The sequence below is a fragment of the Struthio camelus genome, chromosome 13 (genome assembly GCF_040807025.1).
Source record: "Struthio camelus isolate bStrCam1 chromosome 13, bStrCam1.hap1, whole genome shotgun sequence".
NCBI classification, from domain to species: domain Eukaryota; kingdom Metazoa; phylum Chordata; class Aves; order Struthioniformes; family Struthionidae; genus Struthio; species Struthio camelus.
In genome coordinates this window covers 13,482,936-13,551,986 of record NC_090954.1, presented here as the reverse complement: position 1 = coordinate 13,551,986, position 69,051 = coordinate 13,482,936, and the positions used below count along the sequence as shown (strand labels likewise).

Below are 69,051 nucleotides of genomic sequence, written 5' to 3'. Positions count from 1 at the left end.
CAACACTTTCCTTTGAACTTCCTAAAAAAGCCTTGTAAGAGTATAGCATGTTCCTCAATAGAGGCAAACTGCATCTCTTCAAGATGCTTTACAGCTTTTTAATTCTTCAAGTAGTTTGCTAGCTAAAACATCTATAAACTAGACCTCTGAAAGAGTCAAGTCATAGTTCCACAACACACAAATTGCAATGCTGCTTTTATTAAACGTGCACCAGCTTACCAGCCTCAACACGCAGGTATGAAAGCTTCAGCGTTATTAGACCTGAAGCAATCGCTGGTATGGCAGTAGCAATTCTCTTGCCGCTTCTCCGTTTGTCCCTTGGCTCGTTACAAAAGAGATCTAGTCCGGCAATACACCAGTCAGTTGACCACTGCCAGGTCATTTTTTAGATATGTCGATACATCTGTTAAACGATTACATATGTTCCACAAGAAGACTTAAGTAGATGAGCATAGGCAATAAATAAATTTTAATACCGCAGCTGTAGGCTCAAAAACTAGCGTGTGATGCAGTGGTGCTGATGGATACTTTCTTAATAGCCAAAACAGACTTTGTGTCCAGCTTCATTTAATTTAAAAAATATACTTCTACACGCAGTACTCCCGGTTAACCTGAGCTCCTCCATAAGCATTCCTACATTCTTGAATGCTTCCCTTTTCAACTATCCCGTTTAACGGGCCATATAACAATTAGAATATATTCAAGGTTACTCCTTTGAAGTAAATCAGGCCTTGAATGCTCTAATAGATGCCTAAGTAATCAAGATCTTTACAAAGATTAAGAAACAAGGACAAGTCTCTCTTTATATTATTAAAAGAGATTTTAAATTTTAGATTTTAGTTTGAAGCTTCCATTTTTCTTCAGAACTCCATCCACTCTCATTTTAGTGCTTACTTCAGAAGTGAATGTGGCATACATAATCATTAACCAACAGAATAGGATACATCTGGCAGGAGAGGAAGAAAACAAACAAACAAAAAAAAAAAACCCCAAACCACACAGGAGTAAATAGGTGTGACATCCCTGACTGGCCTTAGGGTCCAAAAAAAGGGCAACTGAGGATTTCCCACTTTTGTGAGGATTCTGGCAGTCTGGCAAATCTCTGTGAAACAAGAGAAATAGATTTTGAGCAGAATATTCTGGTCATCCAAAAGGCTCTTTAGATTCCACTAGGAAGACCTCACCTATTACCAGCATTTAGAGGGTACTCTGAAAACAGAGGTTCACCTACAAAACCTGGACTCAAAAGGGTAAACTGAGGTCAGCTGGCCACGTTTAAGAGTTAGCACACAAACTCCAATTAACTGAGATACTCAAGTCTGACCCTTTTTTTTTTTTTTTTTGTAAGCCCAAGAAGTGGTGTTTTTATATCCAATGTCGCATACGCTGTAGTAACATCGACATATAATAAGAAAAAACACAGTTTTTTTTAAAGACTTTGCTTATAAAAGCCTTAGCCATTCACAGACTCAGAGTAAGCTAATGATTGACTAATTAGTAAAAGGTGCTCTAGAAATCAAGAAGACAGAGCAGTCACAGTAATAGCCAACACTGGCAAACACCTACTAACAGATTTTATCTTTACTTTGCTGTACACCTTCAGTGGTCACCTTCAGCAACACCTCTGGTGTTGCTTCCTGTTTTAATCAATCCCCATAAAATCAAACTTTTTTTTTTTTGATCCCATTATCTAATGAGACAGCAAGAGCTGTTGCTCCCTGGCAATGGGAGCCACCTTCCTCGAAGCTGACCGAGGTCCCCCTTTCCAGCCCTCTGTGGCAAACAGATCACCCACTGCATTTTTCCTCACCAAAAGAAAAAACTGAGGACCCTAATGGTGAGGAAACTCCATTTGATCTAGCACACATTCCTGGCTGAACGGTCAACAGCTGCTGCAGCTCCTCCAACCTTTATAGTCCTGTGTTCTGTACTAGTCTAGCCTTTGCCTCCAGCTGCCAGCAAGGCAAGGCAAGGTTCTTTCTCCAGTTTGTTTACAGCTTTGTGGAACTGAAATTCCCAAATTATACGGGTAAAAGTACAGCAGCAGGCTTTTATAAAGTCTTCACCTATAAACACAATGCACAGAGTCTCCTTTGATTTATAATTACTAGTCTGTAGATTCATATTTGAACTTCAGACAAAGCTTGAGGTGAAAAGACGGGCTTCCTAAATCCATTAATATTGACAAGCAGTCCTGCCTAATACCAGCGCAATAGCAGCTACCTGGACAGACGGCTTCTTCTCTAATGTTCATCCGGCACCTTTTTACAGGCACCAAATACATGTACAGTAACCTATATGGGCATCTCAAAGCATTTTTGAAATTGTTAAGCTGCACTTCTCCCAGCATTTCACTAAATGAGGCTCAGGAGGCGTAGTTTTGAAATAAACTTCCTTATCGAGCAAAGTGCAAAACATCACCGACACTCAACTGTCTGAATTCCTGTATATTAAAATACAACGTTCGTCAAGAAACACCATTAGAGCATCCATTACAAAAAGTGATGAGATTTGCATGTGAAACTATTTACGTCCTAAACGCAATGCTGTTCTACAGGGGCTCCAAAAAATAAAATGTAATTGGCAACGTGTACGTATGCATGTGCTTCGCCTGCAGTACACGGAAGTATGTTTCCGTTACTTATTCTCGCCATTCACACTGACTATCGGTGCAATCCCATAGGCTGTCTTGATAACGTCAAATCTTTTCTTCTTCTGTCTTTAATGCAAATATTTACCTGCTCTAATACAACTGGAACACTGCACATAACCGTCTGAACTGTCAATAATGAATTTGTATGAAGCCGTCTAGAACATTAACAACTAGTGGTAAACAAAGAGATAGCATTAAGGCAGAACTTAAGGTGAAATGTAGGTATGTCATTAGTCTGCTCTTATGCACAGTCATTATTTCTAGAAATCCTGCAAGAATATCTGGAACTACAATAAAATGGTATTACTTCAATTAAGTCTAGTAAATCTGAGCATTAAGTGGCAAGTCATTCATGATGCACCCGTAACCTTTCTAGCCAATGAATGGGTCTTTACATATCCATTTCATATCTCTAATGAATCATCTTAAGCAGCTGTTAAAAAAATTGTGGCTTAATACAATACAGGCATGCAACAAGGCAGTAGTTCAAAATAAAGTCTCATCCCTCAAAATCCTTTGTTTTCTTCCCCCCCCTCCCCCCAGCAGGTAAATCCACTTAGATTTAACAACCGAGATCAAATGGAAATGAGAAAACAAACAAACAAAATCAAGACTCATGCTTTACACGTGTAACTTGTAACTTCACAACCACTAAGGCAGCAACTGTGCTTCAAGTCTTCAGTCAAGTAGCTTCAAGACCTGAGACTCTACAGCACTACTTCCCTACTGTCCCAGATCTGCTGACATTTTATTTAGAAACTTGTTCCAACCTACTAGTCAAACACTGCTCTGAGAAGTTCACACTTCTCATGCAAATTCTCCCACATCTCACACAACATTCACACGACAAACCAATTCCTACATCGATACAAGTTGTTACACGTCTTCTGTTAATCTTCTGTGAAGATTATCTGCTGCCCTCATCAATCCTTTACACTAAAAACCTTTTCCCTACAGAACAAAGTCATTAAATGATAAAAAAAAATACAAAACATGACCTAGATACACAAGTTGTAAACAACTGCGCAAAAACACTCAGTTCAGTCATTCCCTAACTTCTTGTGCTTCAGCAGCAAGGGCCAGCTCTTCCTTTTCTACTTTGCCTCTAGATTTGGACAGGGATAAAAACAATTGGAGGGATTTTCTTAGCCAGTATAGCCTACCTCTAAAGGATTGCCATTGATACAGATTAGATGAAGTAATCTTAACACACCCAGCGCTTTTAAGCCTAGCCTTTCCTTCACATAGGAACTTGGGTCATCAGCCAACCACAGTATCACTGACATAAAATTGATAGGCTATTTGTAAAATACATGCATAAATAAATGAATTGCAGGCTCATCCTTAACAACTTGAACATTCAGCACTCCAGTGCTTAAACTCTAAGCAAGCACCGCTTCTACTGGATGCTCACACTGTCAGTTTTATTCACTAACATTGTCTTCCTCATTGCCCAGACAGAATTTGTTTTGCTTCCAGAGCTTCCTCGCGTGGCACAGCTCCACTGTTGCGTCTCATAAGAAGCACTCCAGAAAGCTTAATTACCACAAGCAGATAAGCTTGTCACTGTATCTATCATCTCATCTAAACAGCATCATTACCAACTAACAGTAAAAGATAAAGCATTCAGCCAAAAGTCAGTACCAAGTATGCCCTACTCTATCGAACTAGAATTCGTGCCTGCTTTAATACCAGTATCATTTTCTGCAACATAAACAACTTTCCAGAAGGCATCAGGGTCACTCTGCAGTAACAGTTGTGCCTTAGCCTAGCTTCACCTGCTGGAATAACTTGACTTTGAGCTAACAAGGCTGCGGGTCTTCTGAAAGACGAGCATTTCAGTTGACCTGTTGCTCAAGCAGGCAGCTGAAGCAGCCCAGGAATCCTCTGCAGGCATGCCCTGACTTACTACGAGACACACTGTGGTCTCAAACATAACGTTTCATTCATTTGCCAACATCTCTGCTCAACAGGCTGGGAAGTTTGCTTACTCAGCATACAATCGTCTAAACGAGTCGTACGTCGTACGTAAAGAGCATGCTGCTCCTGCACAGGAGAAGGACATCAAATAGCCTGAGGAGGTAAAGATGGGATGCTTATCACCAAGCATACAGGTCCTGTAGCACATTGCCTGTCTGACAGTGACTGATTGGCACCTGATGTAAAACATTTGTTAACTCCTGCACTTGGGGGGGGGGGGGGTGTGGGTGTGGTGGTGGGAAGAGTGGTAATGTGACTGGGAAACCTATTTCGCCCAAGCACACTCTTTACTTTTGTAGCTAAGCTAAACGATAAACACTTTTATCCTCCTGTCTGTGACACCAGCTTAGGGCACGTCAGCCAGAATCTGAGTCTTCAGCTTGAGATTCCTCTGAAAGCTCACAGGATTTAGAAGACTTGCACAAGAAACATAAGTAATCTACTTTTAAAACAAAGTATGGGTTGCTCCTGGTGATGGGGGAAGTCATCAAATCTACTTGCTCTCCAATTAAATAAGCTTTCTCTTAACCCCAACAGTTTGCTTTTCCCTGTATACAAGATCTTCCTCTCAACCCCCTGTTAAAAACAGCATCACACTCGAAGCAACCCCTTTCAGAAGCTCAGTCTGTATCTCTGCGGAATATCCATCATGCTGAACGATTACTGCACAAACCTGAACTGAACTTGGGGGTAGCAAAGCACCCCTTCGGCATCGCCAAAGGGTTTAGGACAAACTTTAAGAGCTTATGAGTATTTTGGCACCAGCCACCACATGCACAGAAGTGTTTCTATTTTTAGGAATCAAACCAGTTCCACTCAAAAAAAAAAAAAAAGACCCCACATAAGGGATAAACCTCTTTACTCCCATGGGCCAAGCACCACTTCCCACCCCTTAATTTCAGACAGAGGGAGAGGGGAACCAAAAAATCTCCACTGCCTTCACCTAGAAGGTCCCTTTCCCCCCAGAAAATAATTTCAGCTGACCCAGCTCCCTCTGATCTGGAACCCTTTTAAGTCTATCAGTTGAAAATCATCCCCCTAGCATTCTTCCCAATGACTTAAGTTCAGCTGCTTTGCCAGGTATTAAAAATGTATCTTCCGCTATATGTAGTTGCACACTTTCTCCCACAAAGTCATGTTCAGTACTACACTTGATGTAGTGAAATAAATAAAGGTATGAAAAAGAGACCTACTCCCAGCAACACACTATAAGGGCTCTTTGATGAATTTTATGTAGCAAATTGAAAGAACCATTTTGATTCATCTACATAACTTAACTCTAACTTAGTGAATCCTAAGTTGTGAAGCTGAACCAAGAAAATCTCCATATCATACTCTTCATATGCTTTAATGCACAGTCTCAGTGACAGCTTCACACTTGAACAAATACCAAGGATTTTCTTACAGAAGTCCCAAATACTCCCTTAATCTTATTTGTATAGTGAAGAGAACTAGGACGAGGTACAAGTAAGGTTGCTCTCCGAGTACCTCAAGAGATTGCTAGCCTCAACTGAGCAAATTCCGCATTCAAAATTAAAGCCAGCAAAATTTAACAAGATCATTCTTGTACATAATGGATGAAGCCTTCCCTCTGATTACAGTCTTGTTCTTCCCTTGGAAGAAGAGAGCAATAACTGATACATCCAGCTGTCCGTTCGCTCACACTGCCTCGAGTGCGCAGAACACCCCTGAATTCAGCCCATCCCTTCTCTTCCTCAGGGAGAGATTCTGTTTCACCTAAATTTTATACAGGATTTGTGTAGATCATTTCCAAAATAAATTACTTTCCCAGTCAATACATTCATTCAATTATATAATAAGAGGGGAGTTGCTTTATTTCAGGGCAAGGTTGTCTTTCAGAAGGTATCCAACTCAAACAATGTACCACTGTTGAAACCTATCTTGTCGTTCGGCTATAGCGATTTCCTCAAGACACAAAAGCATGTATGACTGCATAAGGACTCAAGTATTACTCCAATATATTTTTTTCACTAAATGTAACCAAAAAAACCCAACTATGTTTACTCCATTGGTTCTAGAATGATAGAAGAGAACAAGCAACAGAAATAGTTGACCTGCTTAAGACAATTTTGAGCTCATTTCACACTTGAGTTTTAAAATTGGATAGTTATTACATAACAAAATGCTTTCTTCTGCTAGAAAGAAATTCAAATTTGTGTCCATGTCTTCCAATAGAAGCACTTGCCTGCGTCTGCACACTACAAGATTTTTTCAGTGACTTTGCTGTAGGCATCTTCAACTAGCTTTCTTAGCTAGTGTAGCTGCAAGAAGTTTGCTTATATTATGACTGTGCAAGAAAGTACGAGTTCGTTTGTAATAAGACCACATAACAAAGTAAGACAGCATGTTTGATTATGTTTGGTCAAGATATACATGGTCACTTTTAATACGAGTGGATCTTACATTATTCAGGATTCTGGCTTTCTGTTATCCTCTTAAATAACTGGCACATTCGGCTATTTTTTCATGCCTCACACATGAGCAATTTAAGGTCACCTCCACACACGTTCTCACTCAGTTTTCAGTGACAAAGCAGCATAGTTTGTATGCTTAACAGCTTCCCAAGGCTCTCCTGCATTATGCTCGATGAAAGGAACAAAAGGTGTTAACGCTTATGTATTCACTTAATTGTACTAGCATCCATGGAAATCCCTGCAGAAGTTACACAAACCTCTGTCATCAGTACTCTGCTCAATACAAAACATCAGATAAGTTTACAGCATCCACTCCACTGCTTCTCTTGAACTCCCACCAGAGCTAAAACAAGTTAAGGTAAAGTTAAAACCAATAAATGCAAATAACTGTCCTGCCATTTATTATGCCCCCAACACTCCCTCTGGCAACTTATTCTGACCCCCAGATATTTTAATGCCCCCTCACCACTTATTAAATCCCCTGACAACTTATTACATTCTCTCCCAAATTACTACCCCCCCCAGCAACTAATTAGGCCTCCACCATTTATTATGACACCAGGGAAGTTATAAGGCCCCCCCACAAGTTATTATGCCCCGCAGCCACTTCTTACAGCCCCCCACCACCTATCACGCTCCCTACAACCTATTATGCCCCCCTCCACTTATTATGCCACCAAGCCACTTACCAAACCCCCTCTCCACTTTTTAAGTCCCCCTCAGTTGTTTCACTCCGCCGCCACTTCTTATGACCTCCCCAAAATCCTTACGCTACCCTACCACGTGTTACAACCACCAGCAACTTATTACGCTTTGCTCTCTGCTCTCGTATTGCACCCCCGGCCACAGATTATGCCTCACCACACAACTTGTCACTGTCCCCACTGCTTACTATGCCCCCCAGCCACTTCTTGCGCCCCCCCCCACCACCACTTATACCACCCCCTAGCAACTTGTTACACCCTCTGGCACTTATTATGCCCCCCAGCAATTATCACACCCACCCCCAACAGATCATGCTCCCTTGCATGCCCCCTTGCAAGCACCCCCCCCCCACACACACCACATATCATCCCCTGGCAGACACTTATCACACCCCTCTGCCACACATCATGCCTCATGGCACTTATCACACCCCGCAGCCACGTGTCATCCCGCTGCTGTGTATTACTCCTTCCTGGGCACATATCACACCCCACCGCCACACATTACCCCCACACTACTTCTCACACCGTCCACCATGTATCACCCCCTGCCTCGTGTCACCTCCCCACCACTTATCACGCCCTGCTACATGACAGGCCCCTTGCCAACAAATCACCCCCCCACCCGCTGTTTCTTATGCCTCCCTGCAACTCATAACCACCCCCGCCTCATCTCACACACCCGGGCTACTTATTACATGCCCCAACGACTTGCACCCCCCACCACTTATTATGGCCCATGGCCTGTTATTACGATCCCTAAAATTTTTTACCCCCCCACAAACACTTATTACACTCCCCCACACCTCTTATTACACCCTCCCACAACTTATTATGCCCCCCCATAACTTAGAATGGCTCCACATGTTTTATACCCCTAAGCCACTTATTGCACCACCCCCCAAATATTATTACCACTCCTCCAGCCACTTATTACGAACCCCCTGCCACTAATTCACCAGCACCACCACTTATTATGCCCCTGGCCATTTACCACAGCCCCTTCCGACATATCATGTGCTCCCCCTCCCCCCCCCCAAACCGCTGGTGGCCTGTCCCTGCTCCCACCTTCTTGGCACCTCTTCCTTCTGTTTGGGTTTTGCCAGGAACTCCTTGTTCATCCACGCAGCTCTCCTGCCCCCTTTGCTCGACTTCTTGTTCATTGGGATGCACGTTTCTTGAGCTTGCAGGAGGTGATCCTTGAATAGTAACCAGCTTTCTTGGATCCCCTACCTTCTAGGGCTCTATCCCATGGGATTCTTCCAAGCAGGTCCCTGGAGAGGCCAAAGTTTGCTCTCCTGAAGTCCAGGGCTGTGATCCTACTTTTTGCCCTGCTTCCCCCTCACAGGATCCTGAACTCCACCATCTCATAGTTACTGCAGCCAAGGTTGCCCCCAGCCTTCACATCTCCAACCAGCCCTTCCTTCTTCGTACGTATGAGGTCCAGCAGAGCACCTCTCCTCTTTGGCTCCTTTATCACCTCTATTGGAAAGTTATCTAAGTGCTCTGCAGAAACCTCTTGGATTGCTTGTACCTTGCTGTGTTGCCCTACCCTCTTGTCCCCTTCTGACATGTCATGTGTCATCCCCCTCCCCCCCCCCACTTATCACAACCTTATTCCAACACATCACCACCCAGCCACCTCTCACCCTCCCACAATTTACCAGATCCCCTTTCAACATGTCACACCCCCAGCCAATTAGCATCCCCACCACCACTTACCACTCCCCCCTTCTGCTATATCACACCCCCACCACTTATCACCCCTCCACCACTCCTCACACCCCCATTCCAACATAGCACCCCCAGGCCACATATCTACCCCCACTACCTATCACCTATTCCACATATCAACCCTTATGGAGCATGTATCACTCCCCAACACCACAGATCACCCCCCACCACTTATCAACACCGTCCTTCCAACATATCAGCCCCCTCCTCCTCACTACTTATTACCCTCACCTGCATAACACACATCCTTCTGACACATCACTCCCTCCTGCCATTTATCACATCCTCCAACAACTTATCACACCCTGCCCCCAGCTGACATATCATGCACCTATGCCACAGATCACACCTCATGCCACTTACCATGCCCCACTTCTGACATCTCATCCCACAGCCACATATCACCCCTCCTACTTACCACACCCCCATCTGTCATATCATGCCCCTCCACCATTTATAACCCCCCACACCACTTGTCACCTCGTCCCACTTGTCATGCCTCTGCCACTTATCAGCCCCCCCCCCCCTTATTACATCCCCTTCCAACTCCTCACACTCCCTTCTGCCATTTCTTACCACCTTCCAACATATCTCATCCCCATCCTCTATCACACCTGGACAGCTTTCCCCTACTATGTACCCTGTGAAGCAGCCCTATTAATGTCACCTTGGACAAAATAATGTATTACCAGCACAGTAAGTTTAACTGTCATTAGGAAGGGTGCACCTCCCACAGTGTTCTGCTCTCTTGCACAGCTCTCTGCCCTATTCCCTCCCTCTACATGAGGTCTTGTTCAGCTCCACGTTGGCTGAACCACTGCTGGACTCATTTTTCAGCAGCTTCTCCACAAACGTCAGGGAACATTTCAAGTACAGGCAAATAGTGATTTAAATTGCAAATCATGCACTTTAAGACAGTAACAGAAGTTTATTTCTAAAGCCTTTCCACATTCACATGTAAAATTACAAATAAAACACCATGACTATGCTAAAGAAAATGCTGGCTTAGGAAGATCTCTCTGGGCAAAGAGAATTTTTCCATCAGAAGGGGAAGTTCTGTATTAAGCAAGTTTGCAGAAACCCCAATACTATTTAACTTGCTCACAAGCAGAGCTCTCTTTTTCCACAGCAGTGATACCTCCAAGAGACCATGACTAACTGAAACCACAAGCATCCATATAGTTTTAACTACTAAAACGACAACCCTCTATGGCTTCACATCAGACAGTCTCATTTCCTCTGCTGTGAGATTCATCCCCTTTACTGTGAAAGAACTAGCACCTGAGAACTGAAAATCGCTTGATGGACTAACTTTACTGGAAGAGAGATTGCTTTGAGAACAGAGCACTTCTGACAAAACCATCAGCCACAGCATCCCTTTTGATAATAAATAAGGTGGGGAGATAAAGGAATCCCCTGTAAAGTCCTTTAAGATGCAGCATGGTGTGATAAGAGAGCCCATGCAAAAGCAGCAGTTTCTCAAGGTTCATTGTCTAGAAGCAGACCCTGCCAAAGAGCCCCTGGCACCAGACCACCACCTTCCAACATCTTTTTATAGATAGCTCAATGTGACATAATTGTGCAGGTGATTCTTATTTGTCATACAACCATGCTGAAAATCCTAAGGGTTTTTTATTAGTCCAGAGAGATAAACTCATTTTCATCACTTAAACCTGACAGCAAGCACTCCCAGATAATAATGTGAGAAGTGCCAGGTAAGCTCACCTGCTCATTGCCAGGCAAGATATTCATACTGTATGGGACTACATACTATACTACATATGTGGTACACACATACATCAGTACACAACTGCAACAGAGGGAGAAAGCGTGACTAGCTGTTGTAGCTGCCTCTGAACTCCTACCTACCACCCACCTAACTACAATGCTGCAGAGATGACAGGGCAGCACAGACCCATACGAAAAGAAGCACTGCACTACACGAGGACTGAAGCCACCATTTCACAGGAGGAATTTTGGCAATTTCAGCTAAATTGATTGGAAAACAGAAGCCACAGCTATTTTAACCATCACCTTGATGTCATGAGTATAAAGGATACTCCCCGTACAGTATACTTGTCAAATATTATATGCCAATGAATCTTATTTTGGCCTAAAATTTGTCTATAGTCAAGAAAGTGCAACAAAAACATGAATGATTTTAAAGTCCTGATATTGAAGAAGAGTACATTTAAAAAGCTGGAAATAGGCATATGTTCCAAGTGATGGCAGTATTTTCATTGGAGGGTAAATATCAATGCAGAAACCAGAGCGTGTCTAGGAAACAAGGAGCCTTTTTTCTTAAGTATGTCTGCAAGTATAAATACATAAACAGAACAGCTGAGGGAGCTGTAATTTCTGTGCTTTTAGAAGCTTGTTATATATGCACTAACAACAATCCCAACACAAACAGGAAGCCCAGATACAGAGGACGAGCCTTTTGTGGATGTAATTAAAGTGTTTCCAGGAGGACCAGAAAAGTATTACAGTCATAGGGATCCTAGATGACAGGGAGACAGCATAAGCTGTTAAAACTTAAAAAAGCATACCTCAGTAAGAAAATACAAATTTGAGAAGATGTTTGTAAGAGAGCTTTAATATGAAAGATGCAGCATTGGTTACAGACGACGACCACGACGACCACCCTTTCTGCGAGTGCTGTCAGAGGGAATGGGGGTGACATCCTCTGTAGAGAAAAAAAACACTGTTACCTTCCAAAAGTAACCTAAGAAACACAGTGGGCAAAGCCACCCAGCCAAGCAGTATCTCCAGACACCCTACTGCTGCACCTCAGCAGTCAGCGTCAACAAATTTTGGAAGTTAAGACATTTGTGAACTCACCAAATGCTGGGCATCCAAGGCTGCTTCTAATACTCAGGATGCAAAAATCCCCATCTCCCCACCCACTTAAAACCAAACGGCTAAGTATTTCTAAAACAAAGTGTGCATAATGTAACTTCCAGGGCAGCATCACTACTGCTTCTTGTGAACTCTCCGACAATATTTGGGACTCTCCCTCAGTTTGAGGAACTCTTTTCTTATAGAGTCACAGCCTTAAACCAAGATACTTCTAGGTAAATGAACGGTTTGGGCATGAACAGGTTTACATCAGAAACCCATCAGCAACCTGCTGTATAGCTGAGATTTATCAAGCAGCCAAGAATTTGGCAGCTAAAGCCAACTGATGCTACCTCCTAGTGAGTCTTCAATCCAAGGAGGGACACATCTGCTTAAATGAAATCATAACTACAGCGGCATTCACCGAGGCCAAGTGGAACTCCCTGAAGTTGAACGGTCAAACCAAGAGCAGGAACCTTGCAGCACACATGCACACAGAGCTCCTTTTACTGAATAATACCTCAAATTTGATTTTTGAGGTAGCAAGACTCTGCCCTGATATGCAGTGGCACACGCATCCACATGTATCACCCTCCTCCACCACTCACCAATGCGGCCAATCTTCATTCCGGAACGGGCCAGAGCTCTCAGGGCCGACTGGGCACCAGGTCCAGGAGTCTTGGTCCTGGAAAAGAGCATCAGATCCAGTAATCCCTTAAATGGCTCTTAAGTTGAGCATCCAGCTCACAAAGAACTAAACACGCACACCATACACACAGTTGCTCCCCTAACTTAACATCCAGTTTTCAAAGATACCAGAGCTCACCTTCCTCCTATGCCCAGATCCAAACCATTCACAATCAGCCACCAGACACTTTGCTGTCATTCCAAGCTGACGTGCCTCCAAGTTTGACAGCAACTCCCTTTTCCCTACTACAGATAAATATGGCGCTGAGAACACATCCCAGTTCTAGTCAACTGGAGATGCCAACTTAGAACAGCTTCTAGATGCTTAGTATGAGATGACCATGTCAGCCAGTTATTACCAACTTAAGCAGGGCAAAGAGGAAAGGACCAGGACTTGATTTCGTACATTCTGGTGTGGTTCTATGAGTACTCACCTCACGTGCACATGAAACTCACACTGGTTGTTGATCCTAGGCATACACTTTGCTAAAGTGCACTGGGCATGCACATTGCAGATAGCGTGCAAACTCCAAGTACAACAGTGGGGTAAATCTGCTCTCATGAAGTGCACGATCAGCATACTAAAACACTAATAAGACACACGCCCTGCAGACGCTAGGGCACAGCCCCTCCAACGTACCTATTTCCACCGGTAGCACGCAGCTTAATGTGAAGGGCAGTGATGCCCAGTTCCTTGCACCTCTGGGCAACATCCTGGGCTGCCAACATAGCAGCATAGGGAGAAGACTCATCTCGGTCAGCCTTCACCTTCATGCCACCAGTCACACGGCAGATGGTTTCCCTAAGAAAGCAGAAGAACATATTCAGAAAACAGCCTTTCTCCCCTCTTCCACCAAACCAGCTTCTCCACATTTACTGAAAGAACCACGTGTTCTGACATATCTATTGGATGAATAAGCTGCCACCCAGTACCCTGAGCAGTGTTTTATCACAAAGGAACAAGCCAAGCCACCTCATCTATGATCACACACAAAGGGCAGAGAGAGCAAGGCCTAGCCAGCTCAGAAGCTGCACTGGTTTAAAACTTAGCCCTTCCTGGAATTCTCCCATACTGCAGAAACTCTTTTCTTTAACCTGTGCCTAATGGATTTTCACTAAACTAGGAGATGATACTCCGACTCAGGAGCCCATTGAAACTTGTCCATCATGGGGTGGAAGTCGCGCCTCAGGAGAATGTTCTACTGATTTAACTTAACATTTCCAGGTTTCTACTCTCTGCAGAAATGATATAGTGTCAACTGTTGTGTACTGAACCGTCTCTAAAGCAATAATTTCCACACAGGACTCTTTAAAAGGAGTTAAGACTGTTACTTTAGAAGTAATATCAAGAGTCACGCACACTGCTTTTGCTTAAATTAACTCCTTTTTAATTTAAACTACACTGAAACAGACCACTAAAAATTAAAACTTTTTTTTTTAATAGATCCCTTGCTTTAATCAATTCACTTCATGTCAAAACAGCCTTTTTACATAAGAAATAGATGCATCAGTTGGACCCCAGGTAGATCACAGCTGGGCAGGTTAACACTAGAACACATGCATATACATGTCTATACTGAAGCACCCGCTCCCCCCAAACAAACACCCTTCATCTATCTTGCAGCTTGGCAGAAAGTCAAGCGCTTCAGCAGAGCCTCTTGTCACTCATAATTTCCATTTTCAAAAGTGAAAAAAAACAGGTACCTCACTGAGGTGACCCGTGTTCAATACTCACTTGCCAGAGAGATCAGTCACGTGGACAAAAGTGTCATTGAAGGAAGCAAAGATATGGCAGACACCAAACACATTTTCTCCTTCAGCAACCTGAGGTCCCAAGCTGATGACCTGTTCTTCCTTCTTCTCCTTGCCTTTACGAGGTGCCATTTCTGAATAAGAAAACAGAAGGGTAAGTCACAGTGGATTTTTAAGCGCTTAAGTAAGGTTTTTACAAACTTCCCTGCTACTGCAACCTTTTACCAAGAAAGCAAGAGGAGTGCCTGATGACAAAATTCCATTCAAGTAGCAACTTTTGGGTACAACCAGATCTCTTCAAAAACCCCAAATATTCCCAGCTTTACTGTAGGCTGGCAGGCCAGTCACTCCACCTACAAATGTTTAGTAGGGTCTCAAGCCTCACTTCACATGGCAGGAATTGTCTGAGTAAGCTGTGCTTTATCGCAGATGTCTCTGGGCAACACAGCAGCCCCAGGCAAGGGGATCATATCTCTGATAACCAGCAAGGGGGCCTTTCTGCATGACTATATGGAAGCAGAGAAAATATCTAACCTGCCAATGACTACAGACCCAGGTACTATCACAAAGCTCTGACTCTGCAGAACTCCCAAACACTAACTTGGGTTCTTACACATGCTATCACTCTTCTAAACCATGTCCTTGAGATTAGCTCAGATACACTGACTGCCTCTAATAATTAGGCCTAGCCATGGAAATCAGCAGACATTGCATTTAGGAGCACTTTGTTGGGTGGCAGAGAATCCCAAACACCTGCCCCTGCAGCACAGAGGGCTTGTTCCATACTGCCCTCTCTTTTCAAATAGCAGCTACAACTGGGGATCTCTGTGAAAGTATAATGATATCATTAAGAAAGTCACCCCAAGGCATGGCCCACTTCTACCCACAAGACTAGCTTGTGGATCCCCCTCTATAGAAATCTGCCCCGAACACTGAACTCTAAACCACGGCCTAACACGACCACCGCAAGGAAGCTGCATCCCCTCCTCCAATACAGTCCGTGAAAGGCTTCACGGATGTTACCGCCCCGAGGCGGTTCTGAACATAACAGGCCCCAAAGCTCGGTGGCTCTGACTTAACAGACAGAGCAGAAACCCCTGAGCTGTGGCCACTTGAACGCGGATACGAAGCTGAGCAGCGAGGCTGCCCAGCGAGCGCAGGAGGTGCAAACCAGCAGCGCGCACGGCCAGCCGGGCCGGGCCGGGCCGCTCCCCGGCAGCCTCGGCGGAGCGCAGCCCCGGGGCGGCGGCGGCGCCGCTCCTCCCGCCCGCCCGGCCCCGGCCCCGCCGCCGCCTGCCGCGCCGGGCCGGGGCCGCCCGGGGCGCCCAGCCACGCCAGCCCCCGGCTCGGCCGCGGCCTAGCGCCGCGCTCCGCCGGGCGCGCCGCCCGCACCCCCCCCCGCGCCGGGCGCGCTGCCCCCCCGAGGGGCCGGGCGGATGGCGGCAGCGCCGCGGCGAGCCCCGGGCGGGCGGATGGCGGCGGATGCGCCGCGGGCCCGCGCTCACCTGCGCCTCCGCTCCGGCTGCCGGCACCGGAAAGGAAGGGGGTCGGGCCCGGGGGCAGAGGTCACCGCGCTCACCCGGAAGCGATGCCGGGGAGGCGGCCACTTTCTGCAAAGAAAGCGGCGTTTCTCTTGTTGGCGGCGCAGAAACCTCTCCCGCTGCCCGCCGCGCCACGCCGCGCCACGCCGCACCGCACCGCCGCGATTCAAAGGCGAAAAACGCTCACAAAGAAAACTCGGGGCGGCCCTCCCCAAGATGGCGGTGCCCGCCTCCCGCGGAGCGCCCCTCCCAAGATGGTGCCGGCGCCGCCCCCGACAGAGCGCCCTTTCCAAGGTGGCGCGGCCCGCCTCCCGCGGAGCGCCCTCCCCAAGATGGCGCCCCCTGCAGAGCGCCCTCCCCAAGATGGCGGGCCCTCCCGCAGAGCGCCCTCCCCAAGATGGCGGCGCGGAGAGGGTGTTGCTGGGCCTCGAGGAAGGTGGCGGCCCTGCGCGGCAGGGAGGAGCAGCCCCGCGGCAGAGGCTGCGGCCTGAGGTGGCCTCTCCGCACGGTGATGGGGTGCTGGGCAGCACGAGGCCTTGTAGCGGGAGCCATATGAGAGCGCGCTAACTGTTAACTGGCAGCGAAGCGTGTGCCTGGAGGTGGGAGCGGGCTGTGTCTTACCGCCCACCCGTTCGCGCACACCGACCGTCCTGGCCTCGGCTGCGGCCCCAGAGCAGCTGCAGCTTTTTAAATATACACCTTGGCGGAGTCGGGGAGAGCAGGTCCGTCGCAGCCGCCCGGCGCCGTGCTGAAACGCGGAGCCGGGGCGCAGCCGGTCGCAGCCCCGCAGGCTCTGCGGCTTGGGAGAGGCGCGGGGACGCGCCGATCTCGCTCCCGGTCTGCGAGCCAGGCATGGTCAGTCCCAGACCCCGGGCTGCTCCCTCCCTGCTCTGCCCTTCGTCTCCAGGGCAGCCGGACTCAAACAGGCACCAGCCTCGCTTCAAATCTACGGTGGGGTTTTAAGCCCTTGCAAAAGGCCGAGAGGCGACTCTTATTTTAAGCTAGGTTTAATTGACAGAAGCCAACCTGAAATAGAAACTGCTGCCTAGAGGTTTGTATCAGTTTAACTCGGGCTTTGTGTACACGCACAAGTTTTGCCGTTTGAATTATGCTAACGTAGCTAATGTGGCAAGTGCCCCCAGTATAAAATGCTTATGCCAGCATAGCTTATTCCAGTTCAGTGAAGCAAGATAAATGAGACTGGGAGAAAGCACTTAATACCGGTATAACTACGTCCACCCCAGGGCTTTCCTCAGCATCGTTATGTCTGTGTTCCTGACAGAGTTACGCCAGGAGAGCTTTAAAATGCAGGCCTGAATTGGTTTTAAAAAAACAATCGGAAGGAAATTGGTATAATATCTGCATGCAGATGGGCCCCCAGGTCCCTCCTGGCCAAGCAGCTACAGTCAGTCCTCACCCAAGACAAAGTTGGCATCCGTCCCAGGACGGCCCTGGGCAGAGGCTAAGGCACAAGTTGTTCCCTGCTCAGTCTGCTATCGGACGGCTGAGCGCAGCAAGCTCTCCCCTGTGTCATGGGGGCCCAAGCAGTTGCCTAGATTGCTTGTCTGTAAAATAAGTTCAGACAGAAGCCTTCGCTCCCATCCACTAGAAACGTCCCAGGTCCTTCTGCAGGAAAGCATCCTTTCTCCCTCTTCACCCCAATCCCATCCACCCACAGTGCAAGTGGGCACCAAGCCCGCAGCAGGGGGTAATCTTGTCCTTACTGAAGCCAAGAAAGTCTGACACTTCTGCAAGAACAGGCTTCAAGTGGGGAGTGCAAGACTCTGCTTTGCTCTTAACCCCTAGTGCCATCGGGTAACTCACAGCTATTGACAGCACCAGGTCTAAGCTTAATGTCTTCATCCAGGAGAAAGGCTACCACTCAATTCAAGGCTGTCGATTAAGACCTTAAAGCCCAAGCTTAATGTGCAGTGACCTTGCCTGACCCATTAAAGAAAACCAAACAGAGAGACTCTTTACAGTCAAGATCTCTATTGACATCTTAGACTCTCAGCGCCTTTGTTCAGCTCTCTGATCCCAGGAGAATCGTAGCCAAGGCTTACCTGCTAACGTAGCCCAGCTGTACATGATTCTTTATGTTAAGAATTTTCTGCAGAAATCAAATAGGTTTCTAATACCGTTAATAGCTGCCTTACTCCCTTCTCTAAGAGCCAGCTGCACAACACTTCTGTCATTCTCACAGAAAATTTATCTGTGTAAGAGTACGAGGAGGTCCTCAGCAATTTTGCTCACAAGGGAGTGTATGCAGAGATATTAATATGTGTAAGTCTTTGGAGCATTTTGTCTTCAGGAGCTAATGGGAAAGATTTTAATACACCTGATTCTCTGTTGGGAAGTCAGAAGGCTGATGTAAGTGGCACAGACTTTGTAGCTGTGAATGATGGTGCAGGGACTCCCTCCTAGAACAGTTTTCAGGGGAGATTTGTTCTACCTCTACAGCAAATAGAATGTAAATTTGTAAAGTTTTACATTAAGGCAATCCAGCAAGTGAATGTTTTCTGTTTCCAACTGATTTAAATAGGGCTCAGGAGAGTAAAAGTAGGAAACATCAAAGAGGACCTTTGAAAAAAGGCAGACTGAACCTGACTTAATAGGACTTGCAATATTCTTCCTAGGCCTGATCCTGCCCTGTTTCTAAATGCCTCCTCCATGGTTTTGGCTGCCTCCACTGCTAAGCCCTTAGTGGAAGCAAAGACTGATCAGAGCCATGCAGGACTGGGTTGCAGGTAGCAAACCTGGAGCCCGCCCTGCTGCCTGATGTTGGCACAGAAACTTATGGTTGGTGCGTATGTGGGGAAGGCTGACGAGCATTCAGATCTGCAGCCAGGAGGTCGTATTCAGAGATGGTTGAAACTCAGGGCCAGAGGAGAAGCAGATGGCTGGAGATGAGATATTAGGGAGGCTGCCTGTAGTTTTCCCACTGGAAGGTTTTGCACGATCCAAAGGCCTGAAAACACTTCTACACGGAGGGCCCAACACTTCTCTTTGAATGAGAATATTCACTGCTGGTCCATGGGAAACTTTTGAACCCCCTCCGGTGCCTGGTGCTTTTTTGTCCTACGGAAACATTGACATGAAAAGAGATTGGTGCAATGAGTGTGTCTGCCGCCAAATCGCTCATATAGCATAGCCTTCTGCTTCTGATGCTCCTGCTGAACTGGGTGCCCCAGGGGGCTGGAGGAAAAAAACAGCAAGCCTAGAGAGCGCTGGGAAGTGATGGGATGAAGGTGGCTCTCCTTGCATCACAGGACAGGAGAGGCAGGCTTCTGCTTAATCCATGTGCTCAGACACTGTGTTGTGGGAGACAGAGGGCGCTTGGACAGAAAACTTCCTGGCTGCAGGACAGTGTGGGACTGTGAAAGGGAAGACAGGAAGGGTTCTGGGCAAAATCATTACAGCAAAATCTAGGGGAGATCTGGCACTGGAATCTCATCAGTCAGGAGAGCTGAGCAGCTCTGGGCATTGCATTTCTTAGGGGAGCTTCCATATGCCCTGCGAGGCTGCCCTCTTCTTTTGAGGCATCTTTTCCCTTCTCAGGCCAGCATCCAAGGTCCCTCCAGGATGCAGTTCTCAGCTGTGACCAGGAGAAGAGGTTTGGTCCATGAGGTCTCTCTGCTCTCTCGCGCCTCACTGTGCTGGGCTTCATCCCTAGGAAAGCTTTCTGTGCTCCCAGCCACCAAGATAACACCCACTTTGACCCGGTGGGTTACCCTTGCCTGCTCCTCTCTTCGTTAGCAGTTTGGTGCTGCATCAGGGATCTTCCTATTTGAATATTGAATGAGAGTCTCTTAAAATATACATCAACGGGACTGCTGTAATTCCAGCTGTTGGCTCCAATGACGCTGGCCAAGGCCTGATTTGAATGCAGCGGGGAAAGAGGAGGCTCATGGCCTGGGCAAGGCTGTTTCTCTCTTTCACCTACCTGTCATTTTCCTGCCTTCTGCTCTAGCCCAAGTCTCGAGGGCAGGGACTCTCCTACACCCTGTTTTTACTCAGACTTGAGGGGCGCTGATTTGAGGGGATGAATTTCCTTCCGTTTGCCTTTCCCCCCACCCTGAATCTCACCTCCTTGAGAATTTTTCTCTCCTCCTTTGGCCTTTTCTCCCGCTCCTCATCATCCAGGGCCCTGTGGGGACGCTGGTCGTTTCCGCTAGCAGCAGGCGAGCATTGCAGAGGTCAGCCAGCATCAGCCTGCAGGCAGCCCCATGTGCCGTAGTGTTCGTGCTTGTGGGTGGCCTGTCTGAGAAACAGCCATGAGGAAGGAGAAGGGTGCACGGGGAGCAGGGCTGCGAACTAGGCTGGATGGATTTCTCCCAGGGCAGAGTGGGAGGGCTGCAAAGAGGAACCATGTGTGTGTGTGGAAGGCAGTGTGGAGCAGACTGCAAAGATCCTCCATGAGGCTCGCACCAGCCTACAGATATTTTTGTGAAACAGATGCAAGGAAGCGGGCAAGCCTTCCCTTTGGAGTAGCAGGCTGAGATAACCAGGGCTCCAGATGAGCTTCTAGAAGAAAAAAAAAAATCGAAATCCAATGCTGCCCACAGCAGCTGGGAGGCAGCCTGCACCAAGTCGTTCAAGGCACTGTGCGGGATGGGTGTTTTTTCCACTCTCAGGGGCGAATCCTTCTCTTTCTCTTTGCTCCAGGCTTTGCACCAGTCCTGGTGAGTCGATAAGGGAACTGCCAGCTCTGCAAAACACTCCCGGGGCCCAAACGCCAGCCACGAGCAGGCTTTTCTAGCTGCCAAGGACAGGACTGAGGACCTTCCCATTGTTGCTGGACAGCCAAGTCCCAGGCTGGGATGAGTGATGAGGGAGGCACCCGGTAGTGGCTGGAAGGAATGCATCCTCCAGCCTGGCTGCGAAGGATGCTCAGGCCACGGTGGGGTCAGTGCCAGAGACGATGTGTGTTTGCATCAAGAAATCCCCCAGATTTAGCTCTTAATGGGTAATTAAAATTCCAGCTGCTCCTTGGTAATAGCCTCCCCAGCCCATGGGAAACCCACAGACACAGTGACGCTGCAGGCGGAATTCATAACTCAGCCAGTGACTAAACAAAAAGCGAGCCTGAGAGCCAACATAAATGGAAATGCTGCTCTTGACCTTTTATCCTGTCCAGGCTTGGCCCTGATGTAAACTGGTTCTGGCTGGGATCGGGTCAGTGGGAAGCCACTGGCCTGACCTGTGAAACCCCCAGCTCAGGGCTTTCTGCAGGCAGGAGTTTTTGGCACTTGAAAATCATTATTGTTCCCGTGGCTCTGTTTGGTTCCCACGAGCCACTCACTAAACACCGCCACCAGACTGACAGCCTCAGTGGTGGTCTCAAAACAGAGACCAGACCTGAAAGAGGCCAAAACTATTCCTGGAGGTTGAACTCTTGCTGTCCTGGAACAGAGCAGAGGTCTGAACTCAGGGCTCTCGCAGTGCTGATAGGCAACAGCCTCAGGCTCCAGGCCCCTCAAAATGGCAGCTTTTCTCCCTCTCTAATAATGCTGAGAAAGAGAAACTCAGAACTTTGAATGCAGCCATTCATAGGTAAAAAGAAAAAGCAGTATTTTCCATTTGCTTTTAAGGCTATTGGACTTTTTTAGTTTTAGAAATGCAGTTTGTGCACGCACACATGTGAAATGATGTGTCAGAAACAGACGTAAGAAGATTAAAAAAGAAATCTCTGACATTGAAGTTAAAGCACTTAAGGAATTGGCAAAGACTTCAGGAATCAGTTTCTGGTCCTAATGAAGTCAGTGGAAGTGCTGCCATTGACTTCAATGGGACCATAATTTGGCTTTAACTCAGTAGGAAAGTGAAGGTGTTGATTAATAAATTGGAGACAATGCAGAAGAAAACTGCTAAACTTCTTTCCCACAGATGTACTGAAAAAGAGCCTGTGAGTCAAATTATGCAGGAAAGGAACTGGTTTCCTTTGTATTTTCAGAAAGAAACAGGAAAAAAAGCTGTCTGATATTCATGCAAAATGTTAAAACTGCTATTAATAAATATAAGTGTCTTTCTGAAAAAACTTCTGTTTCCAGTGGGTAAGTCATTCTTTAAAAAGAATGTATTTGCAAATGCCAAACCAAGTGTTCAACAAATTCCTTTTTCTCAAAAGTAACTAGTCAGTGGAAAACTTTACCACTGGAGACGGTGAATTCTGGAGATTGTCCTCAGAGTTTTGCATGTGTATTTTTATTACTCATTGTTGGCTTTTTGCATGATGATTTTGTACATGAATCTCCTCTACTAAAATTCTGACAGAGGTTAGCAGTGCCTCAGTAAGCTGCTCGTACTGCAGATACATTTTCAAGCTGAGCCTAAAAATCATTTAAAGATGAAAAAAATCCCCTCAATACACTTTACAGCAGTTCAGAGTTGAAAAACTTCCTGTTTGCCCCTTTCTGTTTTCTAAGCTTTCAAGTTACTTGCGCTTAGGCAAGATACTCAAAGATTTTTGAAGAAAAGACATCTGAGGGAAGTGAAATGTTTAAGGATAAGAAGTATTTAACTTCCATGAAGGCTTTGGAGTGCATTAGTAAATCTGTAGTCATAATTGCCTGCAGTTCTTTGCTTCTCCTTCACTATTATTTCCTTTTTTTTCCCTTTTTGTTTATCTGCTTGTTTCATTTGATTAAAATGGCTTCCTTGCCTCCTATTAAGTGGGAAGCTCTCCCAGGGTACCGCGCCAAAGCCAAATTCCAAACAGATCCTCTGCCGCATCTCGTCCCTGCGGGCTGGAGGCGAAACCTCGTGGGGTCTTCACGCCGCGCTGGACAACGCGGCGCAGACCTGGCCTGTTCCTGTCGCGCCTCGGAAGGGATGTCGGGAGATCTCGGAGAAGGTGTTTTATTCTCAGCGCTGCTTGGAAACGCCTTGGCGAGGCATCCGCCGCCACATGCGAGGGCGTCAAACCCCAGGACGGCAGCGCAGGGCCCTGGGGAGGGCTCGGAGGGGCGGGGGGCTCCCAGCGGCTCCCTCCTCCCTTCTGAGTTGTTTCTCGGTCTCTGAATCAGCTCCTCTCCTTCCCGGCGCTTCCCCTCCCGCCCCGGAGCCCGCGCTACCCGCGGCCCCTCTGCAGCCGGGCGGGGGGGCGGCCGCGGCCGCACGTCGCGGCCTGGTGAGACAGGGCCCGGCGGCGGACGACGACTGCTGGCACCTTCCCTCGGCCGGGCCGGCGGGCGTCCCTGCAGGCCTGTGGGGCCGGGACGGAGCCCGGGAGCTGGCTGGCGCCTGCTTCTCCCCACTACCAGGGGCGTTTCGGGTGCGTGCGCGCCGGCCTGCGGCCCGGCCGGCCGTCGACTCCAGCGAGCACCCCGAGCTCGTCTCGGAGCCAGGGAAGCCGGCGCGCCAGCGCTCCGAAACCAAGGTGCCCCGGGGCTGCGGTGGGCAGGAGGGCGGGGAGGGCCTCAGCCTTCGCTGGCTTCAAAAACCGGACGCGGAGCGCGCACGCAAACGCGCCGAGAGACAGACAAAAGCCATCTTCGGAGGAGACGCCAGCCCCAGGCCCGGAGGCCGGGGCGGCGCGCTGCCTAGGCCTGGCCCTTCGGGACGCGCCGTGGGGTGGCGTCGCGTCGCATCGCAGCCGGGGAGCAGCTGTGAGAGCCGGGCCCCAAGGACGCGTCTCGGGGCCCAGCAGGTCGGCAGGCCCCTCGGCGGCCCGCAGGCAGCCCTTCCGCCGGGGGGGCCATCGCTTGACTGGACGCGGCCCCCGGCCCGGCGCGACACAGAGCGAGAGGCGCTCCCGCCCCGCCAGGCAGGCGACCTGCCAGAGGGCGCTGGCTGCCGGGGCCAGGGGTCCTGCCGGGGGCCAGGGGTCCTGCCGGGGGCCAGGGGTCCTGCCGGGGGGGGCCCCGCTGCGGGGGGCGATGGGCGCCGCCGCCGGGGGCGCTCCGCGGTGCGTCCTCGGGGGCGCGGCCGGCGGGGCGGGGCGGGGCCAGGCCGCGGCCGGCGGGGCGGGCCGAGCCGAGCCGAGCCGAGCCGGGCCGGGCCGGGCCGGGCCGAGCTGAGCCCAGCCGGGCGGCGGCAGCGGCCTGGCGGCGCGGCGCACCCGGCGGCGGGGCGGAGCGGAGTGGCGTGGAGCAGAGGCGAGGCGGCACGGCACGGCACGGCACGGCACGGCACGGCACGGCACGGGGCATGCAGGTACGGGGCCGGGGCCGGGGCCGGGGCGGGAGGGCGCCCGCGGCCGGCGCGGGGCGGCGCAGACAAAGGGCGCGGGGCAGCGCGGCCCGGGAGCCGCCGCGCCCGCCCCGCCGTGGCCCGGCGCCGGCTCGGCTCGGCCTGGCCGCTGCCGCCCGTCTTTCCCTCCCTGCCTCCCTCCCTGCCTCCTTCCCCGCGCGGCCAAAGCGCCGGGCCGGGGGGGGCGCCCGCGGCAGGGGCTCCCGGCGCGGGGGCGGCGGCAGCCCGCCCCGCCGAGCAGGCCCCGGCGGCAGCTCCCGCGGCTGCCCGCGCCTCGGCCCGGCCCGGCCGCCGCCGCTCGGGGCCCGGCCCGACGCCGGGGACACCGGGGGCGGCGGGCGCCCCGGGGTGCCGGGGGGCGCTGGCCTCGGCTGCCCGCGGGCCGCGGGCCGGAGCAGGACGGGGAGCGGGCGTTGGCCTGGGCCGGCCGCCGCCCCGTGGAGCGGGCCGGGGAGGGCGCGGGATGGAGGCGCCCCGCCGCCACGGGGACGGGCGGGCGACGCGGCCCGGAGCGTCGCCCGCGGGAGGACCGGGTGATCCCGCTGCCCTGCCGCCACGCGCTGCCCCAGCCCCAGCAGCCGCTGGGCGCCCTCGCCAAGGCGCTGGGCGCGGGGTCCGGAGCGAGAGCTCACCGGAGCCGCAGTTTCTCCCAGGATGTCCTGAGTGAGTCAGCTGCCCGCCAGCGGTGTTGACAGCAGCCTGCGGCGCATCGCCCCTGGGAAGAGACCGTGTGGGACTGCCGGGCGAGGGGGCGGCCGAGACGCCAGCTCCCTGAGCCAGCCTGTGTTTTGGAGGTGATCTGGGCTTTTCTTCTGTATTTTTGCTGCTTCCCAGCTCATGATGCTTTACGAGGAGTAAGAAGATTGGGAACCGGGTGACGTGGAGCAAGGCTTTCTTTCCCAAACCCACCACCCTCAGTGTGGCCTTGCGGCATGAAAAGGCCTTCAGAGAAAGTCTCTTGGCTCCATTGAGCCTTAAATCCCTTAATATCTCTCAATTCTTCCTTCTTCTTGTGTGCTGTGCTGGGAACTCTGGAAGAGAAGAAGGAAGCGGTAAGCGTTAGGCAGGGGTGAACATGAATGCGTCGACTCTACCGCTGTCTGGTCATCAGGCTGCGATTGGCTCCTGCCCTTTGCAGTGGGCACTGCTGAACAGCTTGGGGTAGAAGATACAAACTGCTTCTGCAAAAGTCAGTGCAAAGGGCACAGGTAGTAAGGCCGAAAATGTCGCTACTCTGGAGGAGCAGAAATGGCATCAAATAAAAGTAATAAAGGATTAAAGGGAATTGGAACAGTGTAGCTGGGCACTGGTTTAATGTTCCGCCCTCTTTGTGTAGCACTGCACTGCCTTTCTGACTGGAGTCTCCATAAAGCACCTTATAGTCCCCACTGGAAGGAATCCTACCTAAGTCAGCTACAAGTGAATTCCTTGAGCTTTAATGTACATCTGTTTTTTGGTTTTTGTTTGTTTTGTTTTGTTGGGGGGAGTGCAAATCTTCTGGGTTTTGACTCCATCACTATGCAGCCAGGTTGCCCCTTGCTGATGGGAGGGAGCCAGCGAGTACTGTCTTATTGGTGACTGAGAAGCCTTGCTGGCTTGGTGATCTTTCAGAGTCTTTAGGAAGTCTTTGGTTGACTTGGAGGCCAGTGTTTTGTGTCTGTGGCAGCAGATTCGCTCCTGCTGATACTGAAATGAGCAAAGCTGAGACTGAGCAACAGGATCCCATTGCAACCTCCTAGGGGCAATGGCCTTCCCTTCCCATGTTCTTGTCCGGGTACTGCTGCGATGTGACACGGGGAACGCGTTCCTCATGTTACCTGTGCTTGGGGGGCTTGGAAAGCCAGCGCTCTGCTGGCGCAACGCTCTTGCAGAGTGCAATGCTGCTCTGTCATGGAGAGCCTTAAAACAGCAGCTCTTCCAGCAATAAAGCAGCACCTTTGTTACTTTAATCTTGAGAGAGTTGGGTTTGTTTTTTGTTTTTTGTTTTTTTTTAAACCAGGGCTGGGCTGACTCTTTTGGGGGCTGAGACATAAACAGGGAGATAAACAGCACCATGTCTGCTCCTGTCAACTGTGCTTGGGGACCATAGCAGAGGAAGTTGTTGTTTCCCAGATAAAACAACCAAGATGAATTCAATAGGAAATAAGTTCTTCGTTTCTGAGTGAACTTGCCATAGGTGGAGATGGAGTAAATTAAACAATAGAAAAAAAGGTCCATGGTTTTATATGGTAGAAAAAAAAAAACAGTTGGCCTCCAGCAGGGTGGTCGAGCGTCCTCCCTTTACCAGTGTCGGCACTCCTCTTTGGGAGGATGGAAAAGGTGACAGCGATGCAACCGTTTCTTGATGCCTGTCCATCTCAGAGAGCGTCGACGTTTGGATACGGCGGAGCCAGAATCTCCCCATAGGGCTTTTTGTCCTGATCTCACCCTGAGCTGAGACCCCGATCCTGCCTGTCTCCAAGCTCTCCTGTTGGCTTGCCTTCTCCTGCTGGTGTTTGCTTTATGATCCCACCTGCAGCTGCAACCCAGGAATTTCCTCCCGTTTCTGCCTGGAGCTGTCACGTCCTCCTTGGCGCTGCTGTCTCCTGGCTATGGCAGGGACGAGTGCAGGGCTTTGCCGGCCGCTGGTGTCAGGGCTTTGCAGGGCACGTGTGGAATAACTGGAAAGCTCAGAAACGTCCAGCCTTTCCCGTTTCCTATGTATATGTGAAGCCAGTGAGTCTGTTTTGGTTTTGTTTTGTTTCATTTCGGAATTGGTTTTGAATGAGGGTGGAAGACCCATTGCAGTTAAACACATTTTTTGTTAAAAGTTGTTTTTGTTTTTTTCCCTTTTCTTTCTGTGTCGAACTGTCACTACCTTAAAACAGGACATGTTTTAATGCGCTGTTGGTGGTAATTTAAACAGAAGAAAAGAGATGCCTCACAAGTCAAAAACTAGGCTGGAGTGAACGGAGAATGATTAACGTTTCTTTCAGTATCGTGTCATGATGAAACACCGCACAGCCGAGCGTGTCCCTGCTATAGAGCAGTAAGGTGTAAACAGCGCTACCCTGCGCCTCTCTGCCTTTGCACATGCAGACGCACTGCTGTCCACTTTCTTTCTACCTTTTATGACTGTGTTTGATTTTGGGGGTGTCTCTTTGGTTGCCCAGGCATGTGCAACCCACTTGGACAGGGACGGATGGAGGTGGTCCTAGCGAGCTTCCCTTCTCTGGTTTGTATCTGAGGGCGTTTCCAGCCAGGCGTGGGGCTGAAGATGTGTTGGGAAGGGGCAGGTGCAAAACGACACCGAGAGAAGAGCAAGGAGGATGTATCCAAACAAGCCACTGACTTTTTTTGGTCTTTGGCTGTCTCCTGTGGAGACAGGCAGAGAGGGAGCTCTCCTGGGATTTTGTGCTTCAGCTTTTCTGGTGCAGCCATACACAAAGGCTGGAGGTACTTTGCTTGGTATGGCAAAACTTTCCAGCCTCCGTGCTTGGCTCTTCCAACAGGAAGGGCTGCGTGAGTGCAGGGACATCTGGAAAAGTTATGATTCTCAGTCCAAATCCCAGCTCCTCTCCGGAGAACCCAATGATGAAATGTGCCACTGATTTGGTGAAAGGGGCCCTTAAAGCCTTTTTTTCAGCCTTTTCCTCATGGTACCTAAACACCTGGCCTGGAGAGGCTGGAGTCACTCCTCCCTGCTGGCGCGCAGGCGGGAGGAGACATTGTGTCCGGAGCTGAGGGCTTCAGGGCTGCTGCATCCGTGGAAAACCCCGCCAGCCTGCCCTGGCCTGGGGGACCATGGGATCAGCACTGACCACCTTGCTTTCTGCCAGGATCCTCTTGTGCCCAAAAAGAAGGGGCAAGGCCTGAGGTGTTTCAGCTTGGCTGTCATAGTCCCACGTGGGAGGGTGGCAGCTGGCGGGCTAACCTGTGGCAAGGTGACATTGATTTTCTTTGTGTGTTCTGGCATGTTGAATGTCTCTAGTCTCCAAAACATTTTGGTTAACCTGTTCCTTGGCAGGCACTGGGATCTGGGGCCTTCTGTTCGCTGTTTTACTTCCATTCCTCTACTAGACTCCTACAGCAGTGCTTCCTGCCAACAAGCCTCCAGTTTCAGCAGAACATCATGAGGGAAAACACCCTACCACACACCTCCCCTTCCACTGCACAAGGCAGACCCAACACTTTCCACTTGTCTAATGTCCCTGTGACAGCTCCAGGAATTGCTTCTCAGGGAAAATTGTATTTTTAGCTGTCTCTTTATCTTAGTAAGCTTGTGACAAGGGAGAGCTGGGAACCAAGGTGCTGGCCAATGATTTGCAATTCCCCAGCAGCTGCTCTTTTGGCTGTTAGTGGCCTAGAGACTAGGGTAGGTGAAGAGGGTTTTGTTGAAAAGGATTTTGGTTGTGGAATTTCACCTTCCAGATGTAATGTATTGAGGTTTTTTTTTTTTCTGTTGAGTTGGAGCCTGCTAGAATTATGTTAGGACTCAGATGGAGAGAGAGAAACAAGATATTAAGGTCCTATATCTTGCAGTTGTTTTATGGTCACAGAGGGCTAAAATTTCCAATCTATCTAGCATATGTTTCTAGCCCTGCTCCTGAAGGGACTTTTGGACCTCAAAACTGCTCTTGGGTTCTTGGGTAATGGGATGTTTTTGGCTGAGGTGATGATGTTGCTTTTTGCATTCTTGCGGTGTGCAGTCACACGTGCGCCAGCGGTTTTGAGCCTGAGATGGGGGAAAGGAGGACCCAAGGTGTCTTTTCTATGAAATCTGGGTGGAGGGAATGTGTTGATGCTTCTTTCTTGGGGACCATTTCACAAACCTCCGGGCCCAGAGGCTGTTATGATGCGGACCCTGAGTGCCTAAGGGAGATGGTGCCACTGGGATGGAACCGTGTGTGACGAGCGTCCTGCAAGCTCTCTCTCTGTGCCTGTCCCGAGAGGTGGAGGAGCAGGGCAGCCTGTCGTTCCAAGACCCCTGAAAAGCCTCGGTGAGTCATGCAGCGTGGATGTAGGGAGAGGGCAGCCTGTAGCTTATGATTCATATTATTTTCCTGCAAAAGCCATCAGCTATAATGGCAGAGCTTGCAGCAGATGAATCAATACTGAGCCGTAAATCCTGCATGCATCCGCAGGCTGTGCAGCGCGTGCAAGAGGGCTGGGGTTGTTTGTTCCTCAGTTGCCGTGCGCTCCCAAAAAGCAGGAATACATTGGAGTGGGGGTAGCTCATTCGAGCCTTACCCAGGCGCCATGACTGCAGTCTGCTGCCCAAGGAAGGGGCTGAGACACTCAATGCTACCTTCAGGTGGTGTGAGCTCTCCTGGGAGAATTTAGGAAGGTCAAAATATTCTTAAATGTGGGGTAACCAAGGAGGAGCTGCCCTGGTACTTGGAGTGAGGCATGGCTAGAGTTCAGGCCTGATTCTGGCCTGGTCTAGTCCAAAGTCTTGGAGACGTAGGTTTTCTTGGCGGGAGATTCTCTCCAAGGTACTGCCGTGTTGTCCGTCGTCTTCTGCCAGGAAACCCAAAACGTCTTGGAAATCTGATCGCTGACATAAAGTGGGCAGAGGAAGTGTTTTAGTCACCTTTTGCTGGGGCATATTGTTGGTTGTTCATGCAGTAAGCATTCTCACCCAAAGCAGCCTGCCCTCCTCTTCGGGCACGTTGGGCAGGGGTATCTGACAGACTGTCATCCTTCTTAATTCTGTCAGCGATGTGGAGAGGTTTGCTTCTCGCCTGATGGCTCTCCGTATGGTCAAAAAGGATTGTAATCCCCACGTAGTACCCCCCTCCATCCTGCAAAGTAGCATGCCTGCTCTATGCGCCTGCTGCTCGCTTAACTCTGCCTCCCGGTGCATCAGCCTTGAGAAAACCCAAGTTCTCGCCAAATATCGCTCTGCCTTCGCGACCACCACCTGCTTTTTCACAGACTTATAAGGCCCTGCAACCTGAGAGCTTGGAGCCTTTGTCAGTGAGGCTGTAGAGATGTGCCTACTAGGTTAGGCTGACTGAGCAGAGAGAAACTGTGACCAAGTGCATCTGTTGCGTGGCCAGGGACAACGTCTCTTTTGGGCCTTGCGCACCTGGTGTGGCCTTTCCAAAAGGAAGGTGGGATGGTGAACGGGCTGGAGGCTGCTGGCCATTCATGTTCCTATTGGCTTTGATGGAGGATCCATCCTGTCCTCGAGTGCCAGGACACAGCCTGTGTAGGGTCCAAGCAGGAAGGGGTGTTGTTGGCTTAGAAGAAAGGGCCTTGTTATCTTCCTGGTGCTAGTCGTGTGAGGGGTACAGCCTTGGATGACCCACCGTGCCCCGTGAGAGCAGCAAGGTGGTACTTCAGGCAGGATGGTGTTTTTGAGTCAGATGTGGCCCCAAAGGATGGGGAATGGCTGGGGATAGTGAACCATTTTGGACCATTTTTGTGTCAGTGACTTTAGTCTGTGGCAGAGGAACGGGGGGAAGGGGGGGAGCGGCTAACAACACAGTCCTGCTCAGGGAGAGCAACTACAGCAGCTTCGGCTGAAATACAACTGCAAAATGCTGTCGATGCCTAAAATCTAAATGCATGGCTTAGTCCATTTTAAATCTTCTCTGGCAGCCGTGATTCGTTCCTTGGCTATTCTGGTGCAACTCTGGTCTTGGGGATTTACATCTGAAAAAAGAATCGTGGCCTGGCAGCCACCCAAGGCAGCTGTGCTGTGATGCACTGTGCAGACAGGTGGGAGGGAGACCATGCACGGTACCCGGTACAGGATGGGGACGCTTTGCCTGCTGGCTCTGCAGGGATGTTGGTGCCCAGCTGTTTTCCTGCCATGGGGGAATTGTCCCCATGTAGAGAGGCCAGGAGCAGCATTTAATGGTTGGTTTCCTGGCCCAACTGTCTGGTGGGTTATGAAGCAGCACGTGTTACTGCTGATGTGTTAACTCTTGCAGGCTGAAAGCAGGAGCTGGTGTCTGAGTGAACAGGGTAAGTCCAGCACCAGGGTGGAGGTGTAGAGGAGGCATCAGAGGGTTATTCCTATTACATTTGCTTTGCTTTGAGTCCCTGAAGAGGTGGAGATGGAACTCATGCTGTAAGTTGGGATCAGATAAAGTGATGCAGCATGCTTCACATGGAAATGCTGTTTAGTTCACGCAACCTCAAAAACTGTTCTGGAAATCAGGGAGGCAAGAGGCAGCTTGATACCAGGAGCCCTGATGCTGTACTTGTGGGGGCCAAACATACGCTTTATCAGTAACGTTTTCAAGTGGATAAAAGCAAACAGGATGCTACAAGTGTCTTCTGTATTCCACACCAGTCCCTGCTCTCCGTTTGTGTTTATCCTGGGTTGGTGAGCATTACAGCCTCTGGTATTTTTTAAGGATGGAAAAGTTTGTGTGGAGAGGTAGTATCTTTTATTAGCCTAACTAATACCTTTAGGAAAAAACAAATGTGGCTTTTGGACGTGAGGAATGTCCATGTGCCCAAAATGAGCCAGTTTTTCCAGCTGGTGTCAGTGGGTCTAATAAAAGATCTGACCTCTGCCTGGCCTGGCCATGACCTTGGAGTGTGCTGGCCCTGGAAGCATCCTGCTGGTACATGAATGCGCTGGCTGGCCCTTAAGCACTTGCTCACTCAGGAGACGGTTGCTAGAACGTGCCTGAATTCGCTGCTGGGGCTTACCTGAATTAGGGGTGTTGTCTCTGGACAGTCAGTCCAGGCTGTCGGCACCCAGCCCTGTGGGTGTGTCAAACTGTGTGCACTGGCGGGTCCGTCTCTGCTGTCTGCAGGGGAAGCAGAGGTCGGCTGCAGCTCAGCAAAGCCCCTGAACGTCAGACAGGATGGATGCAGTCCTGAAAGAGCGTTCTCAGTATCTCATGAGAGGAAGGGACAGCTAGTGCAATATTGCATCACTGCAGTGGTTTCCAAACACAAACTTTGGGGAGATTGTTGCTGTCCCAGGGTGGTTCCTGGGACGCTGAGTTGGCTTGCACTCCCTTTCTGTGGATGCTTGTTTACAAAAGTGACATTTCGGGACCAGGTTGGCGTTTGGCAGGACAGCCTGTGGTCCCCAGAACAGTTGGTGGTTGTTCTGTAGACTGGCTGAAGCTGGTCTCCTACGGACTTCAAATTCCCAGTAATGGGAAGCTATCAGGAAAACGAAGCAGCTGGTACGTACCGTGGAGCTTGTGCTGCTCCAGCCTGCCTGGGCAGTACAGGAGCAGAGAGAGGTCTGTCTTGGTCAAGGGGGTATAAAATTACTGCTGCCCCAGGCAGCTCTCTGTAATGAAGCATCTCAGAGAAGTGTGCACAGGGTGAGCCAAGCCCTGCTTCCCGTTTTGTCCGTGGTTTGCAGCAGGGCAGGTGCCTCTCCAGGACAAATGTGGTCAAACAAATGTTGGAGGTAGCAAAAAGCGGTGTCTGGACAGTTCCAGCCTGTGGATTTTGGCAGGGCAGAAGTCCTCGTGCAGTTGGCGGGTGACAGTGCAGACTTTGACTCCTTGCTTGCTCCCAGGGAAATATGTACATGTAAAACAGACGGAGTTTTTTGTTATTTTTTTTCCTCCAATCCTTTTTCTTTTTCAAATACTTGAAATTCGGACCCTGCTTATCCAGAAAGGCTCTTGAACGCCTGGAGAACCACAAAAAATGACATGGCACATTTCAAAGCAGTGAAATCCAATTCATTGAGGGCATTTTTTTTTCACCCCCCCGAACCCACTTAAAATTCATGAAGAGTTTTGTCAGTAAGAACCTGTTTCAATTAAGAGACAAAAGAAACTCTCGGAGTTAAGCAGCTCTTTCAATTAAGGTTTGGGAGAATTCCCCAAGGTCTACTTCCTAATAAATGTTCCTCATGAATGAGGGTATTCCTGAGGCTTCAAGGGCAAAAAATCCACATGAGGAAGAGTAACCTACAAAGCAATCTAGCCTTTCCAGGGTGAACAAGGTAGCAGTGGTATATTGTGAATTGCAACATGGTCTTAGGCTCGTGGGTTTGGATTCTGTTCCCTTTTTGCCATCCTTGGGCATGTATGTCTTTTTCTTCTGCTTCATTTTCCCCTTGGGTAAAGATGGTGCTGGGGCCACCCCCTCCTCTAGTGCTGTGACACAGGGAAAGTTGAGGGGTTTAGAAGGATGTATAGATGCCGATTCAGGCTCGTTTTTGGGAGATGTGGTTAAAATGTCAGTTTTTTTTTTTTTTTTTTTTTTTGTAAAAGTGTTGATGGGGCGGGGGGGAATGAGTGGTGGCTGGCAAATAGTTATGGGGTTGTCAGCATGAATTCAACTGAATCCTAAGCTATAAGCCTCATGTTGGCATTGGCCAAGTGATGGGATGGGGGGATCTTTGCTCTCTAGCAGGCTTGGGAATAGGAGCAATCACAATCCTGTAACACCCAGGTATTTTTGCCAACTGGTGGATGCTTGGTACAGGGAATCACAGTAGCAGTTGTGGAGGGCTGCATGTGGCAGGCCTCTGTTGTTTTCTCTGTTGAAAAGCAGGGAGCTTGGCCACAAAGATTCATTGCAGTCGTTCACCTGAACCCGCAGGCCCGAAGTTTATCTTCTTCCTTGGCTGTGCTGCTGCACCTGGGGGGTGGGCTGGGAGCTGAGAGCAACACCGAGGCTTGGGTGCTTTGCACAGAGCGTCTTGCATCACTGGTCTGCCACATCTTTGCTTGGCCGCACCAGGGAAGTCACTACTCGGCCCGCATCCTGGGATCGTCAGCTCGGCAGGGGGCTGGGAGCAAAGCACTGCCCTGGCGTCCCCACAGGTCCCATGGCCGAGCGGGAGGCAAAAGGCAGGACATGCCCCAGAGAGTCTTTGCTGCGCTGGCAGAGGGTGATAGGATGAGAAAGCTAATGATGCGCTAGTAATCGTTGGCCTAGTTTATGCAGAAGGCTTCACTTTTCTATCTGCGGCTGCTTTGCTTTCCCCCCTGCTGTTCCTTTCATGTGGATGTCAGGAGATGAGAGAGGAAGGTGGTGCAGGGAGCGTGCAGGATGCACATTTCCAGATTATCAGGGAGCTGGTAAAACGTGTTGAGGATGGCAACCAGGAAATGGCCGATGCCACTGTACAGCAAGGCTCAGACACGGGGTGACCTCAGTCTTCGGGGTTTTTTTCTTGTGCCAACCCTGCTGCCCTGAGCAAAGCCAGCTCTGTAACAGAGGTGATGCTTTCTGCTGCTTGGACCTGGCACCAAATGGAAAAGTGGCTTTGGTTGGGATTTTAAGTGTCCAGGTAGACCCATCTGTACAGCCTCAATGGCCAGTGTGGACAGGGCTGGCTGGGTCTGGGACCATCTCCAGGGCTAGGGAGGGGTCTCAGAAATGTATGCTAGCGCAGACAGGACTTGGGGAATCAGGCTAAAACACTGGATCTGCTAGAGCTGGTCTTAAAAGCCTCAGTCCCCTTCAGTCAGGCTCTGCCTGCCTGTCCCTGGGAACTGAGCCAGGGCTTGTCCTGCCCTGGTCTCGGCGGCCGGGAGCAAGCCTTGTAGAGCCTCGGCAGTGAGGAGGATGACCAGCCGGCGGCCACGTCCAGCAGCACGCCCTGGAACAGCCGTGGTTCTGGCTCTGCCACGGGACAGGGGTCGAGTGGGGCGTGAGGCCTCACGTGGAGCTCTCCTAGTTCCTCCGATGCCTTGAGTTTTTGGAGTCCTTTCTTCCCTAAGGTCATCCTTCCCCTTGCCCAAGGTGAATGCATTTGTCCTTTTTTATTTTTTCTTTTGCACCTTTGGCCATGGGTGATGGGAAAAACCATGCCAGCATCCTTCAGGAAAGCTACCCTCAGCCTGTGTCCCTGCCAGTAAGCAGTTTGTTTTTATCCCTTGCATGTTGTAACTACTGTTTGCTAAGCACTTAAGAAGCCCTATGGCCCTAATCTGTGGCTAAGACGTTCCTTATCTGGCATTATAAAACTGCTCGGATAGTGAGTGGGCATACAGGTTGCCTTGGTGAGAGTGCGTGGCTGTATGATTGGGGGTGGGCTAGGGGCCAAGTTGGCCAAGGCTAGCTTTTTTCTGCATTAAAACATCACAGGGCTGGAAGCACCGTCTGCTGGAGAGCTTTCTCAGGGCGGCTTTCCCATCGTGAGCATCCCTGCACAGATAACTGGACTCTGCTTGTGGACCCTCCGGGGTTTGCAGTCGTCTCGTCCCCTTCAGGCTGCAGCAGGCCAAGGAAGGGCCCTGGAAGGGTGAGAAGCGTTGGCTCGGCTCCTTCGCCTTGCTAGCGTGCTGCTCTCCAGCTGGGCTTTTGCAGTCGGCTTGCAGGCATCAGGGCTGGGAAGAGGTACGAGGGCTTGGGTAGGGTTGGTGGGGGGCATGTCTCGTCCTTGCCGTCCCCTCTCTGGGGATGTTGCTGCTCGTGCAGATCAGAGTGTCGCTGGGTAGGTTAGGAGGGGATTATTTGGCACATGCAGATACGGCACCATGCTGTGGTCAAAGTGCCTTTGTGTTTAAGGTCTCGGTGCTCCCAGCTGCAGTCTGCCTGTGAACGGAGCAGCTCGAGCTGTGGCTTCGCTCTTATGCTCTGTGGCCTAAACCACAGCACAGCGTTTCACTGCTGCTTTTCTCTTCCCGTTTGCGAAGGAGGAGGAGAGGCACCACGTTGAGCTGCACCAGGGCCGTTGCTGGGACTGAGCGGAGCTCGCAGGGAAGGGACAGCTTTCTCAGGAGCTTCAGCCCACTCATCACAACTAGTTTCATACCCAACGGCTACTTTCCTTGGCTTCCTGTGCTTGGAAATCCTGATTTTGCAGCCTTGCAAGAAGCAACTAAGCAAGCCGGACGTCCGTGATGACTGTCCATCCATCTGTTTCTCTTTGGGCCCATCCTGAAGGCTTTTGGCTCTGTAGGCTATCAGTAGATATGGATTGCCATGAAAATGCCCTGTGGTTGCAATGGTTGAAGCTTTTATGCCGAGGTCATCTTCCTGGGCTGCTGATGCTTCGGTCCCTTCTGCCCAGGGCTTTGGTCACTGTTTGACGAATTCTTCAGAGGTGAGATGCTGCACTGAAGTATTAAGGGAAGGATTTACTGCCTGATGCCTCGCATGCTTATTCAGCCTGAAGAGCATGGTTTAATACCAGTGTTCAGCAGCTGCGTAGCCTGCTGTCTTGAAATCACCTCGCAAACATACACTAAAGGAAATGAATTCTTCTCTATTTGATTCTTCTTTGCCTTCTCACAGTAGTAACGTGGAGCTGATCCAGCCCTCTCTGAGGAGGGAGGCGATGGGGATGGGGCGGTTGTCTTTACATCTGTACTGTGCTTGCATCTTGTAATGGCTCTTCCTCGTGGGCACCAGTGTTCTTAACTCTTTGAAGGTGTTTCTAGTTGCATTTTGGATTGCTACCTTAAAGAGTAAGTTCTTAATAAAGGCAGTAATTCAGAGGTAGATATTTAAAGAAAAGCTGTGCTCACTAGTTACTTTTTCATTTTCAAATCAAGCTGCCCTGTCTTAAGCTTGTGGTTGTCTCTTGAATAATGTGGTGGCATTAATCTTTCTGAGGGTGTGCTTAGTTTAGTGGTTTTCAGCTGTTTTAGAACTACAGTCTTCTAAACAGTTCCAACAAAGTGAAAGGGTTTCCCTGTAGAGGGAGTTTAAACCTATTAATAATAACTCGGTTAGCTTTTGTGCATCCTTTACAGGTAGCCCATGATTCCCAAGGGTTGCAGAGAACTGCTTAGGGACTGCTGGTGTGGACCAGTGCTGGGATGCTGGTAAGAGTACGTGCGAGATGTAGGAGGGATGGGCACTACTGGCCCAGCGCTGTGGTCCCACTGGGGACGAAAGTTGCAGGTTGGGCAAGGTTAGCTGCTGCTCTGTCTTGTCTGAAAATTCAGATGCATTGGCAAATGCCGGCTAATCAGGCCGTTCATTCAGGGTCTGGATAAGATCTTTCATTAGCCTTTTGTCGTCAAATGTGAAATGGGTGCATTCACGTGTGCTAACCTGTCCGAGTTAACACCTAGGGGTTTTGAGCTGAGCTCTAGGAAGCGTGCAGCTTCCCCTTCTGCAGCCGTTGCCATGAGGGAGGCTGTGAGCCTGGATATGCAAAGAGAAGTGTTTGAGCAAGCAGAAGTGTTCACGAATCGCTGAGCTAAGCAATGCAATTTAACATCGTGCCTCTAAATCCTAGTCCATCCAGGCTTAACCCTGAGAGCTTGCTTGCGTGGGGAAGTTGGGTTGGCGTGGCGATAGTGGGGTGATTATCTAGCAGTGGTGGCGCGTCTGGACCCTCCCAGCGGACACGGCGTTGCGGAGTGAGTGGCGGGGCATTGCTCCTCCTCTGGGGAGCCTGGGTCACGTCCCCGTCTCAAACCCCTCCATCATGGAGAGACTGGGCTCTGCAGATGTGCACTGTTTAAGTGTTGCTGAACTTCATCACCCCGTGACTATCTCAGATCCTGTCTGCTGGTCTCCGAGTGTCCTGGAAGGATATGTAAAGGCCACAGCATCACGTTTCTGTGCTTGGTCCAAATGACCAAAGAAGCTGAATCATCTCAGCTTGCAGCTCCCTCTTCTCCCTGTTAACGCTGCTGCTATTTGATGTATTTCAGCTTTTGTCATTGCTTCTTTCCCCTGTGCCCTCTGCCAGTCGAGACAGACTTTCCTGCTCCCTCCTGGACCTCACAGCTGGTGGGGCGAGGGGAGTGGGACGTATGCGGGACAGCAGGGAAAGCGGGACAGGACTCCTCCCTTATCCCCATAGCCTCACGGCATTTTGCTGGTGGTTAAAGGCAGCTGGGCCTGCAGTTCTGGGGGGGCACGAGGGGCTTCTGCCCAGGATGCCTAGTGGCAGGACCTTGCTTTGGGGGAGAGGTAGGAGTGGGATGCTGTTACTTTCCTCTTCCTGTGTTTGGAGCCAGCAGAATGGGACTGTCGCCATGAAGATGGGAGATGACCTGGGGTGTGAGGGGTGGCGGTGCCAGAGGTGTCTCTTCTGAAGGATGCTGGTGTGTGCAGTGACATGAGAGGACCTGGCCTGGCTGGCCCCCGGTGTGTGGGGCAGGGCTGCCAGGCAGATGTGTCTCTCTGGGTTGACTGTCAGCGTCTGTGTGTTACCGGCATCGTTGGTTTGGGGGTGCAGGGCCCTGCTTGTGCTGTGGGGAGCAGGTCTCGGGGTCTGTCCAGTGGGAAGGTAGATGCTGGCTCCTTCCCTCAGCCCTTTCCAAAGCCGTACAAGGAAGACCCGGCAGCGATTTCAACATCTGACTCCTCTTGGCCGTGCGGCACCCCTGTTTCTGAACTCTCATCCCATCTCTGGGCTGTGGTGTCCGGACAGTTGATTTCTTTGGCAGGAGGCATTTGTAAAGCACCTAATCTTCACGGCTGTCACCTGTGGCTAGACCTGTTGCAGCCCCCAATAAAGCAAACGGTGCCAGGCTTGTCTGCTGGGTTTGATCAGCGCTTCTCTCTCCTCTGGATCCATTTGCACTTCCTTGTTTATATTTAATCCTCTCATTATGCTCTAAAAAAATCCCTTTGGAGGTTAAAAGGAAAGCACTGCAGGCTGGTGACGGGAGATACTTCATCCCTTCTCCATCCCCTCCAGTGCCTCCCTGGTTCTTCCAGCTGGGAGGGACCAGCAGCTCTCCTTCCCTGCTGGGGTGGCCAGTTACCCTCCCGTATTCAGTTTCTAACAGTAGTTCTCCTCTTTTTGTTCTAGGAGAGAAGGATAAACAAGTCCCAAGAGGCCAATTAATGCAGGCAGGGCTGTTCCACCTCCCTTCCCGAGAGCTGCTGGCACTGCAGGTACCGGCTGGAGCAGAAAGGGATGGAAGCGGGAGCATGTGTTGGGACGGGGAGGCAGGCAGCTTGGAGGGTCTGGCTCGCCAAGAGCCCAGGGAGGGAGGTGGATGGTGAGCAAGGAGGCAGTGTTTCTCCTGGCCCGGCCCCGCAACCCCCTGGGGAGCGTTTAGAGCGGGGAGAGGCTCGCTGCCGGGCGCTGAGGACGGCTGTGATCGCGCGCCGCTGGGGAGGCAACGGTGCTGCTGGGCGGTCATCGCGGGAGGCTCGCCATGCACTCGGATGCGCTGTTTGAAAGTCAGGCACGTGCTGAGCAAATGTGTTAAAATTCGCCTGCTTTGCCTGGCTGTGGGGGCCATGCAGCAGCCTTTCCGCCTGCTGCACGGATCCTTCCCTGGCGTCCCAGGCTCTGCTCAGATGCTGCTCCTGCCGTGTCACCCTGGTGCAGGTTCCTCCGGCTGAGCCGGGCCTGCCTCTGCCTCGCCGGGGTGAGCGGCAGCGCGGTAACTCCAGGGAACGCGGCCTGCCCGCCCCGGCCTCTGGGCTGCACCGCTGCTGGGCTGTCTCCTCGCTCGCCCGTTCCCTCCTTGTGCCTCCCCAGGCCAGTGCCCTTCGCAGGGCTCTGCTGGCTAATTACTGAGTAGCTGGAGACCAGGCTCCAAAACCACAAGGACAGTGGATTTTGAAAAGGTCTTTAACTATTTTCTCCTTCCTCCTGCAAATATGTTGGATTTTAATTGCTGATAGAAAAGGGCTAGTGAGGCGGGATGGGGCTGGCAGCGAGACTGGCTGAAGCTGGGTACTTGAGGCGTTTGCAGATTAAAGCTGCCTCTCTCTGTGTTTGCATTAATGGCCTTCTTGCAATCCGAGCTATCTCCTCTGCAGGTTTGTTCCTGCTAGGGCAGGGCTGGTGAGGCCGGGCAGGATGTCTGTGCCCCAGCTTCCCCTTTGCGGCACAGATTGAGCGTGTGGTTCCCCCTCGGGGGTTTAGCCGGCTGCCCTGCCGGTGCCACAGAGATGCTGCCGTCAGCACTGCCGGATAAACACCTGCAGCCCTGTGAGACTGGCGGTGTGCTCGGGCTCTTGGCGCCTGCCCGCCCGCGTGGGCCGACCGGAAGTGGTTTCTGGTGGGTTTGGGTCTAAGCGGAGTCGGGGCTGGCTCCAGGCCTTCTGTTTTGAACCAATATGCACCAAGGTCCTCTCAAGGTTTCTGCACGGGGGATACTGTCTTATACTGGGCGTATAAGAGCTGGTAGGGACATGAAGCCAATCTGTCCCTGCAGAGGTACAGGGCAGGGCGAGGTGTCTTTGCTTTGCTCCCCAGGCTGCGGCTTCGCCGGCCCCGCAGCCGCCGGGTTGTGCTCCTTGCGGGCTCCATCTGCCCAGGGAGCGAGGGCTCGGCTGGCTCCAGCGGGGTGCTGCTAGCGCAGCCCGGGCTGACGCTCTCCAGGCTCTCCCGTAGCCTTTCCCGCTGCTTCCTTTGCTCCTCAAGGTCTTGCCCGCAGAGCTGCAGCTGCCCCCCGACTGGCATGTCCCGCAGGGACGCTGTGCGTGGAGCCGGGCAGGGAGGGAGCTGCTGGTACCTGGAGGTGAGTGCGGTGGTCACGTTTACCCCTTTCACCTCTGTGCAGCAAATCACCCTGTCCTGCTCCCCCCCTTGCACGCAGCTCCTTGCCCAGGAAGGAGATGGGCTCCGTGGTGAGGGGCGGCCGGAGGGGAGCGAGGTTTGCGTGGCTGGCGTTTCCCACGGGCAGGCAGGGTGGCGCAGCCCCGTGGGGCAGGGCTTGCTGGGGAGGCTGCTCCGATGCTAATTGTGTTTGTCAGGGCTCTCGGATTAAGAGTGCTCACACTAAGCCTAGTGATGGACTGCCGGCCGGCTGGAAACCAAGCGCGGGCAGCGTGCAGCGCGCTTCCTCGGGGGAGCTCTTTTTTTGTCCTGCTCCTCCTGCACCTGCACCCTTTCTTTTTCATAAGCCATCTTTTTAGTGCTTTGCTCTGTAGTCGCCCCAGGGAAAAAAAAAAATCAGCTGCATTTCAAAAGCCTTACTTGCACTGTCTTTGAGACTGGAAAGGCGAGAGATTTCCTGCGCTCAGATCTGCACGGTGAGCGGAGGCGGGTTTGTCAGACCTGCAGGGTCAGCCACAGGCGTGAGCACGGACGGCAGTGTGGCCGGGCCGGCAGGCTGCAGGGCGAAGCAGGGTCTTCTCTGAGCATGGGGGGATTTTTCCAAGAGAGGGTGGACGAGAGGTTGGCTTAGAGATAAAGGGAAAATGGCTTTTCCAAGGGCTCTTTCTCCTGTGGTCTTTGAAATGCAGCTCTGGTTGATGCCACTGGTCTATGTTACGGTACCTTGCAAATATCCCAGCTGTCTGTGAGGTATGGTGTTTCTGGGGGCTTGATGTCTGGATATGGCACTTGGGCTGCAGTTTTCAGTAGGTGTCTCTTAAATAACCGCTGTGGTTTTAAAAGGCACCTGAGCAGCTTCTAAAAATCAGGTTAAAGGAAGTTTGACTCCTGCTGTCACCTTGCCAGCTCTGATGGTTTTTTTTTTTTTTTCTATTTTACCATCATGTTTCCCTTTGTTTTAGAAATAACAGCAAAATTGTGGGTCTTACAACTTTTTCTGTTCTGTGCTCTTGGGTCTAAGCCCATGCTTGCAATGGGAACTGTCCTGCGCCCTCAAATGCATAAACAGGACTGTTCTCAGCTTTGGATCCCTGTGATCTTTTGCTTAGTTACTTCAGGTGGCTGCAAGTAACAGCAGAAATAAGTTCTCCTTTTACATTTTATGGTGTGTCCTCTCCCCGTGTATCAGTGGCAAAGTGCTCGCCGCCCCCCAGGGCTGTGGTGCGCCTTCCTTCTGGCAGGTGTAGCTGTCAGCTCTCCGACTGCTGCTTGTGGGTCAGGAGGTTTGTCTGGAAGTGGTGCAGACTGGTTGAACGTGACCTGGTCGCCCTGGCTTGCACCCGATGACCAGTGCGTAGGAAGGGTCCAGCGTCTGGCTTTATTGATGCGAAGGTGATGCCTCTGCACTGATGCTGTCTCTCACCCTCCTGCCTGGGTGGTGGTGGGTGCCCCCTGCCTGCAGCCTGCCGGGGAGGTGAAGGCGACGGGCTCTCTCGCTCTCCAGGGCCCGCTCGCGTGGGGAGAACCCTGAGCGGAGCATCCCCACCCCACAGCATCGCCCTGAAATCCTCCTTGTCCTCCCCCTGTTGCAGCTCCCGTTCCTGCCGCCAGCGGAGAAGTGAAGCTGGGTTTTGCCCTTGCAGCGAACCGGTAGAGCAGGATTCCTGCATGTTTTGAGCCTCCGCAGCTGGTTTCTGGGGCTGGAGCAGACGGGCGCTGGGGCGGGACGGCGGTCTCCCGCGGGTCCCGGCTGCACACCTGGCTGCGCCAAGGGTCCCGCAGGCACCTTGCCGCCGTGCTGGCGCGCTGCCCGGGAAAGCGTCACCTTAGCGCTTTAACTATGTGGCAGCCTTCCTCCCTGGGGAGGAGGAGAGACAAGTGGGGTTTTTTTGAAATCAGGAGGAAATTAAAGTGAGAAGCCTCACAAGCTATTTTTAGCACTGGTGGAGTGTTTTGGGAGTGAGAAGCGTGGCATGTCAGCCTGGCTGTTATCTTACGGGCAAAGGGGCGAGTGAGAAACCAACCGCGAAGCTGCTTCGTGCCTGGTGCACATCACTTACGGCCCTGCCAGAGGCTGACCGCGCGTGCAGCGGCGGGAGAAGGGGAGGTGCAGGGTGTGCGTACGAGATGTTTGCCCAGAGATCCCCTCCCTGGGGGCCAGATTTGGGAAGGGTTGAGGTTGGCCTGCTAAAGCGCCCATGAGACAGCGGTCTGAGGAGGCGCAGAGCTGAGCGAGCCTGTCTGCGCCGGCAGCGAGCAGGCTGTGCTGAGGAAGGGGCAGCATGTAGCATGCATGGACGTGAGCTGTTTTGCAACTTACTCAAATAATATTCCACTGCAGTAATAATAGCAATGGGTTTTGGCCGTGAAGAGGCCCACAGAGAGACGACCCCTGCCCCCAGGAGAGGGGGACAGAGGGTTGGGGCAGGCCGGACGGCAAGAAGGGACAGCTGTGACTCAGTAAGGCTGTGCTGCTGCCCGCTGTGCTGCTCCGCAGTGCCGCTGTGGGAGCTCAGAGCATCCTGGGTGCTCCTGGGTTTTGTGCAAGAGACCCCAGGGAAGGTTTCCAGAAGGAGATGCAGTGACACTGGTGCAGGAAGGCTCTTCCTTACCAGTCTGATTTGGGGCACCTTCTTGCTGCAGCCTCAATGCCTGTACTGGGGCTCCCTTGGGCTGACCCAGATTTGGGTGCTGGGAGCTTTCCAGGCCATGTCCACAGGAACTAGTGGCGCAAGCTGGGCTGCGGTCGAGGCCGTGCTTGCTGCCTTCCCGGCCGTGCCCTTGAGCAAGAAACCAAGTGACCAAACTCTGCTCTGGCTGGAGTCGCTTGTGCCATGCTTGGCCAGACCCTTGTGGATAGACGCTTAGAAACCTCAGGGCTTTTGTACATGAAAGGTCATCTTGCATGAGGGCCGTCAGGTAGCTGACTCATGTATGAATATGTGTGTGCCACAAAGAGGTGGAAAATTCCAGCTAAGAATCAGACCTCTATTTTAACACACCTGATGACTACCTGATTCTTACCTGATTAACACAGCCTGATTATTACATACTGCACAGAACCATAATTAAAAGTTCTTAAAACAAGATGGACTAATGAAGCCCCTTGGAAATCCAAGGTGATACCCCTGTAGGGCCCCATTCCCACCACGTCCACACTCTGTCCTGTCTCTGTTGCAAACGATTTGAAGATAGATGTGTAATCTTGCCTGTCAGCAGCCATCTCCGTTCCTGCCTCTCCATGCACTGACGTTAAATCTGCTGGCTGTCACTTCCTCGCCTGTAGTCATGGGAACTTGAATGTCAGTACCGAGGGCTTGCGACTGTCGTGCAGGAAGGAGGGTGGGTCTGTGAGTATTACCGTCCTAACTGATGAAAGAAGTTGAGGAGGAACAGGATGGCACATCCAGGATGCGATGCTTCATAAAGGGTTCCCGGCTCTTCATTTCCTTAGGGACGGATAATCAAGGAGAGAGCCTCTCCCTGCACACATACATCTATAAAAGCAAAGCGTGCACATGCCCCTTGTTTAAGGGTGTTTAATGGTTAAAACAGGTCTGATGAATGCCGTAGAGATTATAAGTGCGTTATTAGTGTGTGTTTCTGCAGAGGAATTTGCTCAGAAGTGTTGCTTCCCTTCTCTGTAGTGCAAGATCTGGCAGGGATGGATGGGAGGGTTTGCACGGAGCTGGCAGGAAGGTCGCCTGAGGTTGTGTCCAGCCTTTGAAGGAGATGAGGAAGCTACTGGGCTGTGTGTTGTCAAGAAGAGCATCGCTGGGGCCTGCCTGGCACACGGGAAGGCCATGTCCTTGCAGGAAATGTTTGGCAGCCAGTTCTCTTGCGGCTGTGGAGCTGACTGTGCCTTTGGAGAAGCGATTCTTCCTCTCGCTTCCCTTTGGCAATTTGCCCCATCCCCATGTGGGGATAGAGTCATCGTTTGTGGGGAGCTTTGGCATGCAGGGAGTGGTTTGAGGGGCACTGCAGAACAGAAAGGGGGTCCCTGGCATTAAAACAAGGTGGAACAAGCTCTACAGGGCCTACGGCAGAGGGACAAAGGGAGAAACTTGACCCCTGGCTGCTCTTATTGCTGGTCTTCTTTCTGAACCTTTCCATTCAGGGCAGCTCTCGTTCCCGTGAGATATGATACCTGGTGGCTGGGTTATTTGGCACGGGGCAGCTGGGAGTATCGCCTGTGTCTGCTCATCGGTCCCACGCGAGGATGCCACCAGCTGCGGGGACTCAGCTGCCCAAGGGGTTCATGCAGTGCCTGTGCTCCCACGCCCACCGGGAGGCAGGACCCCGGCCCGGGCACGCTCCAGGGCTCTTCACCCACTGCGCAGGATGGGCTGGGGCAAGAGATCTGCACGAGCGGCTGCCGAAGGATGCATGGCTGTGGCACGCGTCCCGAACTGCTGCAACACAGCGGGAGGTATCCAAGGGGTGGCATAAACCTGCTGGCACCGGCAGCAAGGAGACTGCATCGCGTTGCTGATGTCGGCACTGGCTTGCAGCCTCTGACGGCAGGACGTGCCCTCGACTCGCCAGGCGCTGGCAGAGGCCCTGTCTTCTGCAGAGTGGGCTACAAGGCCAGGGAAGTGAAAGCCTTTTGCTTCCAAGTGTTTCCCTAATACACATACAAACCTTTTGGCTTTATTTTTCGTTGTAAGCCTTTAAAGCTATTTGTGAGCGCTGATTACAAATCACTGCCTGCTTCTTGCTCGATTTTGGAGGCAGTCCCAGTACAGGAGTCCCAGCGGATGCTGGATTTTCTGTAAGAGTGGCGTGTGGCGTGCATGCACCGTGCCGCACTTGGGCTGCCCCTGTGTTTTTGCCCCGCTCATGTGGGGACAGATGGACCTGGAAAACCGTCCTGCCCCAGATTCCTACCTGGGATGTTCTCCTCGAGGGGCTGAACATCCAAGAGGGATGTTGTTCAGGGCCTGGCCCTGTTGAGGTGACGTGTTGAGCGATGCAGCGGAGGGAAGGTATAAGTGAATTGGGGCGGGAGCAATCGGGGCAGGGCAAAGCAAGAGCCCGGGCGGGGATGAGCGGAGCCTGCCGTCTCCGCGTGGGCCGGGGTATGCTGCGTTGGCACGTTGGTTGTCTGAAGCCTCCGTCGCTGGGATGGGTTAGGTGTTCCTGCAGCGTGCAGGTCGGGAAAGCAACGCGATGCCGCAGGGCAGGAAGGAGGAGGGTGGCGAATCCCATGTTGAGGAGGGAAGCCCCACGCTCCCCTCGCTCCCTGGGCCGAGGAGCGAAGGCGCGTGGTCTCTTGCCCCTGGCTGGGGATTGTACACCTGTAAAAAAATAAAAAGGGATTTGAAAAAAAACAAGCAAGAAAGGAAAAGCAGCAGATGCTCTCTGGTCCTGGCATGGCGCGGCGCGGCCGTGCTGGCGGGTGGCAGAGGTTGTCATCGAGTCTGGCTTCTTCCTCCTGGGAAGTAGGACGGGGGCGTCGAGCGGGCCCGGCTCGAGGCAGGTAAGGGCAGGAACGACGGGATTGCTCTGCAGAGCAACGCGTAACCCGTGTTACTTGTCAGCCGGCAAAGCTTCCTCCCGTTACTGTCCGGATTATATTTGTACAGCAGGCGGGGGCTGGCGCCGCCCCGCCGCGGCCGTGCTGCGCGTGCGGAGCCTCCCTCGCCCTCCGCTGCCGGCCGCGCAGGGAGCGGGCGCCCGCCGCGGCTCTGGCCCGCTGCCCGCCCCCTTCCAAGGGGCACTGGCGGGGCGGTGGTGGCGGAGGACGGCGCGCAGCCTCCGGCAGGCAGAGGCCGGGTGGGATTGCAGAGCGGGGACGGTCATCGGGGGCGACGCCAGCGGGAGTCACGAGGAGCTATGAATAGGCCTGACCCGGGCCGAGGCGCGAGGGGGCCAGCGGCCGGGCTGCCCTTTCGGGCTGTCTCTGGGCAGGTTTGAGCCGCGGGAAGGGCCGGGCAGAGAGACGGCGCTCTCCTTGGCGCAGCCGGGACGCCGGCGCTCTATTTTTACCTCTCTCCCAACGGCGTTTAACGCCTCGCTTGCGCAACCCCCTTCCCGCAAGGCGGCGGCGGCGAGGCAGCCCAAGCCCGCGCGGCCGCAGCCCCCGCGGCGCTCGGCCGGGGGCTCTCCGCCGCCGGTGCTCCTGGCAGGGCCCGCGCCGCCCTGCCGAGGCGTCTCGGCGGCGAGGAGCAGGCGTTGCTGCCGGCGGTTTGCAGACCGGGCCGTGAGCCCCCACAAATGCACGCTCCCTGCCCTCGTGCCCACGGGGGGATTAGCCAGATTCGCAGGAAGGGAGATTCTATATATGTATCTATCTCTGTATTTTCTAATGTGCTGGCAGCATCAATATTTCCCTCCCTGAGGCAGCTTCACCTCCGTGCACATTTTTTTTCTTTTCTTTTAGTGGGCCTTTCAGAGCGAGGCGGGGGGAGAAAAAAAATTCCCAAGGTCCTTTCGGCTCCACGTGGGCGCTCTCGCTTGCCTTGGCCTTTCCCTCAGAAGAAGGCTTTGTCTCGGTGACCTTGGCTGGAATTTCCCCCCTTGGCCCGTGGCTCGGCCTCGTGGCTTCCAGCTGGCCGGCTGCCCGCGTCCCTCCCCTGCGACCGTGCATATCCGCCGTAATGTTTATCCCGGGTTGCCGGAGGGCCTTTGCAGGGGACGGCGCTTCCCCCAGCGTCCTGGGAGCCCGTCGCTGCCCGCAGCGTGCCTTCCTTATTGAGTACAGCCGTGTCGCCCCGCGGAGGGGTTCTGGCCAGATGCGATGCCGCTCTTGGCAGCGTGGGAGTAAATTTGGAAAGCTTTCCTTTCGTTTCAGTGCTTCGCCCGGTGTAAATGAGACTGCAGTCTGGCCCAAAGAGTTTGTCTCGCTCTCCTTTTGTCTGTGCCCTTACTGACTGTTTGACTCCTACATAACACAGTGATTTTGCAGAGCTGGGGCAGGACAGGCCGGAGGGGCTTTGCTCGGGGTGGGACAGGACTCCTGTTGCAGCTCTTACCCCGGGAACTGCCCCGGGGCCGGCAGTCCCCACGTAGCAAGGGTTTGAGGGCTGCATTTAGCCTCGGTCGCCACCTCTGTGTATTGCGGGTCTCTAGCCGCTCGGGAGAGGTTGCTGAGATAGCCCGAGGCTGGGCTGAAACGCCCCAGTGAGACGCGGCCCGGAGCAAAGGCTCGGCTGCCTCCCGCGCCAGGCGGCGGTGAGCGCTCGCCGGTCCGTGGGGACCGCCCGCCCTTGCGGGGAGCGAGGCTGGGCCTCTCCGTCCTGCAGTCAGCATCCCCCCGTGCTCCGCTCCGCTGGGTTACGCGCTGGTGGTGCGAGCACGGGTGACAGCGGGTTCGTAGCACCCTGTGCTGAGCTCCAAGTCCCCGTCCCCCTCGCTTCCAGCCTCCTCCTTCCTCCTGCCGCGGGAGCTCCAGCCCCGATGTCTTCCCCTCCAAAGTCCCCTCTGCTGTGTCCTCACCCAAAACACAGTGCCCGGCAGCGGGACGTTGTGCCAGGTCATGCCGGGCCACGCGGGGAGGCAGGAAGGCGAGCTGGGAGCTGGCGCGTCGCTGCCGCCCCGCGCACAAAGCCACCCAGCCCTGCACGCCGTCAGCGCATGGCGCGGCACGGCTCAGTGCACCCTGCAAATTGCTCAGGGGGTGCACGCCATCCTGACCCATCGCCCGCGGCTGCTGGGAGGCTGTTGGTTTTGTCCCGAGGCTCGGGGGCTCTGCGAGCCAGGCTGAGCCGGCCCCGTGTCTTGCAGTTGCTGAAAGGGGCACCCGGCTGCTCCTGCCACTTTCCTTGCAGCAGTCTGGCTCTTGCTGGATGTCCCGCTGAGCCGGCTAAACTAGAAGGAAATGAGCCCAGCGAAAAGGCAGGGGAGAAAGCGGATATTTTGTGAGTTCAGTGCACTTGATGAGGGATCAAACGAGCGCTCGAGCCCATGCAAAATAAAAGGGTGTGGGCTGCACACTTGCAACGGGGAAGGGAGGAGCAGGACTTCTTCTCTGGCAGCAGCTGTTTGCTAGAAGGACTCAGCTGCGTTGTGGAAGGATGAGGACTCGCGGGTACATGGGGGCTCGGCCAAAGCACCAGCACCCCGACTAAGACGCCAGTGGTGCTGCTGTGCCCTGGGCGTGCTGAAGCTGGTGTCTGCTGGCACATGGGCACGTGCAGGCACTCCCTGCCCCGTCCTCGGCACCGCCGGGAGCTCGAGGCGCTCTCGTTGCAAGTCCTGGCACGCAGGCGAGCTCACCGAGGGATCTGCTGGAGTGATTGCGCTTGCATAAATAAAAGCTGCGGAGCCGCACGGCATCAGTGTTCAGAGCGTAGAGATATCAAAGCAAGCCCTCCGTCCGGGATCGCTCCCGCGCTCACAAGCTCTTCTCTCTCTTGCAGGGCACGGAGCAGCGTTGCAGGACAGAGGCAGCCCGGGGAGCTGCCATGCCCGCGCGCCCGCTGAGAGACGTGCCGACGCCGCCCTCCGCCCCCTCGCCCCTCTGAGGCCATGGTGCTGATCCCGGGATGCTGCTGCGGCGATTTCGGCTCTGAAAGGGGACTCTCAGTGGATTTGCCATGGTGACATGAAGCAGACAGCGAGGGACACCGGACTATTGGAAGGGAGAGAGCCTGCACATGCAGCCTGCTAGTATTTTAATTTATTATTAGTATTATTATTCAATTTTACTTTACCTTTTTTTTAGTTCCCCTCCCCTGGAGTTTGAAAGGGGAGGGGAGTGGGCAAGGGAGAGGGGCCTGAATCTGCTCTGTGGATGCAAGGATGACTGTGGTGGCGAGGGTCCGGAGGAGTATCCGACAGGTATCTCCGCAGGTTGTGTTGCTGCTGCTCTTTGCCTTCTGCCTGCTCAGTGTTTTCGTCTCTGCGTATTATTTATATGGGTGGAAAAGGGGCTTGGAGCCCTCTGGGGATGTGCCGGGGCCAGACTGTGATGAACCCAAGGTCGCCCCCTCCCGCTTGCTGCCACTGAAGGCCCTCAAGGTGGCCGATTCCTCCCGCACGGACCCCTTGGTGCTGGTGTTTGTGGAAAGCCTCTACTCTCAGCTGGGCCAAGAGATTGTGGCCATTTTGGAGTCGAGCCGCTTCAAATACAGGACAGAGATCGCCCCGGGGAAAGGGGACATGCCCACGCTCACCGACAAGGACCGGGGACGCTTTGCGCTCATCATTTACGAGAACATCCTCAAATACGTCAACCTGGACGCCTGGAACCGTGAGCTGCTGGACAAGTACTGCGTGGAGTACGGCGTGGGCATCATCGGCTTCTTCAAGGTACGGGGCCGGGGCCGGGCTGGAGCACGGGGGTGGACCGATCCCCTGGGCGGCGGGTGCCTTGCCCTCGCAGAGAGCCTGGGTTTGTTTCTGAGCATCCAGCGTGCCCCCGTGCAGACGAGGAAGTGCGTGCAGGGCTGAAGCGTTCAGCAAGGGCCCAGGGCGGCTCGCGCGGGGCGAGAAGGTGCTGCCGGCACTGCTGGCTTGGTGGCAGTCAGAAGCCGTGACAGCCCCGAGGCTCGGGAGGTCACAAGGGGGCCGGGGCACGAGGAGGCTGAGCCGGGAGTTTTGCGCCCCAGAGGCCGGGGGACGTCTGTCCGTCCGTCTGTCCTTCCCCTTGGCGTTTTGAGCCTCGCATGTCTTAGCACTCGCTGCTCCACGAGGAGTCTGCTTTCTGAAAGGCCGCCGCGCTCGGGCTGCGGGGGAAGCACAGCTGGATTCCTGCTGGGCACTGTGGCACTTCGGAAGCCGCTTTTTTTGCATCTGGTCCCTCTGTTTCCTCCCCGCAGTGCTGCTGCCCTGCGTGACTTTGCGCCCCAGTGGGCCTCTGGGGCAAACGGCGCCGAATCCACGTGCTCAGTCCGGTTATTTGTAATTTCCCCTTTTGCAGCAATGACCCTCGCTGGGGTTCGCCGAGTGCTCGAGCCAGTAGAGGGGCCAAGCCCAGGCTGGTGTAAACAAGAGGCTCCTGATGGGAGCCCACATGGCTGCAGGCGTTGACATCAGGATTGTCCCGCTGCAGGATCATAAATCTATATTTCATGAGATGCTTCCAGTCCTGGCCGGGGAGGGAGTGCAGGGAGCGCAGGAACAGACGGGGAGGGAGCCCGGCCGCCGCCGCCAGCCTGGGGAGCGCCGCACCAGCAGCTGCGCGCCGGCGGCAGGGCTTGCGGGGCCCGCTCTCGCCTCCGAAACCTGCCAGCGAAGGAGGGAGCGCTCGGCGGAGCGGCCGCTGGCCCCCGCCCAGCCTCTGCAGCTGTTTCCAAAAGGCCTCGCGGCCCAGGGGAACGGGGGCCCTCGTACGCGGGTGAAAGGGCTCTGACGGAGGCGCCGGGCTGGCACGCGAGGAAATGCCTGGGGCCTCTCCGAGCCGCTGAGCAGGCCGCTCCCCGCGGACGCGCGGCTCGTCCCCCTGCGCGAGACGGGAGCGCGTGCCACGCCGGCTGCCCGACACCAGAGCCCTTCTCTGGAGCTCGCTGCAGCAGGCGTTGGCCCCGCGGGTGTGAGGGGTGGGGGCCGCGTTGCCTGCTTGGCTAAGCCCTCCGGAGCCTGCCGCCCCGTCCTCAGCTGGCCCTGGGGGCTGTCGGCTTGCGTGCAAGTTGTGGGTCGGGAAGGGCGACTTGCGGAGTCGCTGCAGCCTCCTGCCCTTTCCCATGCGCGCTGTGGTCCGGGATCCCTGCAAGGCAGCATCTGCGCCCGCTTTGGGGTTTTCAGAAACGTTTGGGGTCTTTTTCCGACTGAACTGTTCTGCCTGCCCTTGCCCTTCCCAGGGTTCGCAGCCCAGTCGACCTTTGCACGCTGGATGTGAGTAAGGACGAATGTCTGCCCACATCCAGGTGTATGAAGAGTCTGCTGGTTTTCAGGAACCAGTGGCCAAGGGCAGCATCTGGAACGATCTTTTGGGAAAGACCTGGAGTGCTGGTGCCTCCGCGCTCTGGCAGTGGAGCTGGGGGAAGCTCCCGTGTTAAGTTGTTGCAGGAGGAATGAATAATGCTGGATTTGCAGATGACTGCAGGCAGGGGAGGCCGGCATGTTTGGGAGAGGAAGAGAGGAGGGAGCCTGCCAGTCCAGAGCATGCACACCTGGGCCAGGGCAAGAGCTCTCCCTGGAGGAGGTGATGAGCTGCTCCTTCCCTCACCCTGCCCATTTATCCCCTCTCTGGTGATCCCCTGCCTGGGTTATGGTGTTTCTGAGCAGCTAGGCCACACGATGGGGTTGTTTGAGCACAGCAGTGAGAGGTGAGCCGGGAGGCATGAATAGAAAACCTGCTCAGCACTCAGTCTGTCTTTAAATGCCTTCCTCTTATTGCTCCCCTTGTCCTTGTCCTTTGTTCACGGCATCTCTTCCTCCCTCTAGTCCTCCTGATTTAGTCTGCCTTTCTCCCCTTTGCAGGCCAATGAGAACAGCCTGCTGAGTGCTCAGCTGAAGGGCTTCCCGCTTTTCCTCCACTCCAACCTCGCACTGAAGGACTGCAGCATCAACCCCAAGTCGCCCCTCCTGTACATCACGCGCCCCAGTGAGGTGGAGAAGGGAGTGCTCCCAGGAGAGGACTGGACCGTCTTCCAGTCCAACCACTCCACCTACGAGCCAGTCCTCCTGGCCAAGACCAAGTCGGCCGAGTCAATCCCACACATGAGCGTGGACGCAGCACTGCACACCACAGTGATGCAGGACCTGGGTCTCCACGATGGCATCCAGAGGGTGCTTTTTGGCAACAACCTCAACTTCTGGCTGCACAAACTGGTCTTTGTGGACTCCGTCTCCTTCCTAACAGGCAAGAGGCTCTCCCTGCCCCTTGACCGCTACATCCTGGTGGACATCGATGACATCTTTGTGGGCAAGGAAGGCACTCGCATGAAGGTGGAAGATGTCAAGGTACTGCTGTTACATCCTGGGCGGATGGTGGAAGATGCATGGGGCTGGGGCAAGGGCTGGGAGATTGTGCGTGATTCAGGGTGCTCCTGACTCCAGGCAAGAGTTCTCCTGCCCTCAGAACATCCTCTGGCAGTGGGAACCCCTTCCCTGGGTGTTGCTGCAGCAGCCCTCTCTGAACGTCTCACGGGCTCTCCTAGCCCTGGCCTGTGCTTTGCTGCAGGCCTGCTGGCGGAAGCTCTCTCCCGCTGAGTGCTAAGAATGTCCTTGCCTTCTCTCTTCCTGTGTCTTAGGCGCTGTTTGACACTCAGAATGAGCTGCGCACCCACATCCCGAATTTCACATTCAACCTGGGATACTCAGGGAAATTCTTCCACACAGGTAAGGAGCACGTCACTTCAGGCATCTCTGATGCCATGCTCAGCACAACAGCTGCGTTGCTGTGAGTAATGGGGGCATCAGTGTGTTATTGCTGATGTTAGAGCAGGAACTGGTGCTCAAACAGACCAACAGTGGGGCTAGAAGAGGGCCCCCAGGCTGAAAGCCTCTTTCTGATGCTGAACTCCCATCACGGATGTGATGAATTGTTGCAAGGGAAGGGTCTGTGCCCTGCTGCTGCCTTGGTCTCATGCCCACCCAAACTGTCAGCAGTAGCCATACCGGCTGGTTGTGGATTGACTCCCCAGGGTGCCTAGTGACCCCCACCATCATTGGCTGCCAGTTGATCACAGAGGGGAGGTCTACCTCTGTGTAGAGATCTCTCTTACCATAGAGCCACTAATGCTCTCGAGGTTTGCAGCCTGGCTCACCCACAGCCTGTGGCAGTCAGAGAAGGTAAAGTGAGTATTGCTGCCCCTTTGTGCAAGCGTGGGAGGGAAGGTGGGAGATGTGAGGCTGCCCTGAGCTCCACAGAGAAGCTGGTCAGATGTACTGAGGGATCCTTCTCTCCTCAGCAGCCTGTTGCTCACCTCCTGGCAGGTAATGGGCTGCTGTGTCACGTTAGAGGCCTCCTGCTCGCACTGCCCTCTGCAGAGGGCCAGATTTAACAGGGCCTGTGGCAGCCCAGGCGAGCAGGGGCTCGAGCTTCATCCCCTGGATAAGGACCAGGGGATAAAGATGCTCCTGGTCTCACGGTGTGACTCCAAATTTCTGAGAAGTTTGGGAACAGTTTGCATGCTTGTGAATTCAGGCCAGCCTCGAGGAGCGAGGAGAAGATTGCAAAACACCAAGGCCAGCCTAAGTAGGCTGGAAAGCCAACAGCCTGCTCACCAGCCGGAGAGCACGATGAGGTCTCCACGAGGTGGCTCTCTTCTAGGAGCCTTCCTGGACCCTGAGAGAGCCCTTTGCAGCACTTAGCCCATGTCAGTGTCCAGGCTGGCAGTGCCTGCGCCCTCCCCTCTGCCCGGGGTGTTCACGCGCTGCCGTGACGCAGGCGTTAGCTCTGCGGCTCTGCCTGCCTTGGGGTGACGGTGGGGGTTGACTCCACAGGTACCGATGCTGAGGACGAAGGCGACGACCTGTTGCTGTCCTACGTGAGGGAGTTCTGGTGGTTCCCACACATGTGGAGTCACATGCAGCCTCACCTCTTCCACAACCAGTCAGTTCTCGCAGAGCAGATGACCTTAAACAAGAAATTCGCTGTCGTGAGTAAGATGCCGCCTGCGGGGGTCATTGGCATGGGGGAAGAACGGGAGATGGGGGAGATAAAGAGGCTTTCGTAGGCTGAGAAATCAAAGGCAGTGACCTGACCTCCTGCGGTCCCTTGGCTTGTTTCTCTCTTCCTCAGACAGAGCAATAGTTCCCAGGGGAGTCGGGTAATGATCTCTATTTGCCGGAGCAAAGGGAGCTGGTGATGTTAAGTCATGTCCCCTTGGTGCCCTTCCCTGTTCACCTGCTTTGTGTGCATAATTGGGGATGTCCTGCCACTGCGATGCCTGCGCAGCGCGACCTCTCAAAGGAGCAGTCCCTGGAGCCTCTCTCCATGTGTCACTGCCTGCCGTTCCTGCGTAGGAGGCTGCCTTGCAGGCTCCCGCGGATTAGGAAAACGATGACAAAGAACGTCCTAAAGAACGGCAGCAGTGAGTTGTTTGAGCGATGTGGAGAGGAGGCGTCCCTCTCGCACAAGCCAGCGTTACCCTGCGGAGAGGCAGCAGGGGATGACGGCAGGGCTCGGAGATATGTCACAGGAAGGCTGTGCTCAGGGCTGTGCTTGGAGCAAATCGCTCTGCGGAGCATGCAGATACGTTGGCTGGGGTTTGAAGGACAGGTATGAGGAAAGCCTGAGGAAATCTCCCCCTCCTGTCTGCTTGGGTATAAATTTGTAATGGGGATCTTTTGAGGCTTGGAGCTCAGCACCCTGTGTTTGTAGCTTTCTGAAAAAATCAGGGTGGGAAAATTCATGTATGTGCTAGTACTCTGATCAAAAAGATTTCTGCACCAGCCATCGTAATGCTGTGGTAGTGAATTCCCCTGGAGCCCGTTTAATGGAGGACCACGTCAGCACGTTGCTCTACTCTCAGTGTATTGCTACAGCCGTACCTGCTCATCTCCAGCGTTGTACGGATAGATGCAGCCACTTGCTCTAGGACTGTGTTAGTAGGGATACAGCCATTCAGTGCTCTGCTCTACAAAATGAAGTAGTCGCGTGGGTCTATATGCTGGGTTTTAACCAAGCCTGAGGTTTGATGGTTAGCCTGCTGTGGTTTGATGCTGCACTGAAGCTGGCTGATGCAGGAGGGTGGAACCGGGTCAGAAACGCTGTGGCCCTGTGCTGTGAAGCTCTGGCTGATAAAAGCTCCCTCTGCAGGTCAAGTTGTTGAGGGACTCGTTTGCTTTATAAGGGCGAATTTTAGGCATGGTTAGGTGTCATCAGTCCTCTTTCAGCCTGGATAAAGCCAGCATCAACTCCAAATCATGCTGTGACTGACTGATTTGTTCACACCTGTCTTGCATCCAAGCCCGGTAAAGCCAGACCCAGCAATAATAATCGGGTCCATGGCCTAAAAGGTGGATGGATCATCAGGCTAACTTGAATTAATTGTCTGTTAACTGGAGGTGCTTAACTAGAGATAGATCAGACCATCCCTACTTGTGCTGGGAGAGACAGGCAGGTGTCCAGCTCAGACTTTCCAGGGTGTTTCATATCTACAGACAGGAATCAATTTACAGTCCTATATAGATGTATCGACCCGCTCTCTGACAAAAAGCTTTGCTGCCGTTGTTTTGTTGATGAAAGTAGAAATGGCAGGGACGAGTATGGTCCAAGTGGAGTTGAGGAGCGAGTGTCCACCGAGCACATCTGGTCCTGGGCTTCCCTTTCTGGAGACAATCCCAGTTAGGAGAAGATACTTAGAGATAGCTCTGCCCTGGTTGCTGTCCAGAGACACGAAGAGACTATCTGTAGTTGGGAGCGGACCATCCCTGGGAGTGTCTGAGTCAAGCTGGGAAGTCACAGGTTCTGAGGTCTCTGTGGTCACCCACTCCCTGCTCTCTTCTCCACAGGAACATGGCATCCCCACTGATATGGGGTATGCAGTGGCCCCCCACCACTCGGGTGTGTACCCTGTCCATGTGCAGTTGTACGAAGCCTGGAAGCAGGTTTGGTCGATCAAAGTCACAAGCACGGAGGAGTACCCCCACCTGAAACCTGCTCGCTATCGCCGTGGCTTCATCCACAATGGCATCATGGTAGGTGGCCAGGTTTTGTCTCTGATGCTTCTCTCCTGTCTCCCCCACCAGAACCTCCATGGGTGGTTCCTGGATAGCTCAGCTGCTTTGTCCCCAGCTGGAGGAGGTTGTTGGTTTGAGGGGACTGTGTCCACCTTGGTATTTGTTAGTCCTGCCACATGGGAAGTTGTTGCAAGGAGTGGCTTTAGTGTGGCTTCTACATCTGCCCATCTCCATCAGAGAATATTTACTCAGGGACTGGTTAGGGGCAATGGAGCTGATCCTGACCTCTGAGGGACTGAGGACGCTGGGACCATTTTTAGTTTGAGGGGAGGAAGAGGATCCAGCCCTGGACTCCTGGAGCAGGCTGTGTGGCTGTTTTATTGCTCTGATTCCTTTACCTACTCCAGACTTGTCTTTCGCCTCCACCAGGTGCTGCCCCGGCAAACCTGTGGCCTCTTCACGCACACCATCTTCTACAACGAATACCCTGGTGGCTCCACTGAGCTGGACAAAATCATCAATGGGGGTGAACTATTCCTGACTGTGCTCCTTAACCCTGTGAGTACTGCCAGCCGGGCACCCACGGACAAACAGGCAGGCGTCTCGCATAAAGCCCTCCCCGTGTGCCGCTGTAGGCGAGTGAAGCACTCGGCCAGGGTGGGGGAATCCCCTGTCGGGGGGAATGTGCAAGATGGCTGCTGGGTGAGGCTCTTCTAACCCCTGCTCCATCCTCTCTGCTTTAGATCAGCATCTTCATGACCCATTTGTCCAATTACGGCAACGACCGCCTGGGCTTGTACACCTTCAAACATCTGGTCCGCTTCCTGAACTCCTGGACCAACCTGAAGCTGCAGACGCTGCCGCCTGTGCAGCTGGCACAGAAATACTTCCAGATCTTCTCCGAGGAGAAGGACCCTCTGTGGCAGGTATGCCATGGGCCAGTGTCTTGTTTGGAGGGAATGGGGGGAGCAGTCCAGGTGTTTGGGACTGGGAAGGGGGAAGTAAACCACAGCTGGCCCTGCTTTGAGTAGGACTTGCGATTAGGTGACCTCCTGAGGTCCTTCCAACCTGCGTTTTCCTATGATGCTATGGGTAAGCCATGATATTTCACATCTCTGTGGTTCTGCGGGCAGTCCAGCTGTGCCAAGAAAGAATTTGCTGTGTAGATGTGGAAATAAGCCCAGTCCTTTGTCCTGTCCGTAGAGCAGCATGGCCTCCCTACGTATCTACTCTTGCCTCAAGGCAGGATAGCAGTGGCACAGGGTCCTTTTAGGCTGCCCTGCCTCTAATCCTCCTCTCGTGCATTTCAGGATCCCTGTGAAGACAAGCGGCACAAAGACATTTGGTCCAAAGAAAAGACCTGTGACCGGTTCCCAAAGCTCCTCATCATTGGGCCTCAAAAAACAGGTGCTTCCCTTCACCTTTAATGCCACGAGCTCATCAGGAGGCCTGCCAGGTCCCCTGTATCCACCCCAAAGAGTCTGTTGGCAGCCCTGCTGCCCTGAAGCAAAGCAGAAAGAGAGTTTTGACCTAAGTCAGCTCTTGCTTTCTCTCTGTCTGAAGGAACAACTGCCCTTTATCTCTTCCTGGGGATGCACCCAGACCTGAGCAGCAACTACCCCAGCTCGGAGACCTTTGAGGAGATACAGTTCTTCAATGGACACAACTATCACAAGGGCATTGACTGGTAGGTCTGCCTGCATCTCCCCACCACAGAGTCTGAGCCACCTGGGTTGTTGCGCTGGTTCCTTTGGGAACAGGAGCAGTGTTGCTGCGGGGTTTCCTATCAGCCTCACAGCCTCTGGACCCTGAACTAAGAAGCTGAGGGGAACCTGATTTTAGCTGAAGGTAGAAATAGCAGTGGTTAGATGAAGTTGTGATCAAAATTAGTTTCTGCAGCTTTGCCTGATTAGAGGCCTCTGCGGCACGGCCTAAGGAGTGAGTGTCAAAGTTGGGGTCTGGCCAAAAGTGGGGTCCACCCCTGTGTCATTGGCAGGGAGAGGTAGACACTCAGCTTTCCAGGGGTATCACAGGGGGGAATATTCCTCCCTGGAGACACAAGGGAGGACAGATTTGGAATACTTGGCTACTGCAGGGTGAAATGAATCCCATGCATGCTCTCCCCCTTGCAGAGACATGCTGATGACTGCCCCAGCTCTGCCTGGTGGCCACAGAGCATACCGTATCCTGGCTGCCTGCGGTGCAACTGAGACTGGCTGGGCTGCTGCCGTGTTGCCCACAGGCCACTGCGCTACCACGGTTTATCCCTGAGACGTCATTCTGAAGGCAAAGGCTGTTTGCCAGGGCTCAGAAGTGCCCTTGGCAGAAGCCAGGCTTGTGTGTGTTGGCTACACCATGACTTCTGGGCCTGCCTGGGGAATCTGGTGGGGCCTGGCTGTCCAAAATGGCTGGAGGGGATTTTAGAGCCCCAGGCAGCATGCCTCAGACCTGGGGGAACCCTGGAGGTTTATTGCTTGGGGCAGGGGGTCAAGATTGTCACTTGCAAAGGAGGATGCCGGGGATGTCTTGTGGTCCCTGTCCGCGTACATCCTGCTGTGCCTTCCCCACAGGTACATGGAGTTCTTCCCCATCCCCTCCAACACCACCTCTGACTTCTACTTTGAAAAAAGTGCCAACTACTTTGACTCAGAAGTGGCTCCTAGACGGGCTGCAGCCCTGCTCTCCAAGGCCAAGGTTATCACCATCCTCATTAACCCTGCAGATCGAGCCTACTCCTGGTATCAGGTGAGCCGCCTGCCTCTAGGTTTCCTCCAGCTCTGCCAGCTCCATGGGGCAGTGCCAGCCTTCCACATCCCGTTGAGTTTCCCTGGCTGTCAGCTTAGTTTGGGAATGGGGGTGGCCCCTGGAAGAGAGGACATTTTCTTGGCGCTGGGCTGAATAAGAAGTGCCAGCGGATGGCACGGTGACTGGGGAGCTACGGTGCTCAGCTGTGCCTCAGGGACAGCCTGGGGTTCCTGGGCCCAGCTGGCCTTCAGACTGGACTGCTCTGGCAACAAACTCATCTCGCTTGTGTCTGACAGCATCAGCGAGCTCACGATGACCCAGTTGCTCTGAAATACACGTTCCACGAGGTGATCACAGCTGGGCCCGAGGCCACAGCTAAGCTCCGGACCCTGCAGAACCGCTGCCTGGTCCCGGGCTGGTACGCCACCCACATCGAGCGCTGGCTGAACAACTTCCATGCCAACCAGGTAGGAAGGACAGCACCTGTGGCACCCCGCTCATACGACCAGCAGCAAGAGGGAGCCCTTCTCTCCCAAGCAAGGACACGAGGAGAAAAAGAGCTTGGGCACAAAGTCCACTGTGAGGGTGCTCCAGTGGGAGCTTCTCTTCTTATACCCTAATGACCTCTGGGATAGGTGCAAAGGTACTCCGGGTGGGCGCGGAGGGGAGATTTTATGCAAAAAGGAAGCCCTTGTAGTTTGAGATTGGTTATGGCAAAGGCAAAAAAATGTCCTGTGCCTGTCTCAATCTGGGGGCAGGTAGAGCTGAGCATACGGGGAAGGTTGGGGTTTTTCCTCTCAAAAGTGTGTGAATACAGCGGAAGGTCTGTGTGTAAGGCCAGGAGTGTGCAAGGATGCAACGGTCTGTCACAAACTCCTTCCACCAGGACTCCGTCCTCTGTCGCACGAAGGCTTTTCTAAGCACTGTTAAAAGGGTAATGGGGCTGGTGGCAGTCCACAGAGCCAGGAGTGAGAGACAAGGGACCCCCACCCTGAGGTTCAACGTGCTGGCGGTGGCACGGAGGGGTTTGGGTGGCTCAGTGGGTACGGCGTACTGGACCGAACAGGCAAAGGGAGCGCCCGTGGGCTCACCCACTGCCAGCCGATCCCAGGCCTCAGATCCCCACGTGGCCTTCACGGTTGCCCTGTCCGATAGTACTGCAGGATCAGAGTGGGACAAGAGTAACTGGCAATGCCCTCCGTTGCTTTGTGCTGCCTGTAAGAGAAATCGGGGCTAGATCGCAGCCCCGCTGTGACCTGCGCAGACAGGGAGAGTGTGTGCTCTGCTGGCGGTAAATGGGCCACACTGGGTGATTCTGCCCAGACCCTGAATGACTTTTCCAGTGTCATATAATCTTTTAAAGTCTGTTAGTTGTTTGGTCCTGGTGTAATTGCTGTGATACGATCCTGGCTGTCAGTGGCTTGGACAGCCCTGAGCTGAAGCTCCAGCATCATTGTGGATGGAACCTGGCTCTGGATTTTATTTGCATTGTTTTTCCCAGTGCCCAATATAAGGGAACACCTGGGTATGTTAGGTGTTGTCATCCAAAAGGAGACCCTGTGAAGGCCTGTGGCAAATTTCGCTCTGAAATGGCAAAATGTGTAGAAAAGGTTGTGTTATGTGCCAGGAGACCTTGTGCTGGCAGCCAGCAGGAGGTGGTTACCTGACAGGTTGGCCTGGGCCTCACAGCTCTGCTTCATTCCTTGCAGATCCTTGTGCTGGATGGCAAACTGCTCCGAACAGAACCCGCCAAAGTGATGGAAACAGTCCAGAAATTCCTTGGTGTGACCAACTTCATCGATTATCACAAAACCCTGGCGTGAGTCCTTCCCAGAGCTTCCCTTTTCTCTTTAACCAGGAGAGCATCTGTCGTTCCCTGTAGCACAGAGAGGGGAATCCCTCTCTTTACATCAGGTTTCCATCAGGGAAAACCAAGAGTGTAGAGCTGCCCCAGTGCAGCACCAGAAGGAACAGCACAACAGCACCTGGCCCCCTGGAAGTTTGTAGCAGAGCTCGCATTGGTTTTGATGACACCAGGATTTTACTTGTGTCAGCCTGGGGCCAGAATCGGAGCTCCTGATTGCTGAGATTTATGCTCCTGTCTTGGGTAGCTGCATTCAGAATTAATGCTGTGGCTTTGAGAAGCCCTTACTTGCTGGGACGCAGTAACAAGCCCCTGCAGGAAGCCTGCTCTCTCCCGGAATCATGTTTATCCAAAGCCATAAAGCTGCATTTCTTATGGGTGACTGCTGCCGAGTGCTGCAGCCATCATTTTCCATTTGACAAGCGCCCGGCTTAACTTTCTTCATCCTTCTGCTGCAGTGGGGACAGTGGTGTCATGCTGGGCAGTGCAGGAGCAATGTCTGGGCCCCTGGCAGCTGAGAACTGAGTTCTAGGGCTGCATTCAGACCACTTGTAATAGTGCCTTGTCCTCGGCGTAGGTACCTACGAGGTGTTGAGCGCTGGCTCCCTGGCTTCGTTTGCAACGGCTGCAGAGAGCTGCTCTTGCTGCTTGCCGTATTGCACCTACGCGGGTGTTGTGACCTCTTCCTTGGGACTGCGAGCGTGGGCTGGCGGGTGGTTGCAGCTGGGGATGGCTCAGGCTGAGCTGGAGAAGGGCTGATATGGCTGCTGTGCACACTGGGGCAGTGCCTCATTACTTCTTGGTCACTTTGCTAATTAGGACAGCGAAGAGCACGCATCTGTTTTAATATGGCCATGCCTCTTTACCTAAGCTTTTCAGATGTTACAGCCTGTCACAGAAAGCACAAAGCCTTCAGAGCTCCTAGAGAAACAAGACATGGGTGTGCTGGCCTTGCTGTCTTGGCTGTATATATAGCCTCTCTAGGGCTGTGGCCAGGTGCTGTGGAGCTCCCGTGAACACCCAGGGTGAAAGTGCAGCAGAAAATAATAATAAAGCCCATGTAGGCCCCTGTGCTTCCTCACAGCAGGGAAATGCAAGTAATAAATGAACATTGTCAGGCTCCTTGTTTTGTGATTGTACGGGAAACCTCTTGTACAAGTTGTTAGCTGGGATGTGGATTAAAAATAGGTGGCGAAATGCTACTCTAGAGCACTGAGATATTGCAAACTAAGGGGCAGCACCCATGCGGTAGGGTCTTGTCAGACGGCATCCTTGCGTGCTGTGAGGAAGCGCACCCGTGCGGAGGGTCTTGGTTGAGGCGCCAGCGGGTTGTGCTTGGGTTAACAAGAAGGGTGAAGGCGGAACTGTTGTTTCCACAGGTTTGATCCAAAGAAAGGATTCTGGTGTCAGCTTCTGGAAGGAGGGAAAACCAAATGCTTGGGAAAAAGCAAAGGGAGGAAGTATCCTGAGATGGATTCAGATGTGAGTACTCAGAAAACTTTGCAGGAGAATTGCTTTGCTGGCAGCAGGGCCTAGAAACAGAGCTGCAGTGCAGGGGGGAAACGGGCAGGGAAGAGCCGTGCCGGGCATCCTGCGGAGCGGGAGGGTGTGGGGGTGGTGGGGTCTGGTCCACAGTGTTGCCCACTAACTGTAGTCTCCGTTCTCCTCCTGTTGTAGTCACGAGCCTTCCTGCGGGACTATTACAGGGACCATAACATCGAGCTTTCCAAGCTCCTGTACAAAATGGGCCAGACGCTGCCCACCTGGCTGCGGGAGGAGCTGCAGAACACCAGGTAGCTGCTGCCTGCTGCCGTCCTGAGCAATAGCAGAGCGAGGCCGCGAGGAAGGCCTTCCGTCTGACACCGAGCCGAACCCGCAGGGTGGGGGAGCGTTTCTGAGCAATACTCGGCCGCGGCCTTCGAGGGAGACCGCGAGGAGCCTGCGGCAGCTGCCGAGCGGAGAGCGGGACAGCTGCGCCCAAGGCTGTGCGAGCTGTGGCCTGACTTTGCGGTCCCGGCGCTACGACCTCTCCATGTACCCCCACATCCGTTCTTTTTCCTTTTTAATTCTTGGGCTTGTCAGCGAGGTCATTTGTCATCCCGTTCTGATGGGGAAATGGGGAATCGGTGCAAATTCCCTGTTTCTCCTCGTGGCACAGGTCCTAACTCCCCTGGGCCTGAGAGCAGCATCAGAGCGGTTCTTTACCTCCTTCTCAGATGACGGAGAAGCAGCCCCGGGCACCCTGAAGATAACTTTTGCTGGTCTGGAACAGAGGAAAGGAGCTATTGGAAAGCCAAAGCCAGAAGTGACCTATACCCAGTCCTGCAACGCAGCCCAAGAGCAGGAAACAGGAGCGTTTAACAGTGGTTTGCTGGATTCCCCCAAAATCTAGTGTTACAAGCTGAGAAAAAGGTGTCTTTTTTATTTTAAAGACTTAGGCAGTATTTTTTGTCATCTTTGTTTTTAATCTCCTCAACCTCTTATTCCCAGTCCATGGGCAGTGCGATGGGAAAGCTGTCAACCAGGAGAACCGAACTGAGAGCTGGCCCCGGCACAGTTCCCCGGACGACATAAGCCCCGTCCCCCCGATCCTGCGTTGCAGTGTTTTACACGCGTGGTGTTTTCTGTGGTAAAGCCGAGAGGCTGTCTGGCAGCCCAGCGCCCTCCGGTGCGCTCCAGGCCCCGGCTCGGAACAGAGCGGGCTCCAGCAGACGAGGCGGATTTTGGGAGAACGGCGGTCGGAAGGATGCTGAGAACTTCAGACCTCTTGACTATTAAAAGCTAAAGTATTTTAATAATGTTGGGTTGGGTGGGAGGGTTTTTTGTTCTGTTTTGCAGGGGATTGTTTTTCTTTGGTGCCAGAATTTGTACCTAAACCTCTAGGGTTTTATTTTGTCTCCTTACCTGTTACATGAGAAGTGGACAAAGGTCAGTGGGGAAACAGAGGAACGTTTCTTGGTCTGGCTTCCAAACCGAAGACAGACACGTCTTTTTACTTGTACCAGTGACATACAGAAGCTGCAGCCCTATTTCTGCCTCTCTCCCGGCGCCCCACTGCGTGCTCTGGTTTTGCTGCCAGTGCTTCGTCAGTGAAGCCTGCGAACTCGTCCCTGTCTCTAGCTGCCCTGGGGGAGTGTGTGCATGTGTGTGAGCGTGCGTGTGGGTGTGCGTACCTGTCCGTGCATGCTGCAGCAGTGCCAACACCGAGCCGTCATGAGTTTACGTGGAGAAGGGCCCCAGCTTCCCTTCGGATGGAGCCGCTCGGATGCGTGTGCCAAAGCTTCGGGAAGGGCAGCCCTGTGGGTGAGCCCTTCGTGGCAGACGGGATGGGACAGGGGCACTTCCTTTGCTGCTCTGCAGCCCAGGAGCCCAGCAATTTTCCTACGTTAGGAGAAAAGAAGTGGTGAGAGCCGTGCAAGGAGCAGCTGTTGTGGGCCAAGTGCCGCAGGGCCCTTGTAGGAGCGAGGAAGAGCCTAACATCCACTCTGCCCCAGGGCAGCTGAGTGGTCGTGGTCCATCCTGGTGGCTCCCTTCGTCCCCAAGTCCCCTCCTGCCCATAGCTGCACTGAGCGGCCGGGACGGGGATGCAGCGAAGGGCTGCCCTTCCCCTTTGTGAGCGGGTGCAGAGCTGGCAAAATGTGGTACGCTTCTCAAGCCGCTTCCAAGGTATCTATAGCATCGCTGTAGGAGAAGCCAAAGGCCTTAATTTCCCACAGGCTGATGGTATGGTAGAGGGAGATTGCGGGGAGGGAAGGACGGGTGCTTTCTCCAGCCTGAGGAAAGTTTGGCCCCTTCGTGGCAGTGTATTTGATGCTTGGCTCCTGAGGAAGGTGGTTGAAGGAGCTGGGCCGGCGGCAGCGATTGCAAGGGCTACACTTGGCTTGAGAGCAAGTTCAGGGTAGCGGAGGGGGAGAGCGGCAGAAACGCTGGGCTTTTCCGCTCCCTTCGTTTAGTTTTGTTGTTGATGGTGGATGGGGCCCCTCTGTGAGCAGGGGTTCCCACCGCTTTATTTTTGCGTGAAACTCTAGTGATCCCCAGGGCACAGGGGGTGGCTGGGGCAGAGGGAGGGCTGGGGGGAAGGATGCTGCACTGTTCCCGTTGCCCCTCCGTTGGGTCCTTTTCAAGCCCGGTCCATTTGGGTTGCATTCAGAATTTCCCGGTCACTAATGTAAGGTCCTGTTGAACTAACTGCTAATAAAACAGGGTTCTCTGGTTTTAGCTGCTTGGTTTTGCCTGCTTCTCTCCTCTACTCAGCCGAATGCAAACCTGAGGGCCTCAGCCAGTGAGCTGGTGCGATCTCGCTGGTGCGATCTCGCTGGTGCCACGAGATCCTGTCGTGCCCCAGACCTCGGGGAAGGTACGGCCGCGCTGGGGAAAGGCAGCGGAGGGCCAGAGCTGCTTCAGGACAGGACGCGTTTGCCTGCTCGCTGCAACAAGCAGCATCTCTGCAAGACGCATCTGTCCGTCCATCCTGTTGGCCTGGGCTTGGTCTTGGGCTCGCTCTAGGGGGGCTGTGGGGGCACGAAGCTCTGCTCCAGGCTGCCCGGGAAGGGCCAGCCGGCCGGGAGCGCTGCCCACGCGAGCGGCCGGGGATGCGGGGGGCAGCCTGGGCTGCCTGGCAGTACGCAGGAGCCAAGCCTGGGCGCCCCATCCCGGCGGCAGCAGGCCGGGCGCAGCTTTCCTGGCCCACGCCGACAGCGGTTCCCTGGCACGGCGATAGCCGCTGCCTCCTGCGGTTTTGGGCCGGGTGTGCTGAGCCTTTGGAGGAGGAAGGCTGAGGGGCGGCAGCGAGAGGCGCCGCGGCCCCGCTCCGTGCGCGAGGTGGCAGCAGCCGCCCGGCCCGGCCGGGCTGCACAGCCTCCCGCCGCCTCGCAGCCCCGAAACGCGCCCGCCCTCCGCTCTGCCCCTGGGAGGAAGCCAAGCAGCCGGGCTGGGACTAGCCCAGCTATTTCCCCCTCTCCGGCTCTGCCGCTGACAGCTGGGGTCCTTCAGCCGCGGTTTCACAGCCAGAGTAATTGCACCGCCTGTCCCCACTCCTGCTATTTTAGTTGTGGAGGTCCCCTGCAACTCCTAAAGGGGGTAAGAAACCAGTGTTTCAGGGGCTTCTGCTGCATGGGACAGGGGCAGAGAGGATTGCAGCAGTCCCTCAGGGCTGCGGGGCTCAGCCAGGATGGAGCCAGCAGGTCCGAAAGGCGGAGGACAGGCCGCGTGTGCTTGAACCGGTGCTGAGGTCCTGCACGCTCGCTTCGTTTGTGGCCCGACACATCTGGAGGGGCAGGGACAGCCCGTCTAGCCCACCACACTGCTCCCCTCCCGCCTGGCTGCCCGAGGGGCTGGGAGGGCAGGCACCGTGCAGACCGGACCCTGCGCGCGCAGCCTTGGGGCTCTCTCTTGTTGGCTTGGAGCAGAGCTAGTCACAGCCCGCAGCGTCCAAAATCCTGGCTCCAGCCTCAGAAAGATTGCCTCGAAAAGCAAAGTTTTAAAGGACTAAGCGCTGCATTTAGTTTATGTTCTGGTTTCTTGTGGCCTCAGGATGTCCTCTTGGGCATTCCCCTGCAACGAGACTCTCGTTTTGCCCGTGCCTCCAGGAGCTTTGCAAGCACCCACAAAGCGCTGTGCAGCAAAAACAGTGGCGTAGCCCAGGGGGCAAGCGCCCGGCCTTCCCTGCCTGGCCAGCACTGCAGGAAGGTGGCAGGATACGGCCCTCGCACCGAGTGTGGCCCTAACAAGGGCAGGACAACCCTGCCACAGGCTGCTGAAGCGCCGAGAGTGTGTGTTTCCCCCCACCCCCCGCCTTGGGTTTTGGTATCCTCGTTCTCCCTTTCCCTCTTGGCTCTCCCAACCCTGGATTAAAACAGCCATAGAGCGATTGTACTTGGCCCGGGGCGAGAGGAAGGGCCCTCTGGGGGCCTCTGGCAGGCCAAACTGCTCCCCGGGCCGCTGGGCTCTGGTTTTGCCTTCGTTGTGTAATGCAGCCGCTGCCTGTAATTTGCTCCCCGAGCTTTGGCAGCAGGGCGCCACGGAGGCAAACGTGCTGGCTGCTTCATCTCCCCCAAATCTGCGTGACGGAGGGGTGCAATGCCTGCGTGGGGGGGGGAGGGGGGTCCGCAGAGGGCTTGCAACCCTCGACGTGGCTCTGCTGCCCGGAGGCTCCCCGCAGCCGCCCGGGATGCGGTCGAGCACCGCGGGGCTGGTGGCTCCCCGGCCCCGGCTCTGGGTGCGCCCAGCTGGGGCCGGGGGGCTGCAGAGGGGGCAGCCCCTGCCCGCCGGCTAACCGGCCCCTGCTCCCTCCGCAGCCCCGGCCCCGGCGCAGCGCTGGAGGAAACGGAGACGGAGCCTAATTAATCCCAGACGGGGCGGCAGCGAGGTTTGTTTGAACCTGTCGGAGTGACAAACGAGGTGCGGGGCTGCGGCGCTGGGGCCCCCAGCTCGCCCCTCTCCCCAAATTACCGGCTCCCCTTCCTGCCCCGGGAAACGCCGCCGCCCCCCGCGGCCCCCTGGCTCTGGGAGCGCTGGGGGAGAGGGGCTCGCTTCCCCCGGCTGGTAGCTGTGTCATTTTCTGTCCTGCTGCGGCAAAGCCGCGCCCGCTGCCCGCGGTTTGCTCCGCGTTGTGCTCCTGCCCGGAGTTAATCACCTGCCTGGGGGAAAAAGGCCCTGGCTTGGCCCCCCCCCGGCCGCAGCGCTAGCCCGCAGCCCCCGGTGTCTGCCGGCCCGGCCGCCGGCAGGTGGGACCAGCTGCCGCCGGCCGTGCCCCCCCCCCCTTAATTGCCCCCTTATTAGGGGCGGTGCGGCGGCAGCGGCGGGACGCGGCCCAAGAGTGGCGCGGGGGGGTCCGGCTGCTGCCCCCCCCGCCCGCCCTGGCACCGGCGATGTTTGCTAGCTTCTGCCTCTGCGGAAAATGTGCGCACGAGGCGAAATCCGGGCCGGGCCCGGGGCCCCAGCCCGCATCGCTGCTGCTGCCGGCTCGGCCCCCCCGCGCTGGGGCTGGGGCTGGGGCTGCGGCAGGGCCGCCCCCCGCCGCCCTGCCCGCACACGCCTGCCGGCGACCCCCGAAGCATCCTTTAGCCCGGCCCCAAGCCCCGGGCCGGCTCTCGGGGGGTGGGAGCTGGGGGGGGGTTGGGGCTGCGGTGAGGAAGCGGGCGAGGAGGGGGCCGCCAGGGTGCCGGCTCGGCTCCCCCCGGCAGTACCGGTCCCCCGCGCCCGGGCGGCTCTGGGCCGCCGCTCGCTGCCGGCGGCTGGGTGCCCGTGGTGCTGGCGGCCGCCGGCGGAAAGAACCGCTCTCCTCCTCTCCCCAGCCCACCTTCATTCCCCCCCCCCCCCCCTTTTTTCCTACATTATTTTCTTTTAGCTAAAACAGAGCTGCCTCGCAGGGGGGCTGCCGCCTGGCCTGGCCCCCCGACCCTGCCGGCAGCGAGACCCTGCCGTGAGCTTGCCACCGCTCGGAGGGGAAGGGCCGGGCTGGGGCGCTGGGTGAGGCGAACGGGGGCGGCCCCGGGAAGGAAACGGAGATAAGGCAGCTCCGGCGGGTCTGCCCGGAGCGCTGCCCCACGCCGGGTCTGGGGCTGGGGCCGGGGCCGGGTGCCCCCCGCCGTGGGGACGGGGATGGGGACGGGGCTGGCCGTGTGCCGGTGGCGCCCGCGGCGGGGAGCGCGGCCACCTCGCCCTGCCGCCCCGGCTGCTGTTCTGGCGCGCGGTCTCCTTGCCGCGCGGCCTCGGCCAGGCCTGGGATTTTGGCAGGAGGCGATGGAGGAGCTGAGCTTCGCTCCAAAAACTCCTGTCAGAAGGTTCTCGAGAGGGGAGCGGGAAGCTGCAGGAAGGGAGAAAAGCCACAAGTTTCCAGGGTTTCTGCTGGGATCACTTGGAGGGGGGGGAATTATAAGCCTGGAAAGGCAGAAGATTTATGGCCCCCCTGCTCCCCTGGCAGGTCCATCTGCTACTAGAAAGTGCAGTTCAACCACACAATGAGCAGCTTTGGGGAGGGAGTGTATTAACATAATACTCATAAAAGAAGGGAACGGAGCTAAGTTCACAGTTTCACAGCCTCACTTGATTTAAAAAAAG

At 54.0% G+C, this 69,051-nt stretch overlaps 2 protein-coding genes across 5 annotated transcripts; one reads left to right on the top strand and one right to left on the bottom strand.

Moving 5' to 3' along the window:
- Positions 1-12,084: 12,084 nt before the first annotated feature.
- RPS14 (ribosomal protein S14) lies at positions 12,085-16,653 on the bottom strand. Its single transcript, XM_068959988.1, has 5 exons — positions 16,289-16,653; positions 14,767-14,917; positions 13,672-13,833; positions 12,953-13,029; positions 12,085-12,192 (listed from the first exon to the last, which is right to left on the bottom strand). Exons 2-5 carry the CDS (start codon positions 14,913-14,915, stop codon positions 12,125-12,127), a joined length of 456 nt encoding a protein of 151 aa, XP_068816089.1. The 5' UTR covers positions 14,916-14,917; positions 16,289-16,653; the 3' UTR covers positions 12,085-12,124.
- Positions 16,654-24,372: 7,719 nt separating this feature from the next.
- Positions 24,373-65,208, top strand: NDST1 (N-deacetylase and N-sulfotransferase 1). 4 transcript variants are annotated; one of them, XM_068959983.1, is made up of 16 exons: positions 24,394-24,478; positions 39,162-39,247; positions 49,229-50,120; positions 52,233-52,715; positions 53,006-53,093; positions 54,201-54,355; positions 56,214-56,399; positions 56,811-56,939; positions 57,125-57,307; positions 57,692-57,788; positions 57,945-58,068; positions 58,952-59,126; positions 59,423-59,593; positions 60,836-60,945; positions 62,370-62,472; positions 62,668-65,208. In XM_068959983.1, exons 3-16 carry the CDS (start codon positions 49,611-49,613, stop codon positions 62,785-62,787), a joined length of 2,634 nt encoding a protein of 877 aa, XP_068816084.1. In that variant the 5' UTR covers positions 24,394-24,478; positions 39,162-39,247; positions 49,229-49,610; the 3' UTR covers positions 62,788-65,208. The 4 variants fall into 4 exon arrangements, with proteins under 4 accessions (XP_068816086.1, XP_068816084.1, XP_068816087.1 ...); XM_068959986.1 differs by lacking the exon at positions 24,394-24,478 and adding an exon at positions 36,079-36,488; XM_068959985.1 differs by lacking the exon at positions 39,162-39,247 and having other exon boundaries at positions 24,373-24,478.
- The last annotated feature ends 3,843 nt before the right edge of the window (positions 65,209-69,051 follow it).

Coding starts and splice junctions, on each gene's coding strand:
- NDST1 (XM_068959985.1), top strand. CDS start 49,611: ATGACTGTGGTGGCGAGGGTCCGGAGGAGTATCCGACAGGTATCTCCG. Junction 56,940..57,124: donor TGACTGTGCTCCTTAACCCT/GTGAGTACTGCC, acceptor TCTCTGCTTTAG/ATCAGCATCTTCATGACCCA. Junction 60,946..62,369: donor GATTATCACAAAACCCTGGC/GTGAGTCCTTCC, acceptor TTGTTTCCACAG/GTTTGATCCAAAGAAAGGAT.
- RPS14 (XM_068959988.1), bottom strand. CDS start 14,915: ATGGCACCTCGTAAAGGCAAGGAGAAGAAGGAAGAACAGGTCATCAGC. Junction 13,030..13,671: donor CGTGCTACCGGTGGAAATAG/GTACGTTGGAGG, acceptor GCTCTTTTCCAG/GACCAAGACTCCTGGACCTG. Junction 12,193..12,952: donor AATGAAGATTGGCCGCATTG/GTGAGTGGTGGA, acceptor TTTTCTCTACAG/AGGATGTCACCCCCATTCCC.